Source organism: Onychomys torridus, chromosome 5 (genome assembly GCF_903995425.1).
Source record: "Onychomys torridus chromosome 5, mOncTor1.1, whole genome shotgun sequence".
In the NCBI taxonomy this organism is placed as follows: domain Eukaryota; kingdom Metazoa; phylum Chordata; class Mammalia; order Rodentia; family Cricetidae; genus Onychomys; species Onychomys torridus.
Window position 1 is genome coordinate 48,168,648 of NC_050447.1, and position 69,674 is coordinate 48,238,321.

General features: G+C 52.9%; 2 protein-coding genes across 3 annotated transcripts; one reads left to right on the forward strand and one right to left on the reverse strand.

Moving 5' to 3' along the window:
- The first annotated feature begins 6,235 nt into the window (after positions 1-6,235).
- On the forward strand, positions 6,236-25,198 carry Kiaa0513 (KIAA0513 ortholog). 2 transcript variants are annotated; one of them, XM_036188337.1, is made up of 12 exons: positions 6,236-6,695; positions 9,719-9,818; positions 10,506-10,579; positions 11,970-12,040; positions 13,347-13,542; positions 14,367-14,407; positions 14,917-14,995; positions 17,432-17,509; positions 18,576-18,605; positions 21,312-21,392; positions 21,656-21,750; positions 22,639-25,198. In XM_036188337.1, the coding sequence occupies exons 1-12, from the start codon at positions 6,367-6,369 to the stop codon at positions 22,686-22,688; spliced, it is 1,224 nt and encodes a 407-aa protein (XP_036044230.1). In that variant the 5' UTR covers positions 6,236-6,366; the 3' UTR covers positions 22,689-25,198. The 2 variants fall into 2 exon arrangements, with proteins under 2 accessions (XP_036044230.1, XP_036044231.1); XM_036188338.1 differs by lacking the exon at positions 18,576-18,605.
- Positions 25,199-27,041: 1,843 nt separating this feature from the next.
- Cibar2 (CBY1 interacting BAR domain containing 2) lies at positions 27,042-38,325 on the reverse strand. The gene is made up of 9 exons (XM_036187866.1): positions 38,202-38,325; positions 35,749-35,983; positions 33,680-33,748; positions 33,494-33,595; positions 33,353-33,358; positions 31,419-31,523; positions 30,205-30,318; positions 28,990-29,091; positions 27,042-28,333 (listed from the first exon to the last, which is right to left on the reverse strand). The coding sequence occupies exons 1-9, from the start codon at positions 38,219-38,221 to the stop codon at positions 28,217-28,219; spliced, it is 870 nt and encodes a 289-aa protein (XP_036043759.1). The 5' UTR covers positions 38,222-38,325; the 3' UTR covers positions 27,042-28,216.
- Positions 38,326-69,674: the final 31,349 nt, after the last annotated feature.

The window sequence follows — 69,674 nt, forward strand, 5'->3', positions numbered from 1 at the left end:
CCAGAGACCAGAATTCTAAGCCAGGAGGCTACTCTGCAGGATTCTCACATTTGCCCCCAGATCCACATAGTCAGTTCCCAACCAAGCACCATTCAGGACACCAGAGAACACTTTGGACAGGGCCTCTGGTGTGTTTGCAGCTGTCGTGAGAGAAACAGCCACTAGCCAGAGGCAGAAGATTCCGTTGTCTTCTAGTGTTGAAAAGGGACAGATGACAGCATGCTGCAGGCCAGAAGGACTACGCAGAGGGAGAGGGTGAATTGCCTTCCTGCTTCCCAGCCCCACTGTAGCATGTTTGAGGAAGGGACTGAAGTCTTCAGACTCTCCAGAGCTTGATGGCCAATAGGAGGAAGCAGCTTTAACAGGCCATTATAGAAGCCTGTTAGATCCCAGAGCAAGTCAGAAAGGGATTTGTGATGGTTCCTGCTGGGTATGGGCCAGTCAAACCTTAACTTCCACACTGCCTTCGGGTCTCAGTAGCTTTTTTTTCTGGTACCCCGAAGCTACGAGAAACACCCAGATGTCTATACCTGACAGGTACTTAAGTCCTAACAACATTTGTCTTCCTTATTGCTACTGGAACAAACGACTGTGTGCTTAGTGGCTTTAAACAGCTCACATTTACTGCTTTACTCCTGTGGAGTTCTCAGTTGGCTCATTGGGATAGTCAAGGTGCTGGCAAGGTTCCTTCTCAAGACTGCAGGGAAAGTATGTTTTCAGCTTCTGCAGTTTCCCACAGCATCTGCCCACACTCCTTGGCTTTCTCTATCATCAAACCCAGCAACCTAGTGTCGTCATCTCCTTTTCTGACTCTGACCCCCCTTATTCCTAAGGCCTCTGGTGATGACATCAGGCTACCTGCCTAACCTAGGACAATGCTGCAGCCTTGCCAGGCCCCTCTAGCCTCCACTCTTGGCAGTTTTTGGACAAAAGATAAAGCAGATACATGCAAATGTGGTGCTGTGTGTCCTGTTCATGCAAGGGCTGGGTTACAGGGAGACCAGAACATGCTTGTACACACATGTACACTGCATGCACACATACCCTTTTGGCCCAAAGTTACCTTCTAGGGAAGTCCCAGCCTTCTCATTCTGTTGTTGTACTGGGAAAATCAGTTTGAGCAAAGCTCAGGGGATGTGGCTAAGTGCAATAGCAGGCAGTCTTGCCATAGTTCCTCCTGAAGCCTGGCTAGGAAGGGCTGACACAAAGGTAGGGCTGGGAGGAACCCAGGGAGGAAGTCAGGGTGCCTTCCCTACCCTCAGAATGCTGATGCCACAGCTGCCTCCCAGGGCCTGCCAGTTGGGCTCTCTCTCCCTAGTCTGTACCTTCCTCCCAGACTTCCTATGGCTCATTTAGGCCTTATATAGCCAGGAAAGCTTCCTGGTCTGCTTTTCCCATGAGCAGCTGCCCAGCAACTGCCAGGGCCTCCTAGGACATAATCACCTCAGGACCTGTGTGTGGTGCTGACTTCTGGGGACCAGGTCTCCTTCCAGACCTAACAGCACTGTTTGGGGCATTACCTGAGACCATCTCAGTAGTACTGTGTGTGTGTGTGTGTGTGTGTGTGTGTGTGTGTGTGTGTGTGTGTGTGTAATCAGAGGTCAATGTCAGATGTCTTTCTCATTTGTTCTGTGTCAGGTCCAAAGCAAACTCCATTTCCCCAAATTCTGGAGGTTAGACAAAAGACAAGCATTTCTCAGGAACTTGTGAAGCTGGTTCCCCTCTGCCAAAAGGAGCCATTTCCCTACCCCTGGCAGAAAGGACAGATGGCTGTGTGCGTTATCTGTTAGCATACCAATGCACATGCTGGCCTCCAGGCTCCCTCAGTATCACCCCAAAGTACCTGTTACACATTTCAGAGTTCATGCTGGCATCCTAGCTCTTCTCATTGCCTCCCCCACCTTAAGCTTCCCTTGTTGACAGGCTTCCCTCCCCCAGCTACTCATTCTCCTTCTAACCCTATTATGTTGGCTGTGCCCTCCCTCTCTTTGTCTCTTACCCCACCCCACCCCCACTCTCTCTATCACTCTGCTCGGCTCCTGCTTCTCTCATGGCCAAGTCCAGTCTGCTGGTCATGCTCAGTCTACTACTTAATCTCTGTTCTGGACTCTTCCAGGTGCCTCTAACTGTTCTCGCTCTCATATCTACAATAAAAACCTTCCCCTTAACCATATCACGAAGCAGTCATATCATCAGTTTATACATTCTGTGCCATATTTTTTGAAGTGGGACCCCTCACTGAGCCTGGAGCTGGCAGATTTGACCAGGCTGGCTGGTTGCTGGCCAGTGAACTATGGGATTGCTCCTGTTTGCTCCTCCTCGGTGTTGGGATTACAGGTGTTCATTGTTGCACATGGCTTGTTTGTGGTAACGTAGGTTCAGGGGATCAAATGTGGGGCCTTGTGCTTGTGTGGCTAGCACTTTGCCAACTGAGCTGTCGTCCCCCCCACCACCACCACCCTAGCTCTTGTACTTGGTGAGCCTGACAGGCAAACAGGCACTCTTGCTCTTGGCTGTGCCTCCAGATCCTCTCACAGTGGCTGATTCACAATCCCATCAATGTTTTGTGGCATGAAGGAATCTCAGCCAAGTGTGGAAGTCACAGTTATTTAGCAGCACCTTGACCATGAACCAAAAAGTGCAGAGAGACAGGTAGCTTTTCTGGAAACCTGAGGATGCGTGCACTGTGGAGCAGAGTCCTGAGACTGAAAGCCAGTATCTTTAACTGGTCACCACCAGGGCCTCTTGGAGCCTCCTCCAATAGATTGAAGTGTGATCTACAGATTTCGGGCTCACAAAGTGCTTTGAAATGAGTTTAAATCCACTGCCACTATTGAAAAATTGGAAGATTTCACATAGCAGATTACAGCATGCCTTGAAAACTCTAGAAACTCTGATACCACTGGACTTGTGCTTCTTAATGGGAGCCCCTAGCTGGCTCCAAGCAGGGATAGTGTCAGTTCTTTGTCCTCAGGCAATCCCAGGCCTCCCCTGGAGGTTATCATGAAAGCTACAGTGACCTTGTCTCCCTGGAAGCCTATAGCTGTGTTGTCTTCCTGAGGAGCAGAATGGGAGCTGATGTCCAGGCCCTTCTGATACACACCGCCTCATCCTGATTCTGCACGTAGGGTTGGCCAGCAAGCCTGTTCTTCTGTGGGAGATGAGACCATCCTAGGGACAACTGACACGTTGTCATGCACAAGGCTAAGGACCAGCATCTGCCCCCTCTGCTTCCTCTCACTTTGTCCCTAGTCTGTGATTTTTGTTACTGTCTGTGGTGGTGTGAATAGAAATGGTCCCCATACTCTCAGAGTGAATGGCACTATTTAAAGGGATTAGGAGATATAACATAGTTGGAATAGGTGTGGCCTTGTTGGAGTAGGTGTGGAGTAGGGTTAGGCCTTCCTGGAGGAAGTATGTTATTGAGGGAGGGCTTTGAGGTTTCAAATGCTCAAGCCAGGCCATGTGTCTCTCTCTTTAAGCCCCAATTAAATGTTTTCCTTTGTAAGAGTTGCCATGGTCATGGTGTTTCTTCACAGTAATAGAACAATGACAAAGATGCCATCCTGAACCCATAGAGGCAGAGTTAGCTCTGTGCTTCTGGGAAAGGGTGACTTATTTACCTCGCCACCCCACGAGCCCCAGATTGGATCAGAAGTGGCCTTTAATAGGTCAGTCTTGTCTCATGCCTCCTATGCTGGCAGGCCCATGTGACTCTTCTGTTCTCTTAGACTGGCTTCTTTGGTTCATGGGTCACTGGTATGAAAATGGGCTGAAGAGGGGACCTGGACTCAGTGCCATCCTATAACCATTACTGTATAGCATGTCTCCAGCCCACTGTCATCTGATTTATATTCATCCCTATGTTCCCAGTGCCCCCGCAGGGATGGTGCACAGTAGGACACTTCCCGTAACCATTGACACTGTCCTCACTCTTTAGTCACTGAATGCTATGACGTCCATGTCACTTCTTCACTCACTGTATGTAGATGCCTGTCTGCCAGGGTCACAGATACTATTGTAGTGACATTTTTTCCTGTGTAACTGTTTTTCTTAGAATAAAGGCAATGCATTCAAATTCTTGAATGGGAGGAGTGGTAGACGTGAAATCTCTGAAGTTGCATCTGCCCTTCTTGCCAGGGGTCTGGAGGTCAGTCTTACTAGAACTAGGGTGATACCCGGAACCCACTCTGTAGCCCAGGCTGGCCCCGAACTCAGAGATCCGCCTGCCTCTGCCTCCCGAGTGCTGGGAGTAAAGGCATGCTGGATTATAGTTTTAAAATTTTTATAACTGGGTACATAAATGTTCTAATTTGTGTGTTTTAATTTTTTTTTCTTTGAGACAGGGACAAATGTAGTGGCCTCAAACTCACATTGTAGCTGAGGATGGCCTTTAACTCTGGATCTTCCTGTCTTTATCTGGGATTGCAGGCCTGAGCCACCACACCTAGAAATTTTGCTTTTTCTTTGTGGTGATTAGCATGGATTGAGGCTTGTCCAAGCATTCAGTGGCTGTGCTCCCTCTTGCATGTTCTCTTGAGTGATTTGTGTATTAATGAGAATCAAGGTTTAGTGAGAGCTGCGTGAATCTATAATATGGTAGGATTAACAGTGTCCCTGTGCTAGTCACTGCAAATGCTTCCCTTGTATGTTTTTCACTGGTAGCCACAAGCAGGTGGCCATGTGTGTGGCTTTCTGTTCTTTGGAGAGTAGGAATGTGGTTCCACATGGCCCCTTGACATCTAACTCAGTCTTGCTGTCTCATATTAGGAGACCTTCCCAGAAAGCAGGGCCATGGGCAGCAGACGAGATCCCAGTGCCCCTCTTTATCCCATCCTCTCTGAGCTGCCACTCACTGCCCTCTCACCTTGTGAGCCCTTGCCACTGTCTTGGCTTAGACAGGATATTAGAGCCAAGTTTTGTGAGTCTCCTCTGCACTGATTCAGGCTTTATGGGCTCTACTGCACGTGTACCACTGCCCCTGTGCATGTGTGCATGAGGATGGTGGCCAGAGCCAGCTGTTCCATCTTTCTGACTCAGAGAATCTAAAAATACCTTGTGCTGGGTGATTGGAGGGAATCTATGATCAACCTGTGAGTGTTCTGCTCTCAGGAGTCAACATGTGTGGGTTTGAACTGCATCTCCCCCAGAAGATGCAATCATCTCAGCAGTACAGATGGCAGCCCTGTCCCTGCATAGCCTCCCAGGTGTCTTGTCTGATAAGCCTGAGGCAGGATGAGGATGCTTCCTCCACCACTAAGCATGGCTGTCCCAGGCCTTCGCGATTCGGCTGCTGACCCTCAGTACTGGTAGGAAGGACTTCCAGAACACCAAATACATCCTGAGCCAATGCCAGAAACAAGGTTCTCATGCTCTCTCAGCTCCATGACTATGTTCCCAGTGAGGTATGCTCATTCATGCACCAGATGCTCAGTGAGAGTCTGCACTGGCTCATACATGAGTCTAGATGAAAGGCTAGTGCCAGGTCAGCAGGGACCATAATTGATTTTGAATTGCTGTGGAGTGAAGCCTCTCAGAAGATGGGCACGTGACCTGGCCTGGAGGGTGAACAGGATTCTGCAGTGGGGCTAGGGAGGGAGGGAGAGAAAGAAAGAGAGAGGCAAAGGAGAAGGGAAAGGAGGAAGAAGAACTCCAGGCTTCATGATCAGAGCATGGGAGGTGACTTCCCATTGATATCCAGGTAGCTGCAGCCCAGGAGGAGGGGAAGAACAGGGTAGAACCACAGAGACTGAGAAGAGCAAGAGGCCTGGGCAGGCTCTGGGTTTAGAGGGAAGACTGAAGAGAAAAGGACTCTGCAGATGAGGGGCCTGTGCTGCTTAGCAGGGTGCCACTTACACAGCTACTGAGGACAAAGAGCCAGCTGGAGCATTGTGCTGGTCGGTGTTTGCTGCCAGTGAAAATGAGGGGCATTATGCTCTGGTGATGGCTCTGGTTTGGCTGGCTGGAGCATGTGGAGTTGTAGTATGCTGCTTACTGGGAGGGGTCCTGATGCTGGTGTCCCTGAGCACCTATGGCCTGCTACCACATGGCAGCAAAGTGCACATAGGAAACAGACACTGACTGGTGGCATCCCAGATTCTGTAGGTACAGAGATTATCGTCAGTGCAGGAAAAATGTGACTCATTTTTTCCTCAGGTTGATTTGTGATCAGTGACTTTCCTTGGGGGACTGGCCTTCTCATAGTGACAGTGTTTATGTCTGTTTCCACTCCAGATGCCATAGGGCCTCGGAGCTGCTAGAGACTCAGCCTTGGTGGTAGCCAGAGGCTCCCAACATACTTGTGCGTGCTTCCAGCTTCAGGAAACTGCTCAGGCTGTGCCCATCCTGTTTGGCAGCCCAGTCACCATGGAGGCCCCAGAAGTCCCTGTGGGCTCCCTGATTGACTTTGGGACTGAACCACCTACGTCCCCTCCCCTGGAGGCAGCATCTTCAATACTCCAGGACCCAGATGGCTCCCTGGGTGATGGTGCATCTGAAAGTGAGACCACTGAGTCTGCAGACAGTGAGAATGACATGGGCGAGTCACCCTCACACCCATCCTGGGACCAAGACCGCCGCTCTTCCTCCAATGAGTCCTTCTCCTCCAATCAGAGTGCTGACTCAGCCCCAGATGAGGAGACCCTGGCACTTCGAGAATTTATGCGTAGCTACGTAGAGAAGATTTTCTCTGGAGGGTAGGTCCTCTGTGGGAAGGAGGGTAGGTCCTCTGTGGGAAGGAGGGTAGGTCCTCTGTGGGAAGGAGGGTAGGCCCTCTTTGAGAAGGAAGGTAAGCCCTCTTTGGGTTGGGTGTTAAACCTTCTTTGGAATTGGAGGGTAGACCTTCTAAGGACATTAGCCTGCTGTCAGGTCCCAGGGACCTGCTTCCTACTGTAGGCTACAGTGGCCATCCCAGGCTACCTATAAAGTCATATTGGGGGTTTTTAAAGAGTTCCCAGCCCTGTGAGGGGTTGAAGATTTAGCTCAGTGGTAGAGTGCTTACCTCACAAGCACGTGGCCCTGGGTTCAGTCCTCAGCTCTGGAGGAGAAAAAAGATAAAGATTTCCCAGTCCTGGACTCCACCCCGGACCAACTAATACCTGTTCCCTGGAGCAGCATGCCATGTATCTACAGGCTGTTTGTGACTGTCTGGGGGCAGCATATTGACAACTCTTAATTGGGATGTCAGGACCAAGAGTGGCCACAGAAGGAGTGGTCCTTAGCCTGGCCAGGCCTATGTTCCCTGCTTGTCCTGGTCAGCACTGGAATACAGACTCAGTTCATCTGTTTCCCCTAAGTTTTCTCACTTTTAGTGAGTGGTTCTGCCTAGGCCTCATAGGATCAAGGAAGCAGATAAGAGACTGTCTTCCATGGTGTCTTCAGTAGCCTGTATGGTATGGGCTGTGCCCTTATTGCCACAGAGGCAGAGGATGCAGTAGAGAAACAAATGGTAAGCTCTGTTAGCTATTGACATGTCATTTCAGAATTTCTCTGTGTATTCTTTTTCCTGAGGGTATTGAGGATTATCTTAGTTACTTTTCTATTGTTGTGGAGACACCATAACCAAGGCAACTTATAAAAGAAAACATTTATTTAGGACTTACAATTTCGGAGGATGAATCCAGACAGTCATGGTGGAGAGCATGACAGCAGACAGACAGACATGGCACTAGATCAGTAGCTGATCATTTATATCTTGACTCATAAGACAGAGAGAGGTAACTGGGAATGGTGTGGGCTTTTGAATCTCAAAGCCCACCCCTAGTGACACACCTCCTCCATCAAGGGCATGCCTCTAATTCTTCCCAAACAGTGCCACCAGCTGGGGACCAAACATTTAAATATATTAACTACAGAGGCCATTCTCATTCAGACCTCCACAGGGATAGAATTTCCAAGCCTCATCCATGCTAGGCAAGTGTCTTATTATTGAGCTACTCCCATAGCCCCTCTGCATTCTTAAATGTATGTGTATAAGTGTGTGTGTGTGTGTGTGTGTGTGTGTGTGTGTGTGTGTGTGTGTGTGTGTGTTTGGCTCTGGTCTGTATAGTTATACCTGTGTGTGGAGGTGTGCATGCCTGTGAGTATGCAGAGGACAGAAGGTGATGTCTGGTATCTCCCTTATTCTCTCTTCACCTTTTTGAGAGAGGGTCTCTTCTGAACCTGAGGCTCCTTGGTTTGGCTAGTCTGGCTGGCTAGTGAGCCCTCAAGATGCTCCTGTCCCTGCCCCCAGCACTGGAGTTACAGGTGTGTGCTAGCATGTCTAGCTTTTATGTGGGCGCTGGGATCTAAACTCAGGTTCTCTGCTTACCAGCTGTACCACTTCCGCAGCCCTGCTCTCTGCATTTTAAACTCTGGTCTCGGTGGGGTTGCTGCCTCCACTCTGCACCCCCAGCTCCACTGATACTAGTCTTACTTTGTTGTTGCTTTGTCCTCCCAGCCACTGGGCATGTCCAGAGAAGCTTCTCCAGCTGTCTCAGAGCCTTGCTGGTCAGGACGCTGCACTTATTCCTCCTGTAACTAAATTCAGAGTGATAAAGGCAACAGAATCTGGTCACCCAGCCTCCTGGTGGAGTCTACAGGCAGCTGATTCCTAAGTAACTGTTTCCTTGAAGTCTCTTCCTGGAACTTATCTGTCATAGAATAATTTTCAGGAATCAGTTCTCACTTTCCACCTTGTTAAGGCAGGGTCTCTCTTGTTATACCACTGCATGGCTCACTATAGACTAGCTGGCCCAGCAGATCCAGCTTTTTACATGGGTTTCCAGAATCAAACTCAAGTCATTGTGCTTGCCATCTCCTGACTCTATTGTGGTTCTTGAAGGAATAGAATAGAGGAACCAACAACAGAGGCCTAGGAAGCAGATGTCTGGGGCTAGAATCTGGCCTGAGCAGGGAATGTCTGGGTGGCACCCTTAGCTCTGCCTCCATGTCTCTGTTAAGTGGTGCCTCAGCTGGGACAGGGTGGTAGGTGGCAGCCCAGAATCACGGGGTCCCAGGTCTAGTCACTGATGTGTTAGCAGCTACAGCAGCTTGCCAGGGGTTAGGTTCTTCATGGACCAGCACATGAACATCTCCTGAGTTGGTGGAAATGCAGGGCTTCAAACACTGTAGCTCCACTGGGTGTGCACCTGGATTCTATCAAGCCTATCTTGTGGAGATAGTCTACTCACAGCTATGGTCTTGGGGTTCATAGTGTGATGGTCCACTCTCATTAAAACCAATACAAATTAAAAGCAAAACAAATGTCTACCTGTTAGGCTATGGCTGTGGCTCATCTGGCAAAGTGCTTGCCCAGTGTGCATGAGGCCCTGGTTTAATCCCAAGCAGTGCATAAACTAAGCATGGTGGCATATACTTGTGATTCCAGCACTTGGGAGATGGGGGCAGAGGATGAAGAGGTCAAGGTCATCCTTGGCCATATAGCAAGTTTGAGACAAGACTCAAATAGAGACCATTATCTGAAAATATATATAATGTATATTGTATATTTATAATATTTTAGATGATATGTCTTATATTGTAATTCATACATTATATTAATATATAACCAATTAATCAATAGATAATATATTCATATTTATATGTGTTTTTATATGATTAATAATATTATTATTGTCTGTTGACAAACCCATAAGTACAAATTATATACGCCAGCCAATCCTCAGCCTTCTGTTTCATTTTCTTCTTTAAATTTGAGGAAAATGTTTGCTATTCACAGGGAGGACTTGGACCAGGAAGAGAAAGCCAAGTTTGGGGAATACTGCAGTGGTGAAGATGGGAAAGGCCGTGAGTGGTTCGCACGGTTTGTGAGTGCACAGGTGAGTGCAAGGTGGGCAAAAAGGACCAACAACCTACCTGCTCAGTGCCACTATGGTGAGGAGAGTGGAGGACATAAGCCGTGGAATGAAGTCAAAGACACCTGAGGCAGGCTATAAAGGCCTACCCCCTGGTTGGAAGCTCTACTTTGGAAGGAATAAGGACTATGGCAAGCTTGGAAAGTCTCCCCAAATTCTTTTTCATAGGCGAGCATGTGGGCTCTGTCCATGCATATTTTTATTAAAAACCTGTAGTATTCAAATTTTGTAAAAGATAACATTTTCAAGGTTGTGAAAGGCAGGTAAAACCAAATGTATTGAGAAAGCTTGGGAAGATTCACAGCTTGCACATTCCCATTATAATAGGGATGTGTTCTTCATAGAGTTAGAAAATGCAGAAAAGAGTAATTAACAAACCCAGGAAGAGCCAGTTGCCATTGGGGTTTAGTCACTCCCCACTTCTCCACGGAGAAACTTTATGATCCTGCGAGAGCAGGAGAGCACCTTCTGGGCTCCAGTGCAGAGGGCCCCGGGAAGTGCCTGTGTCCTGCCCAGAGTCCTGGCAGAAGAGAAGATGCCATTGGGGCCCATCCAAGAGGCATGGAGACGTGCAGAGTGACAAGCCTCCAGCCTTGCTGAACTGCGGTATGTCACCAAGTCCTGCTGATTTGCCTGGTTCTTTCTGCACAGCGCTGCAAGTCCAAGTGTGTGTCTGAGCCAACCTTCTACCGCCTGGTGCAGTCCTTCGCAGTGGTGCTGTTTGAGTAAGTGGTGTCCTCCCCAAAGCCTCCTGCGGCTGTCCTTCACACTTTCCCACCATGATGAGCCAGCTGTGAGTAACGGCCACACCAGCTGTCGCCCACTCTTGGCTAGAATTCGTGACCAGCATCTTCTGGGAGCAGAATAGTGGGCTCCCTCCTGCCCTGATGGAGATGGGGTTGTTCTGTTTGCCCTTCTCCTTCACAGTGCAGAGTCTGTAGCTGGACTAGTATAATTTCCTCCTTTTAAAGCCTCTTCCTCTCCATTTATGTGCTAAGTTGAATGGCTGTGTGACTATCCCATTAATATTTGGTTGTAGTCTTTAGCATACCACAGTATAGTAAGACTGGTCCTTTGCATTTGTAAAATGCCACTCAGTATGTCACTTTCTTGTATACAGTAGTTTGTTTTGATTTTCAACAAGTGACATGAAGGGGCATGAGTATCTATCTACTGTGGTTCACAAGGGCTACCTCTGGACCAGGAGGATAGGGACAACAGTGGCCTGGGGTTTTACAATTTACATGTGTTCACACCCCACCAAACCCCTGAGTCTGAGCCTGGGACTGTCTAGTGGTTCATCTCCTAACAGCCCTCCAGGACATCTGAGCATGTATGTAAGGGACAACACATCCTGATGACTCCTGAGAATAGGAGCAATGGCAAAATGGTCTGGGTCACTGGTGTGGACCAAAGCTTGAGGTGACTCCAGGTCCTGGCCCTGCTGGGGTGCCCTAGGATGAGCTTTGGGCCTTGATTTGATCTTAATGTGAGAGAGCCCAGGCTGAGAGCCACAAACACCTTGCACCTGCAGTGGCTCCCCTGACTATGTGCTGGGTATTCCTGTCACTGCTGTGGCAGTGTCTGGCTCCCCTGACTGTGTGCTGTGTTCCTGTCACTGCTGTGGCAGTGTCTGGCTCCCCTGACTGTGTGCTGTGTTCCTGTCACTGCTGTGGCAGTGTCTGGCTCCCCTGACTGTGTGCTGGGTGTTCCTGTCACTGCTGTGGCAGTGTCTGGCTCCCCTGACTGTGTGCTGTGTTCCTGTCACTGCTGTGGCAGTGTCTGGCTCCCCTGACTGTGTGCTGGGTGTTCCTGTCACTGCTGTGGCAGTGTCTGGGACCTGAGGCTTCTGAAGCACCCTGGTCCTGCTTCATCAGCTTGCAGTGGTGCCTGGTTATGGCGCACACCTTTAATCCCAGAGGCAGGCAGATCTCTGAGTTCGAGGCCAGCCTGGTCTACAGAGCGAGTTCCAGGAGAGCCAGGGCTACACAGAGAAACCCTATTTCAAAAAACCAAAACAACAATAACAAAAACCAAACAAATAAACAACAAAACAGGCTTGCAGTGGGAGTCAGGTAGTGGGGCTCTAGCCAGCTAACCTTGCTCCCATCCCAGGTGCCACCAGATGGACGACTTTGGGCCTGCCAAGAACCTCATGACCATGTGCTTCACCTACTACCACCTGGGTGAGTAAGCCTGAGCAGAGCAGCGGCCCAGGAATGCAGTTGTGTGCTGGTAACACAACATGAGGGTTGGGGATTTAGCTCAGTGGTAGAGTGCTTGCTTAGCAAGCACAAGGCCCTGGGTTCGATTCTCAGCTCAAAAAAAAAAAAAAAAAAAAGTAAACAACATGAAGGGGCACTTCCATCATGACCAGTAGGCTTGCAGAGAGAGGGAGCTGATGTTGGGGACAGGACAAGCAGGCACGGCACTCCTAATGTGGAAGGAGACATGGGCTGTACTTGGGGTCAGGGCTGTCTGTATAGGGAAGGAAATGATAGAAGCAGGAGTGCTGCACGGGGTGGGGGGTGGGGGTGTCCAGGGTTTTTTTTTGCTCCAGCAAAGCGGGATTTAGAGCTGGCCTTCTAAGGGAGCAGCCTGGGATTATATATCCTGGGAAGAGACCAGGGTGGCTGGGGATGATTAAGCAAAGATACAGAGCTGGGAAGTCTCTTTTGATTCATTGAAACACCCAGTGTACAGGAGCTCCAAGGTGTCTCGTGCTGAGCCCTGTAGCATGCCAGCAGAGCCTGGTCCAGCTCCTATGGAAATCTGGGCATGGGTAATTGAGTAGTCCCCTCACACCCTTCTTGCTCAATATTGCTCCACTTCCCTCTGCGTGTGCTCCGGGTCTTCTGCTCCTCGAAACCCCAACTGGCCTGACTGCTATAGATCGTCAGCCTGGCTCTTCACAGCAGGCTTTGTGCTTGTTGGCTACCATCAAGTCAAATGGAAAGGTTCATTCTACTCACCTAGCCAGAGTCTGTGCAAAGATGTACACTTGGCCATTGGAGTTTCCTTGGTGGGGTTATTTCCACTCACTGCTCTAAGGAAGGATTCTGGGTTGCCCCACTCATCTCTCCCCATCCATCTTCTTCCCATATTTACCTGAGGAAGGCACATTCCAGATGCCTTTGAGACAAGGCTGAGTCTCTGCCCTGTACCCCACCCAGGGCAGCCTCTGCTCCTGTTGTTGCCACAGCCTCTCAGACCCGCTGTGTGGCTCTCAGTGTAGACTTCTCTTCTTTCCAGAGCCAGCTCCTTCAGGCCACTTCATAGTTTCTGCCCACTGCTCTGTGCAGTCTATGCTTATTGACCGTCTGGCCATCCTTGTCTGAGGAGCCTGCTAAGCCAGCTGCTTCTGACTGCCCTGTTGAGGAGACTAAGGACAGTGCCTTCTAGTCTGCAGTCCCTGGAAACCACCTTCAGGCACTCTCCCTCTCCTGCCCATGCTGCAAACAACTTCTTACTCCCTTCCTCCCCTCTTTCAAGGCAAACCACACCTGCTCCCTGCAGAGCCCAGGGAGAAGCCAGCTGGCAGCATTGACTCCTACCTGAAGTCAGCTAACAGCTGGCTGGCCGAGAAGAAGGACATTGCTGAGCGGCTGCTGAAGAACACAGAGAACATGAAGGGCTTCTTTGGGGGGCTGGAGACCAAGCTGAAAGGACCACTGGCCAAGAAAAATGAGTGAGTGTGGGATCAGGCCTAAGCTTGTGTGGAGATGAACTTTGGCTTGCCTAGTGTTGGCCCTGCAGCTGCTTTTGAGTCCTGCAGCTGCCAGCTCAGCATGACCCTGCATGACTCCCAGAGCTTCCCATGGTTTCCACGTGCTGCTTGCTTGCTGGCACACAGGGGTCCAGGAACCCTGTTTCTTAGGCTGACAGGCGCATATGGCTTTGTCATTTGGCAATAGGGAAATCACACACCCTGTCCCTCGTTCCTCCTGTCACTGTCATGCAAATTAATATGGGTGAGATCAGGAGGAAGGTCTTGGGTGCCATTGCCTCCAGAGAGGCTGCTCTGGTAGACAGTGAACTTGGTTTTGTTTTGTTCAAGACAGAGTCTTCATGTAGCTCTGGCCGTCCTGGAGCTTGCTATGTAGACCAGGCTGGCCTCAAGCTGGAAGAGAAATGCCTGACTCTGCCTCCCCAGTGCTGGGGATTCAAGTCAAGAGCCACCATGCCTGGCCCCAGAGGGCTCTTGAGATGGGAGCATTGGTCACAGGGGTGCTGAAATAACAGTACAGGGGCAGCCATCCAGGGCCCTGCACTACCTGAGACTTGGTTACAGCCAGGATACACAACTTGTCCCTCCCTGTCCACATAGTGGGCTCAAAGAAAATGGGGCCATGCAGTCTCAGCACCACAGGCCTCAGTCTCCAGACCTATCAATTGCCACTGTGGCACTGATCCCCACCCTCTCTTCAGAGGAGCCACACAGAGAACAGGGCAGTATCTGACAGGAAGTATAGCATGGGCCACCTTTTCACTTTTTGGTCTCTCTCCCTCCAGGGAAGATGAAAACAAACCTAAGGACAGACGGCTGAAGACTGGTAAGAACACGGCTCTTTGGGCTGTCTAGGAAGTGGGGCCTTAGGGAGGTGGGGCCTATGGCCTTTGGTAGAACCTGGGGGTGGGGTGCTATGGCATGGTGGAACCTGGGGGTTGATGCCTGGGGTAAAAGGGTGCCTGTGAAGGAAGGCAGGGCCTACCTCTATGGCCTTGTAACCAAGACACACCACCCAGGACTCTTAAACTGGCCCACCATTAGCCAACTACAGGAACAAGCGAGTTGCACAGGGAAGGCCTTTGCTGCTGCCTTTCTAAACAGACTATGCAGAAACTAATCCTCCACCCCAGGGAGTTAAGCCAGATGTTAGGGGAGGTGCCTCTTCATGGACCTCACTGGGAAGAAGCCCTAAGCGAAGGCTGGCTGAAAGCTTCTTGGAATGTGGACAGTGTAGCTTGATGGCTTTGGGGAGACAGTGCCTGCTGAGTGTCTGTGGGGTCTCCCAACATGGAGACCAGCACAGGCTGCTCTCAGACATCCTTATTCTTGCAGTGACCGTGATCAGCCCCGAAGATGAACAGAAGGGAGAGAAGGTTTACCTGTACACGCATCTGAAGCAGCAGCCCATCTGGTAAGGCCCACCCACATCCTGCCCCAACTGACCAGGCCTAGCTGCTGCCCAGCCCCTCAGCTGCCTGTGTCTCCAGCAAAGGCAGTGGCCATCCTCACCTCTTGGGGGTAGTCACAGTGAGAGGATCGGTGCCAGCAAATCTTAATGGGATGTGGAGAAGACATCTGACTCTCTGTGCAAGTGGGAAGGTACAGCAGCATGGCCATTACGGAAATGCCGTGTGACCAGGCATTCCATTGTGGGTTCATGCAGATACCTACACGGAGATGTGTATGGAGCTTAGAGCACACTGTTCACAACAGTCCCAGTGGGCAAGGCTGGCTGGCTCTAGGGTAGGCATGATGTGGTCTTTCTGCACCATGAATTGTGGAGTAAGCCTGTCCACAGATCACCACCCGTCATTCTCACGGAGAAGGCAGAAGCAAAAGGCCATGAGTCATCTCGTCCTGTTTGTACAGAATGCAGGGCACATGGAGCCACAGTGGAGAAGTGACAGGGGTGATGAGTGACTGCTGTGGGCTTCCTTTGTGGGGCTGGACAGTGGGGAGAGCTGCACGACGGAATACCCTGGAAAATCACTGAGTTTCATGCCTTAGTTGCTTCTTTACACATTTTCTAAGTTACTATTAGGAATGTATTGCTTGCATGTATGTCTGTGCAACGTATGTGCACCTGGTACCCTTGGAGGCTAGAAACAGGCGTCAGATCCCCTAGAACTAGAGTTACAGATGATTGTGGGCTGCCATGTCTGTGCTGGGAATCAGGACCCCTGTCCTCTAGAGGAGCAGATAGTGCTCTTAACCACTGAGCCATCCCTCTAGCCCCTACATACCTTATTTAATTTTCTTGTGCCAGGGCTATCATATACTAAGCCAACACTACCCTTGCACTACATCTCACATTACTGGGTAAACTTCACCGGATGTCAGTTACATATTGTTATTGTGCATACACACACACACACACACACACACACACACACACACACACACACACACACACACAGTTGAAGCAAGAACCAGGGCTGAGCTTTTAGTATGTTCCCCAAAGGTTCATCTGCTCTGGTTCCTGATGCAGTGAAATTAAGATGGTAGGAGCTTTAGAAGTGAGGTCTAGTGCAAGGGACTCGGCCTGGGCACCATCAGGAAGGGATTCAAGTAATCAAGGATGTTGTGAAGCAAGGCTGCCTTATACACTTGGCCTCTCCTATGCCATGTTGGGATATAGCCAGGGATCCTTGCTAGAACCAGTACAAGACTATTGGGACCCTCTAGCCATAAATCTTGAGTCAAATAAATATCTTTTCTGAATATATCATTGTGCTAACATCACCAGGCATTCACACAAAACAGACCAAGACAGCAGCTGTTAGGCGCTCTGGGCGCCTTTAGTGCTGGCCAGAGCCCTGGGGAGCCTCCCATCTCACCTTCACCCATCAGCGAGGAGCAACTCTAGTATTGAATAGAATGCATCAACATGGCTCCTCCCTCTAAGGTCACAGTCCAGCAAGGGCTTTGTGAGAAGTGTGGCTGAGAAAAGCAATGGGAACCCCCAGGGCAGAGGGTTGGGTAGAGGCTAGCAGAGGTCAGCACAGGGAGGCAGATTCTATGCAGCAGAGAGAGGAGGGCCTCACTGGGTCCATATTACCCCAGGAGCTCTGCTGGGCCCTCAGGTTCCTGGAGCTGGTGTAACAAAGGGCCAGAAGCCATTCTTGTGGACCCTGGGTCACATGGTCTCTGTCTCCCACACACTATGCTGTGTAGTCAAAGCTGCCATGTGGCCGTGAGGTAATGAACCTGCTTGTGCAGATGCAGGCCACAAGTCACAGGCCACCCCGATTTTCTTTTTTTCTGTCTTTTCTTTTTTTTAATATTTTGACTTCTTTTTATTTTTAATCCCTTTTATCTCTTACTTTTCTTCTTTATTAATTTACTTATTTTATGTGCATTGGTGTTTTGCCATGGGTCCCCTGGAACTGGAGTTATAGATGGTTGTGAGCTGCTATGTGGATGCTGGAATTGAACCTGGGTCCTTTAGAAGAGCAATCAGTGCTCTTAACCACTGAGCCATCTCTCCAGTCCCCCACCCCTGATTTTCTACAGGAAGAACTGTTTCAGCTTCCATGGTCCTATGACTGTCATGGTGTGTGGCTTCAGGGTTGCTATGTTGGTGAGATCCTGCTCAGTAGGGCAGGGGTCTAGCTGTCCACTTTTCCTTGGAAACCTACTGCTGCGTGCCTGGGCAACTGAACAGGCTGGCTTGCTCCACCTTCCCATGGTCCTCTTCAACTCTCCATCCCCTGCCAGAGCACCACCACTTTAGCTACCTCTCAGGCTTCCCAGACACTCACAAAATGAGAAGCTGTTACTCTTGGGGTAGAGTGTCGGGAGGACCAACTTACTCCTGGGTAGACCTTTACCATGTCTCATCCTGCAGGCACACGTCGAGGTTCTGGAATGCGGCCTTTTTTGATGCTGTCCACTGTGAGAGGCGGAAGCGATCTCCCACCACCAGGTATGGGCCAAGAGTGTCCCCTCCAGCCTTGGGAGAAAGGACTAAGTCTTGGCTCACTCTCCCAAGTCCTTGGGAGCCAGCAAAATGGCTGAGCTGCTGTTGGTTTCCTCCACCCATGTGTCCCAGAGCCCTGCAAGCTGCCTGAGGGGTTAGTGCTCACAGCTTTGGGGTGGGATGCTCAGCTTGCATGGTGCTTCCTGTCCTGGGGCTCTGGCATGACATGGCCTGATCCTCCTAAAAATGCCACCTCTGCCCAAGGGAGGCCATTGGCCTCCACTCCACCCCTCTGTTCACTGTTAGAGTCAAGCCTGGCAGTGCAGCCTCCCCCTAGGGCCGTAGCTGGAGCCTAAGCAGGCCTTCTCAGCTGTGCCCATGCTAGTCCTGCACCTCAGATGCCCTGCAGGACCCTGTTCAGAGAGCAGGGAAAGCAGGGAAGGCTTGTCCCAGTACCGCAGAGGCTCTCTCTGGGAGCAGGCACAGGTTGCGACCCATTCCAGTCAGCTGCAAGGCAGCAGCCCCCATGGAAGGCAGGCCAGCTCTACTGGCCCATCAAGTGTGGGGCTTTGTAGCCAGTGTCTCAGAGCTTCAGTTGACTGTCACTAGGGAGGCCTTGGGCCTTTTGCTGTGTTTGGCAGGGAACAGATGAGCAGAGTGCCATCTGGTCGAGGCTCTTGCGTGGGAAAGTGATTATTTGAGGTAGAACCCTTCCTCAAAGGAGCAGCTGAGGCCAGTGGGAATGAGGTGGCTTGCCTCAAGTCCCATGACCATCTGTTGGGACTATTTCCTGGGGAAACAGAGGGAGCATGGGGTGGACAAGGCCCTAGACTTCTAGAAGACCCTGGGGAGAATTCCACTCTATTTGGAGACTGGGCGGCCTATAGGCATGCCATTGGCTTCTTGCTGAGCTCTCCCAGCTCCTAGGGCTCCATCTGTTCTGGGTTCCCTGTCTCTCTCTGTCCTCTCTGCTCCCACCTAGAATAATCCTCTCTGCTTGCTCTTTTCCATCCACATATCTTGCATGACTTTGACATGTGCCTTTGTTTACCTGTTTCTGCTGCCGCTCCAGAGGGGATGCTGGAGAGCAGGAGGAGAAGAGGTGTGTGTCCACGTGACTTCGTTCCATTTTACAGCTCTGGGGTTCTTTCCGAGGCCACTGCCAGGAGGGGAGGGTGTCCTTGGGGAGGTATGCCCTGTGCTAGGTAGGCTGGTGAAAGGGCCTGACCCAAGACAGATAGAGCTTGCCAGGATCAGAGCATCCTGAGATAGTTAGAAAAGAGAACACTATGAGCCACCCAAGAGGCACACATGGGCAAAAGACTGCTAGCCCTCAGGGGCATGGCACTCTCCATGGGCCCCTCTGTACCTGGGACAGGCACAGGAATCACACTGGTGTAGAAGTGGAGGGTGGTTATGGAAAAGCTGTCCTATTTGCAGCTCCTCCCACTCCCACTGAAGGGAGGTGTTATCTAGTCTGGAGTCACATGGAAGGATAGTTACCCCCTTTCCCTCAGCCACTGGGTATCCAGAAGAGCTGGGGGTAGTCCCTTGAAGCAAAGATGGGCTGCCTTTGAGCCTGCAGGGGTCTGACTCATGTTTCCTAGAAGCCTCTGTGACACATTTTTAGAGTAAAAGCTGTGCCCAGTCATAAAGAGTTGTGAACCCAGGTGGGTTTCCTTGGAGCCTGAACATGCATGTTTTGTGACGATGGTTCACAGCTGTGCTACTCTGGTGATCCTCACTGCTGTGACTCTGCAGTAGCTGGAGGGACATCCAGGCCTGACACCCCTCACAGTAGCAGGGCCCCATAGCTCCAAGTTCTCTCAGACAAGCCAGCTTCCTAGGAGCAAATCATGCCCAAAGACTGGCATTGTCACAACCCCACCCCCACCCCAGACAGCTGAACTGGTCCATGCTACTGGCCCAGTGACCTGTTCTGAGTCCAGCTTTCCAGCTGCCTAGGCCTCACAAGCCTCCTCCTCACTGGAGCCCAAGCAGCTAACTGACCAGCATAGGCCTACTGGAGAGTAGCTGGTGTCACTCAAGTCCCTCAGCCTCCAGCAGCTGTTTTCCTCAGTGACCCCTGCTAACAGAAGATTTCCTTCCATCACCCAGTCCCAGAGGTTTCCATCAAGTGCTGGACACACACACACATAGAGACAGAGACAGAGAGACAGAGATAGACGGACACAGACACAGAGACAGACAGACACACACACATACACAGAGACAGACAGACAGACAGACAGACAGACACACACACACACACACACACACACACACACACACACACACGTAGACAGGGAGAGAGAGCGCTTAGCTTTGTGATCGATGTTCCATGTGTAGGACATTGCAGAAGCCTGAACTCAGCTCTCAGGAAGCAACTAGATAGAAGGCACCAGCCAGGTCAAGGTGCTCATGACCTTCCACTCTTTTTCAGAAGTCAGGTGACACCTCAGTTTTAGTCCTGTCCACAGCAAGGAGAGTCACTTCCTCATGGGGTCAGGCATGAAGGAGCAGAGCTGCTAAGCCACACAACTCAGAGAATGGTTCACTGTGCACATCTGTACACGGCAGGCTGCTGGTGGTACGGGACTGTGAGCACCTAAACAGACTCAGAGCAAGTGTTGGAAGGCTGCACAGTCCCTCCAGTGCATTCTGGGATCTTGATAGCGGTGCTGCCTGAGCATGCAGAAGCTGCAGGTGAACTCCACCCTGCTGAGCTGTAGCAGTGGGTGCCTGGGCCAGGAAGAGCCAGGCCTGGGCTTTTGTTCCTTTGTTCCCTCCCTTCCTTCTCCCTTCCTTCTGCTTCTCCACACTGACTCTCCTTCCTCCATGCTACTTCTTCTCTCCCTGTGCTCCAGTCTTTCTCTCAACTCTCCTTTAGTTAGCTCTTCCATCCTGAGGCTTCTCTTTGGAGGACGTGGGCCCAAGGGAGCTCCTCCTGTCTGAAGCTGTGTATCTGTCCTCGTATGAGTACTAGGGCCTGACTTCATGTGGGCAGTGAGCACAGATACAGGGGCTTCTGTGCCCTCTTAGGAGGGGCTGCTCTAGGAGCCTCACTGGGAAGGGGAAAGCCAGGGTGATGGGTGACATGTGGTGGTCTTGCTGTGGTAGTGGTGGAGGTGTTAGCACAGGCAACTTTGTATGGTACTCCTGGGCCTTCCCTCTACACAGGGCAGGTGGATGCCTAAAGAACACCCCAACCTTACCCAGGTACCCACCCCATGCCATCTGCCCAGTGCAGAGAACAGTTCTTCTTAGAGACTGTCCACCACCCCACTGGCTTTACAGTTTGGGCTGGCTTCATGCTGGCCACATGGTCACAGGCTAATGCCAGGAGGCCTATAGACAGAGTGTGGAGTTACTGTCCCCTCCGTGGTGGGAAACAGCCATGGTGGAGAATTCCTGTGAGGCAGGCAGAGTCTGTGCAGAGAGGACAGTGTGGCTGTCATATGTTCCCAGGCTCCCCATTCCTGAGTCTTCTGTAGATGCTGCCCTGTGCATCTGGTCCCAGGACACCAGGCAAGGTCCAAGCCCCTCTGAGTTTCCTGGCTATGAGAACCGAGGCCCTCTCAGGTCTCCAGGACAACAGAGTGTTGTTAGCTTTGTGGTCTTCACCTTAGGCAGGGAGTAAATGTTGGTATTTGGGGATCCCCAGACAAGTGGCAGGCCCTGGTGGAAGCTACCCCGAAGACAGGTCCCCACGTGTCTAAGAGGCAGTGCAGACTACCAGCTCCACAGAGCAGGGGAGGGAGGGTCCCAAGCCATTCTGAAGCCCATCCTGTCCTTCCTGTGCCCACAGGGAGAAATGGTGTCACATGACCCAGGAGGAGCGGGATGACAGCCTGCGGTTCAATGAGAACATCACCTTCGGGCAGCTGGGGTGAGAGCCGAATCACAAAGCCAGACTGGGCCACCTACCACCTGGGCAGGGTGGTGGAGTGGGTCTGATTTCATAGGAGCACGGGGCTGGGTGGTCAGTCTTTCTCTTGATCCTGGGGCGCAAATTCCAGATAGGAGGTTTGGGTGACATTTTCACCTGACAATGCCCCATGTCCCAGCCATCCCCCAGTGTTAGAGCCCAGTGTCTTGGCTCCCTTTTCTGGGCCAGCAGGAGGATAATGACCACGAGTGTTTCTCCTGCAGCACGTTCACCCACAACATGCTGGCCTTTGGCCTGCACAAGAAGCTGTGCAGCGACTTCCTGAAGAAGCAGGCTGTGATTGGCAACCTGGATGAGGGTGAGCTGGCCTAGGGTATTGTGGGGAGGTGGGAGCCAGAGCAAGCCTTCCACACTGGGGCTTCCCACCCTGCCAGGAAGAGGGCGCCTGTATGGAAACCTGCTTCCCTGGCTTGCCTTCTTTCCCAAATCCATGGAACACAGACTCTGGCTGTGTAGCTGGAAGTCATTTCTGCTGAGGGATGGCGGGAGACATGTGGCACAGCCAGGTCAAAAATGAACGTGGCTCTGGATCCTAACTCTGCATTTGTGCAGAGTGAAACCCTGGCCACAAATGGGTACCTTCTAGAGTGCCATCCGGTTTTGAACCACACCGTCAGGGCTTGGTGGTGGATAGTGGGGGTTCTGAGGCTTCCCGTAGTCTACTGCTCTGCTCAGCAGAGAGCTTTGTGCTGCCATCTCAGCACTACAGCCAGGTTTGTGTGTCAACCATTTGCAGCTGGTGTTCTCCTGGGCCAAGGCCTTATACTCAGACCTATGTTCTGATGAACGAGTGACTCACCCCTGCCCTCATTCCTAGCCAGGAAGAGCAGCTGTGTAGGTACAAGGGCATTTGTAGCCATGAGGCAGCCTCAGTGTCCCTCCCCCTCCACGTGGTCATCAGAGCTCAACCTGCCTTCTGTTGGGTCCCACTCCACACATGACACCATTCCTGTCAAAAGCCATGTTCCTGAGAACAAGGGCCCACTTCCAAGTATGTGCTCCTGAAGACACATACTATTGACAAGGGTTCGGCTCTGAGATGTAGCAAGGAGTGACTGACGACCTAGGGCCCTGTGGCTGACTGTGGTTGTCAGCAGACTTATCCCTGGCCTGCATGTACAGACTGGGCCAAGTCATTCCTGGCCACCAACCATCTCTTCTGGAATAATCCTGTTCTCTCTTCCAGAGCAATACAAGCTGCTAAGTGACCACATTGAACAAATGGCCACAGAATAGGAGGTCAGCACATGCCGCTGTCCCAGGAGCTGTCACCCCAGTGATGACCCTGCATGACACCAGCAGCACCCAGAGCCGCTCCTGGCTGCCCTAGAACTAGCAGTTCAAAGACTCCGGAAGCCTGTCTCCCCTGCCTGTGTCTGCTCCCCACTCTATGTACAACAGCTAAAAATGAGGGACCATCTACCCCCCACCCATCCTTGAGCACCAGGCTTATGAGATGAGACAGAGGATGGAGGAGGCCATAAGCTAGGGTCCCCAAAGTTCCTGCTGAGGGCCAGGGACATGTGGGCATGGAGGTGCAGGAGGGGATCCACACAGCTGTAACTTGAGAACAGAACCACTACTAAGGGCCACAGCCTGCCACTCCTTGCCACAGGACTTTCTGTGAGCATAAGCTGTGCAGAGGGACCATGGAGCCTTCCTGAAAGGTCATGGCTACCTGTTCTTCTCCACTTCCTCATGTGGCAGGAACTAGAAATCACAGGAACTGGAAGAGAACTCAAGGGTTGTCACTTTCCTAGGCGTGAGCATTCTGTCTCAGACTCGAGAGACCTGCCAAGAGAACCTGTGACCTGTCCACTCAACACAGTCTCTCCTTCAATAGCAGACAAAATCCTTCAGTTCCCGGCAGCAGCATTACATGTCATGGACTGCAAGAAGCGTGGGGAATGCTTTCTTCTGGGTGACACCCTTGCTAAGAGTAACTGGTCAGAGCTGGAGCACACAGAATGGATCTGACTGAGTGAGGAGGCCACAGGGAAGCCATGTTGCCTGGGAGCTCCAGCCCATGGCCCTCTCCTGAAAGACCCACAGGGACTTGCCTCCTCTGCACCCACATGCCAAACAAAGTCTGACCCATAGCATCCAGTGTGCTGGCTCCAAAGCTGCTGTCCCCACCCACCCCACCAGTGGCCTAGGTTCCTTCTGTGCCAGCCACTGCCATTCTGGTCACTGACCTTGAACTAGGCCTGCAGGCTCTCCTGTCACCCTTCATCACCTCATTCTCTGTTCCTTAGCCTTCAGTCACATTTAGTCAAGGTCTATCTATGAGCACAACAGTCCTCTTCTGACAGCTGTGGACTCAGCTGCCATGGGCAAGCCTTCCCTGTGGGGAATGTCCCCCTAGGATGTCCAGAGAAGAGAAGGATGGGTAAAGCTTCGGAATGAGCATTTCTTGCATGTTGGGGGTGACCAAGGCAGTTCATCCATCGCTGAGCAATTCCAACAAATGCTGACAGCCAGGTCAGCCCCTGATGACATAGTATGTGTTACTGGGGCCAGCTAGGACACCCACCCCAGCATTAGGACCCCATAACTGTGATGAGATCATCCCTGCAATCCTTTCTAGAGCCTTCCTCAGCAGTGCAAGAGTGGTAGCCTCTCCTTGCTCCTCCCAGTCCTGCGCTAGTGTGAGTTCAGGAGTAGTATGACTTGACTGCAGCAGCAGCAGCAGCTGGGTTGTCTGACTTCTGCCTGGCCCCGTGCAGCCCTGCACAGCCTTAAGGGGAAGAGCATCAACAGTTCCAGCGCGTGGACTTAGGAATACCTTGGAGACTGTTCCATACCAACCTTTTGAGATAATCGTTTAAGGAGGAAGGAAGGATGGCTTTGTTTTGTCTGTCTCTAGCTCTTTATTGCAGATCCAGCCCCATAGAGTTGGGAAATTCTGACTCATGGTAGACCCACATGGCACTGCTAAGGACCTGGTGACCCTCTGAGGACAGGGTGGCCGCTAGTGGGAGCAAAGCTACAGGAGACTGGAGGTGTCCCACCTTCACCTGCAGATGTCCTGTGTTGACAACTAGCTTTGGTGATTGTGTCACATCTGGGAGCCGCTGGCCAGTGTCTCTTGGAGGTAACTAGTCTGCCCCCCACTCCCACCCAGGTATCCTGTCATCCTGTAGTAGCTTTCCCCCAGGGCCCACCAAGCAAGTGTGAACTGCACTCCCTGACAAGCACTCCTTGGCCGCCCTGCTGAGCTCGTGAACCACAAGCAGGTCAAATTACCTGGATAATCCCAAGCAGTATCTCTAGTCTTGGCTGGTAGTGGCCCAGATCTGTACAGGCCCATTAGCAACACACTCAAGCCTTCCTGGCCTGTGACCTTCAGGATTGTGTGAGTCATTACCACTCACAATAGTGTTTATCTTCACAGAAAAAAACGTCCTCTGGTGAGCTGCCACTCTGCTGCGGTCAGCTGTGTTAGGGTGTTGTGGGTGTAGGAGGCAGAGTGTGGTGGCTTCTAGACTGCCTCTGCTGAGTGTCTAGACACAGGCAGAGCCACACTCCGGTATATTGAGAGAGCTGCATTGTGCAACCTGGAAGACCATGATTTTCCCCTTGTCCAAGAAACAACCGGGCTGAGAAGCTCAGTATCTCCAGAGGACCACAGACAAAGCTGCTTTTCAAGCTCCATTCACACAGGAAGGAAGGAGGTCTTCCTGGCTGGGCCTAGTGGACACCTGTAATCCCTCAGGCACTGAAGGCAGGAGGATCAGGAGTTCAGGGTCATCCTCAGCTACATAGGGGGTTCAAAGCCAGCCTGGGCCACATGAGACCTGATGTCAAGAAAAAAACAAAAGCAAAAACCAAACCAAACAAAACAAAAAAACAGTAAAAGGTGATCCTGAGAATGGAGGGTGGGCTTAGAGCCAAGAATTGGCCTGATGCAGATGGGGAACTCACGACCTGCCTTGTCCCAACCTCAGCTGAGAGGAAGCAGTCAGTGTCCTGTCCTTGTTTCTGTAGCCCAGGGACAGTGCAGGGCCCATGGACACCAGAGGCTTCAGGGACAGTGCACTACTGCAGAAACACCTGCCACTCCAGGGTGCTGGTGTGAGGGACCCAAACTTCTCTGCTGGAAACTATATGAAAAGCTAAGGTCTAATTGTGGTGACCTTAGTGGTCCCAGGCCATAGACTCACACTCAACCTTGACCTTCCTGGGTCACACTGACTAGTTGGCTTTTCATTCTGGGCCGGCATAGCTAGAGCAGCTTTATTCCAGTTCCCAGACTGCAGTCAGACAGCCAGGAGGATCCTTGTGTAGGACTCTGGCCCTACAGCCTCTGGGAAACAGTAGGAGAACCCTCCTCAGCAGAGGGTCCTTGGTTCCAGGCTCCTGCCTCCACTCCTCCCACCTTCTCAGCCAGCTCTACAGAGCCCTTGCTAAGGGCTGAGCTGTCTCACCTATGTGTCCTTCAGATCCATCCTCACAGCCACCGCCACAGCTTTGTTTAGCTTGAGAAGCTGCCAGTAGATGCCCACAGAATGGGTCTCATTGACTGGACAGGCCTTTTGCACGCTGGGCTCCTGCACTCTACTTCTTCAGGCCAGGAACGGGAGCATACTGTTAGGTCAAGAAGTGAGTGGACCTATCTTTTCCAGACTTCTCACGTATGGTGAACACACCCCTACTAAGGCCATCTTCCATGACAGGCTCCTGCACTGCACCATAGTTTCCCTGGAGTCTCTGGGTCAACATGTCATCTGCTCCAAGGGAGGGATGGAGTTCAGGGTGTGGTGGGGGCCAGTTTGCCCTGCTGCAGGGTCACAGGGCAGCTTATGCCAAATGGTCTGAGCTTTGAAGAGCAGATGAGCACAGAGCTGGAAGTACCACCCAGTCAGGCTGTGTTCATGGGACTCCTCAGGAAATTGGTGATTTGGGGGACCAGCTTCACTGTAGACTCCAGGCTCTGACAGGAAGTGACATGAGCCCAGCTGCAAGCCATGCTCACCTAAGCTACAACTTCAGAGACAGCACTTTATCTAGAAGGGACCCCATCCATGGATTGCCTAGGCTTTGATCCTGAGCTTACGCTGGTCCTATCCCATCCTTACTCCTAGATGATAGATATGTTCATGGAAAGGAGGGAAGAGACCTGCTTGGGGAAGAAGGTTGGCTCACCGCCACCCTTGCAAGAGGCACTAGCTTAGTGGTCTGAGATTGTCACTTCATTCAGAATGGGGATGCCTTGGGGGGGATGAGTTAGATATTCGACTGTTGGGAGATACTAGTCTTAGACAGCAGACATGCATCTCCATGGAGCGTATGTCAGGACTTGGCCCATCGGCTGCCTAGGCTATACCCGGTTCCCGTGCAGTTTCTGTGGGCACTCTACCCGCACAGTCTCTTCTCTCTTGGGGTTCCACACCCATTTGTTGCCAGAAGCCCCCAGTGATGCTGTGTTTTATATGTTAGTTACACAACTTTGTGCCCTGCCAGGTCATGTTCTAAAATTAAGGTTGATAAAGTTATGAGGTCGAAGATCTCAGGCAGTGCTGTTTCCTGTGAAGAAAAAAAATGTGTATCCATATATATATAGTACCTTGGCTTGTCAGGAGGTGGAAACTGAAATAAATTATCTTTTAAAAAGAAGTCAGATTAACTTGTTTTCACATATCTGTGAGGACTTCACGGAATACATAGTCACATCACTGGCCTCGCAGAAATAGGTACCCCCACCCCCACTTGTACTTGGCTGACTAGACTCAGAGGCTGGGTTAGAGTTTGCCTGAGGACAGAGTATGGCCTGCTACTTGGACATGTGGGCCTCCCTAGACCTGACTGCCACCTGTCATGTGGGGCCAAATCGGGGTCTGACACCTGTAACTCCCAGGTAGGAGAGGGGGTGGGGGTGCTTTGGCTCAGAGAGGAGGCAGGGTCAGTGGGCATCCTAATGCCTAGGTGGTGATCAAGCCTGATGGCTTACCCAAGTTGTCTGTGGAACCAAGATGTAAGATACAGAGACATCTTCCTCTTACACATGAGTGTATAGATCCATGTCTAGGACCTTGGCATGCTCATGATGGCCTCATTCTTCCTAGGGAACAGATCCCTCAGATACCTTAAGGAGTATGCCAAGGGATTACTCTACACATGCTCCTAGAGGCGCCCACCTATCCACTACCTACCCCCACTGTGGACCTCTGTGTGTTTATGGCCCCATGGCCACCGTATATATCATGCCATGTATGCATAATGGCTGAGATCTGTGCCCATCTGCCAAATTCATGCACTAAAGAGTTAAGCCCTGGGGTGTAGAGCCTGCAAATGGTCCTTATGGAGGGTTTGGGAGGCAGCCACAGCAGGGGCCCTGGGCTTACAGAAGGGGGCATTTGGGCACAGACCTTGATTCACTTAGGGGGAACACAATGTAGAATCAAAAGCAGACATTGGGCGTCATGGCCACAGGAACAGGCTGCACCTGCCAGAAGCTGGACAGGAGCCTGAGGATCCTCCCAGTTGGTGGTACTTAACTGGGAAGACCCCAAAAACTAATCTACCATGCTTTAGCATTAACACAGTGTAGAGACTCCTGTCCCCAGATGAAGGCAGGAAGCAGACAAAGCAAGGATGCTGTTGAGAGTCACATGTCTTTCACTGACACCAGGAATCTGAGTCTGCAGAGAAGCCTACTGTGCTGATAAGGGAAGAGGCCCCTGAGATCCCTGACCAAGGACACCAGCAGAGCCCACCAAGGTCCAGGCCAGCCCAGGCCTTCCACCTGCCGCAGGATCCTCTTCCTAGTCACGGCGTCCCTGCTGCTGTCCCTTGAGGTCCTCCAGGGGGATCTCCTCCACAGAGTCAGCCTCACCTTCCTCCTCATCTTCCCCCTGGTGTGCCATGGTGCTCTGAACACTCTGAATGACAGAAAGAAAAGTCACAGCCACAACATCCAAACCAGAAGTGGTGGTGACAAGCCCTGAGTTGGAGAGTTGGCCCCCCTACACTGCTATAAGGAGTGACTGTGGTCACAAGCCACTTAGCAGGTGAGGCCAAGAGAGGGCATGACTACCAGCCAGGGAGAGTGAGTTTGGAGAAAGCCCAGTTCCTTCACTGTACTTAGGAAAAACCTCCATGACGTTCAGTGACAGCCCCTTGCACGGGCCACCTCCCTCACAGTGGCCATCTCTCTTCACCATGACTCTGGGGCCATGCCTGCCCCAGCCACATCTGCAGACACTGCCAATTTCCCTGAGGTTGTTAGCCAAAGACTGATGAGAGCGAGCTGTTCCTGGGCTGTCAGGTGACATTTGGCTAGTGTGTCTTATTCCTAACATCTGAGAAGTTCGGAATCTGCCTGTGGCCCAGGTGGGATCAGGTCAGACCTGGCGAGCCAGACCCCTCCCTCCAGTGCACTCTCCTCAGCATGCCTCTGGGGTGGTGGGCACATGCAGGCGGATGTTGGCAGGCCTTCCCCAGCAGGAGCCACTGCTCTGGTTGTCAGCCATCCATCCACATCCCTGCTTTCTTCATTTTGTCCCTACATTAACTCCCATGATGTGTAAGTGCTCACCTGGCTGGCCAGAGGCCAAGGGACAGATGGAGAGGGGCTGGTGTCTGTCAGAGGCCGAGCTTCACTGTGCCCGTAAGTTCCATGCATCTTGGCTCTGAAGTCCTGCCAAGGAAAGACCAGGGTGGTTGGATCCAGCTTGAAAGCACAGGGGAGGAGTAGAAAGCAAAGCTAGGAAGCTATGAGGCTTCTATGGGTACTTCCTATTTGCCATTTTATGGACCCCACAACAGCCCCCTGAGGGGGTGTTCAAATCCCATCAAACAGATGGAAAAACTAAGGCTCAAAGACACTAGGTAACACAGTCACACAGGACAATTGCTGGTTAGAAATCACATTCAACCCCTGAAAGAATATTGTAGCGCTTAGACTTGAGCCACATGCCTGTAATCCTAGCACTGAGGAGGCTGAGGCAGGAGGATAATGACTGAGGCTATCATGGGCCATAGAGATGGATGAAGCTTTGAAGAATCTGGGGTTTTTCTGTAGCCTTCTGTGTGGTTTTAAAGCTTTTGTAAAAACCCTTGGATGGATCTTCCATCTACCATTCTGTTCTTGAGTGCCAGCCTTAGTGGGTCACCTGTAACATCCTGGCAGGAGCATACAGAGTGACTTCCTCTTGGCCCCACAAGGCCTTAGCCCTCCCCATGTCTCAGGCTGCTGGCTGGTGGGAACCATTCACCACAGATAGCCTGGGGTAGATGCCAGGCTGTGGGCTCTGTGGACTCCTGGCTCAGTCACCAAGCTCCACATCCATAGAACCCCACACTGCCTCCCAAGGCACCTTTACCATTTTCCTGAATCTGGAGGATACCTACTTCCCTCCACCATGTGCACATACAGAAAGAGGCCTTTGAAATAGCCCGGCTCCAGACTGTGACCCAAAGCCACAAGATAAAGGGACAAATGATTGGCTCACAGCATCAGTTTTGGGGCCAAGCTCTGCAGATAAAACTTGCTGAGAATCTAATCAGCATGGCTGGGGACATTCAGCGCTTTGCGCTGAGAACTGAGTGCCAGCCACAGCAAGCAGAAAGTCCCTGCTGTTTCTCTTCAGTACTCAACAGGCCTGTGATGCCGAGGAAGTGACATGCCAGGTGACCAGGAGAAGATTCCTCGACGGGGTGGCACTCGGACCCGATGTTTGAAGTAGCTCATCAGAGCAAGCCCTGGAGCTAGGTGGAAACCCACAAAGGCACAGACAAGCCCCCGACCCACCTGCAGGTCTCTCTCCAGGTCGTAGCTCTCCAGGGTCCTGAAAGCACTGGAATACACCTCCACTGCCTTTGCATGGAAGACCATCTCGATGGTCACAAAGTCAGAGAAGATTCTCTGTGGGGGAGAAGCCTAGTCAGGGTAGCGGCACCACACAGGGCACATACATCATGGATGCTGAGCCACATCTCTAAGCCTTTTTAAATTTTGGGGGGATAGCCCTCTACCTAGAGGCAAGAAGACCCCATTGGTGCCAAGTCCCTTTCACATCACACTAACAGTGGCCACTTTTGAAAGGCCTCCTAATCTAGACAGCCTGCACCAGTTCCCTTATATACTGGTTTCATTCACTTACATATTGACTCATTCATTCCACAAATATTTCTCAAGTTCCCACCATATCCCAGGATCTAGAGGCAAGATGTTTGGAGTCGAGCTGATCTTCTGGACCTCAGAGATGAGAGGGGTGAACCCAATACAGGAGCCTGACACAGGACACACCCTGTGCTAAGTTCCTGAGGTAAGAAGGAGTTTGGGCCTTGAGCCTGGGGTGGGGGTGACAGCACAGGACGCTGCAAGGCCCAGGCTGCTGTCTTGGGAGGGATTGTTCTTTGACCTTAGGACCAGGTGAGTCATCCAAGGGTGTAAATCCCAAGACTGACAGATCAGAGCTGTCTGTCAAGAGCCTCCTGGGGCTGAACAGTGGAAAAGAAAGGACTGGTGGGTGGGGCCAGCAGGGACATCCATAGTCAGTCCTGAGAGCAAGTTCCTTGAGCTCTCTTGAAGGAACTTGACCTAGTATCCCATGGTTCTGGTCGAAGAGGGGGGTTCTGGTGGAGATAAAGGAGACCCTGCCTGCCTCGGAGCACCTCCACATGGCTGTTTCCTACAGGGACGTTTTGAGCTTCAAGGGAGACCTAGGATCTCTTGTGGACACAGGTGAGAAAGAAGAGTAGGTTCCGGAATGGGACAATGTGACAGAACTGTGCCTCAGAATCCTCCTTGTTGGGATCTGTGTCCAGAGCACTGAGCAGCTGGGTGAAGCCAGCCTACCCCGAGCAGATAACCTGTCATCTGCAGCCAGGGTCAACTCTCCCCAGAGCCCTGGCCTCTGAGGGTCATGTGGTCATACACTGCATGAGTACCTACTCTCAAACACAGGAATTCACACCCACTCTCATGCATGCACACACTCACAAAAGGCTGCCACCGCCTACCCGGAGGTCCTTCAGCTTCTGCTCCTGGAAAGCATCCACTGTCTCTGCCAGGTGGTGGGTAGAGCGGCTAGTGTCCACGGAGGCCCTCTGTGCACTGGTCTCCGCCTGGCCTCGGGAACACAAGAAGTAGAAAGTATCACAGGGTGGTCCTGGCCCCTACGCACTGTTCTGGGCTGGCCTCAGTCCTACCATTGCCTTTGGGGCAGTTCCTCCTGCCTCACGCAGTCTCTTGCTAACTTGGGCATTGAAAATGGTCAGGCAGAACCCTGGTAAAAGGGTGGTCACTGGGATTGGACAGATCTGCTGCTTAGCTGTGTGACCTCAGACAAGTCACCTAACTTCTCTGAGCTTCAATTTCCTTGACTGTCGGGAGACGGTTATGCTTGCAAAGTTGGGAAAATTGGATGGTAAGAGGTGGGGAGCCTCTCCACAGTGGAGCCCATGCTCAGTATGTGGGAGGCCCTGAGGACCCCAGACTCATCCCCAACACTGTCAGCAACAATCATCAATCCAAGACAGGCATTTGCCAGTCTGAGCTTTATTCCATGGAGGCTAAATGTTCTTGGTAACTGATTCCTGCCCGTGGACAATTGCAGGGCAAAGCTCCTGTTCCCTTCACGTGGTGGCAAAGTTGGCTCCATGCCAAGACCAATCCCTCAGCAGCCTTCCCTGGAACTGAGTTCTGAGTTTGGTATTTAAGGGTATGTGTGACATTGAGCAAGTCACCCCCACGGGCCTCACTTTCCTCTTCTTTAGAATGGAGCCCTAACACCAACTAAATGTTTGTGAAATGGTGGGACAAGGGAGTTAGGAGCTGGCACCCAGAAAGTGCCCCCAATAAGGGAGGGATGTTGGGATCTGAAGAGATGGGTGGCCAAGAGGTAGGGGCACTGGCGGGGGCTGGGACAGAAGTCAGAGGTGCTTGTTCCAGGCTGAAAGCCATGCCTGATTCCCTTGTTCCAAATGTAGTGTTCCTCATGTTACAGAACGGGCACCAGGATGGTGAATCCAAAGATGTCCACCTCCTAAGCCCTGTGTCGTGTCTACAGGTCACCAGATATGGTAAAGGGCTTGCTAGGCTACAGCGGCCTGTGGGCTGCTGATGTACTTGACCTAAGGTTGGTAGTGATCCTGAATTCCCTGATAAAGCTACAGGAGGGAGCTGGAGGAAGGTGTAGCTGCAGAGGAAAGGTGTGGGGAGGGGACAAGAGCTTGAGGAGCCCAGCGGGACTGTGGCCTAGACGCCGGAAGAGGTGGAGGCAATCCCCTAGATTCCCAGAGGAGCAGCCTGCCTACCCATGATGAGACCAGAGAGCCCCTCAGTGGATTCTAACTCCTGATCTCTCTCTCCATGAAGGAGAGAGAGAGAGAGAGAGAGAGAGAGAGAGAGAGAGAGAGAGAGAGAACAAGACAGACAGACAGTGACTTTCTGTCACCTTCCACATGACAACCCAAAATGCAAAATATTCCTAGGGGTCAAAGTGAAACTATGACTTAGGTCCATGAAGGGCCACTCCGAATGAGGACAGTGTCATAGTGACAAGCAGGGCAGAGAGGACAAGTCCTCCACAGTCCTGCACCCAGTTCACAGGCAGGCTGGAGCCATGAAGATGGTAGTACCACAGTCTCACTGGGCCTTGCATTCATACCCAAGCTTGTCTGAGCTTGCTTGAGCATCAGGGCTGGGGGCTGGCAGTGGCTACCCTGTGATCAGGATGCAGGTGACCCCATAACTGGGTGGCTTGCTGGACAGAGCCCAGATCTCCTGACCCTCAGCAAACCCTCCCTTTGCCTCACCCTGCTGCGCTGACTCACTTGTGCGCCAGTCTCCATGCGTAATTCCCACCTACCTACCATTCCATGAAGTCTCCGTTACCTGTCTAAGATGTAGAGGTGCTGCCTGCCCAGATGGAAATGTAACACATGACACTCACCTGGGACTGAGGAGGACTGTTAAGGATTCAGGTGAGGCCAGGTGGCCTGCAGGTGGTACCCCTTGGCAGCCCCTGCCAACTGAATCCAGGACCCCCATCCCTGTGTGGGATGGCCACCCTGCCTAGCAGGAAAAAGGATACAATCATTTGACGATCTGAGGGTGACTTCTGCCTCAGTTTCTCCAGCTTTTCCAGTTGTTTGATCTCATTATTTTGGACACGTTTACATTTCTTGATATCTGCCTACACAAAAAAAGAGGGCCATTTCCTAGGGATCCTGAGGGTCCAGGCCCCACCCCTGCACACCTTGAGGTGTGCCCAGCTCACCCGGGTCTGCTTTATCTGGGCACCATAGAGCTTCAGGGGGCTGATGACCTTGGCCTCCAGCCTCTCGACCTGCATGGCACATGTGGCAGCATAAGAAAAATAGAGAAGACAGCTCCATGACCAGCCACCTGCACCCCCAGGGGACACACCCAGGGCCCACACCTGAAATGGCAAGGGTCTGGCTCTGCCCTCATGGGCTCTGGCCATGTGCTTATTCCCACTAAGTTGGCATCTCCAACTGTGAACTGGGACAGTGATTGTGCCCCAGGGTGTCTCAGCAGGTCAGTGGGACACTTGCAGAGTCTGGAAGGACAATACCAGACACAGAACTTAGAGGTATCACTAGGGAGGGTGACATGTTCTGGGGACAGTTTGTGTGGAGAGTCCCAGCAGGGCAGAGACAGGACTTCTGGCCCTTGCCTCTCCTGGGCCCATTGCAGCTCTGGGCTCCAGATTGCCTCAAGGTGCTGAGCTGCTTGGAAGATGGAAGCTGTACAAAGCCAAGACTGGCATGGGATTCCAAGCTGATTGCTCTTCCATGACCTTTAGGACCAGCGGGGCCCGTGAGTGGGCACAGGAAGCAATTCAAGACCCTCAGACCTCATCCCAGGCTTCATAATCCAGGTTCTCTTAGCATCTGACAATTTAGGAAGGAAAGAGAAAGGGGAAGGTCCCCCTCTAACCCATAATGGTTTACACTGATTGGCAATTTGACAGGACCTAGAATTTCCTAGAAGACAAACTCTGGCTTCGTCTGTGGGAGCAATTTCTAGAATGGATTAATTGAGATGGGAAGACCCACCCTAAGCATGGGTGGCACCATTCCCTAGGCTGGAGTCTGGAACCAAATAAAAAGGAGAAAGTGAGCTGAGGACCAGCGTTCATCTCTGTCTGTTTCCCGACTGCAGATGTGATGTGACCGGTTGATTCATCCTAACCGCCATGGCTTCCCCATCACGTGTGCCAGAATAGATCCTTCCTGCCTTAGGTTGTTTTGTTGGGTGTTTGAGCACAGCAATGACAAGTTAATACACCCCTATGCCCAGCAAAATCATAAAGTGGTGCTGCTCTGGGTCTTGGGGTCGCATCAGCTGTGGAGGAGTCCTGGATTTGATGAAGGAGGCCTGGGGGTGAGGGAGCAGTGTCTGGCAGGACAGCTAGAGAGGTCTGTCCTGTCATGGCTCCTAGTATCTTGGGGATCAGGTTTTCCAAAGGACCAGGGGTGGCTGGAGCCCCACTAGGCCATTCCTTTCCAGTGCCCCTGACCCTTGAGAGAGACAGTGTCATGATAAAGGGTCATGGAAGGGACAGTCCCACCCTTTCCTTGCTTTCAGAAAACTCAGTTGCAATTCCTTTCTCTGTCCCTTTGATGTCCTTTAAGAACATAATGTCCTTCTTGTGGCTCTATGAGCTCTTTCTTAGGCTTAGGGCCAGCTCTCTGCATGGAAGGCAGAGAGGAAGCCAGAGGCCTGCAGCTGGTTGGGGATACTGGGTGGCACTCAACTGCCCAGCACAGAGCTGGAAGCTCCCATTTTCCCAGTGGTTAGAGCAGGGAAGGGTGCCTCACACCTGTAATCCTGGCACACAGGAGATTGAGGCAGGAGGCTGGCCAGACTAGGTTACAGAGTGACCTTGTCCCCTGCAAAAGGAGAGTGACCACGTGACATCTCCCTGCCCCGTCAGAGAAGCACAGCAGCCTATTTCAGGGAGGTCACCTTCGTTTCACGAGCATACACCTGCCTGACTGTATGTGGGTGCAGCAGGAGCTATCTCTCACACAGCCCGTGCTGTGTGCACCTTCTCGGTAATGCTCAGCCACAGTGTCCTCGTGTCCCCCTCTCTGCCAATCACACAGGCTGTTTCTGAAAAGCCATTACTCCACTGCCATCTCCGTCATCTTCTCCCTATGCCCGGGAATCCACGGCCCTCATGCCCCCCCCCCCCCGACTTCCAGGTCCCCTTGACTGAAGTGGTCCTTGTCCAATACAGCTCTCTCCCCTGTCACCAGTGTGATGATGAGTGGAGAGACTGTTCCAGCTCTCACTCCTTACCCGGTCGGCCATGCTCACCTCCGCCTGCCGATAATCCTGCACCTTGGCTAGGTCCTCTGCAAAGTCTTTCATGGTAGCCCGCAACTCCGGGTTCTCGGTGTTGGCAAAGTCCATCAGCTGCTTCACCAGCTGGTCAGCCTTGTCACGCAGCCGGGCTGTCTTGCGCGTGTAGGAGGCCAGCAGTGAGCAGAACTGACCAAAATACCTTTCCGCGTTGGTCACGGTGTTCTCCATGGCCCTCACCTGACTGTCCCTGGGTGGGGGTGATGACACCAAGTGCAAGCAAGGTCATGGTCACTGGAGCCACTATACCCACCTCTCCAATGTGGCAGTCACCATCCAAGCACCTAGTCCCTGGACAGTTCTGAGTGATACCTTGGGCCCATTGAGGCAGAAGACAAGACCTGCCTGTGTCCCGTGGCTGAGCAGCAGTGGATGGAACTCAGGTGGCACCTTTGTTCCTGGGGCCTGTGAAGGGGTGCAGCACCCCAGTCTTGTGCACACCACTGTATCAACCGCAGAGGCTCCTCCTCCAGCCCCCTCCACTCCCGTGGGCCCTCCCCCACGCTGTCTACTCTTTCTCCCTTTTTAGAAGCTTTGGGTTAAATGAACGACCCTTTGGAGATCTATTTGAGGCTAACAGATAGTTTGAGGCCTGGAGAAATGGTTCAGTGGGTAAAAAACAACCACTGAAGACCTAAGTTCAGATCCCCAGCGCCCGGGTTAAACAGTGGGGAGGGGCTAGAGAGATGGCTCTGTGGTTAAGGGGCCTATCACAGAAAAACCCAATTCACCCAACCGCCTCGAACTGCAACTCCAGGGGATCTGATGCCCTCTGCTGGCTGCCATGGCCACCTGCATTCATGTGCACAAATCCACACCGGTACACACTCATAGATAACTGAACATATAAAAATATGAGCTGGGCGTGGTCATGCATGCCTTTAATTCCAGCACTGGGGAGGCAGATCTCTGTGTCTGTGGCCAGCCTGGCCTACGTAGCAGCCAGGACTACAGAGAGAAATGTTGTTTCAGAGAGAGAGATCAGGAATGACCGCACTGGTATGTAACTCGGCATTGCTGTAGGGCACAGAGACAGGAGGATAACTGATTTGCTTGCTGCCAGCCTAGTTCCTGGTTCAGTGAGAGACCCTGTCTCAAGGGAATAAGGTGGAGAGTGATAGACAGTCCCACCGTCCTCCTTTGGCCTCTGCTCAAGTGTGCACAGGCACACACAGCCAGCCACACACATGTTATAGACACACGAATAAGCGGCTTATTTTTAAGAGGATTGTTTCGCATACCCTCTCTCCTTTCCAGTATCTCATTTCTTGCAGTCCGTTTGGTACCAGGGTAGGGAGGCATTGTTTGGGCAGCTGTGATGGCTCCCATTGTTTACTGCATGCTCAGCTCTGACATATGCATGGTGCCATATGTCCCCACCAAGCTATCTGCAGGGTATTTGGGCCCTTGCTCTCCCATACTCTTCTGGCTGGTCCCTCCTCCCTCCCCACCAGCCCTGGGCTCCTCCATGGAGCACCTTACAGGCTGCTGAACCAGCATACTCCACACCCTTGCCCTCCCTGACACACCTATAGGGCTCATGCTACCTCTACCATGACCCATGGCCCTGCCCTCCCCTTCCCCATAACCTAACCACACCCGGTGTTCAGTGATAACACACGGACTCAGCTTTCCTAAGAGCACAGAAGCCTGCTGCAGTATCTGCCTCCCTCCACGGTTCCCTCCCCTCAGCCCCAGGCTGTTTCTGTCCCTTGCAGCTCTCCCTCTCTAGAACCCAAGGCCTTCACGCCCCCCCCCCAGCAGAACCTGCAAGGGGGGGGGCATCATCTCACCTCTCCTAATGAGCCTTAACTTTGTAGTTTGCAAATGCTCTGTTCATGCCTGCCTAGAAGATGTTGCTGCCTCCATGTTTAAATCAAATAAACTGAGGCCCGGAGAGGCAAAGCATCCTGTCCAAGGGCACACAGCAGGCCAGACCCCCAAGACAGCGTCACTCACACACAGGTTAGACATGCAGGTCCCAGGCTCTGGGAATCAAGCCCCATGGTGTGAGACTGGGAAGCCAGCTTTTAAGGAGCACACTAGGTGCATCCAAGGGCACCTGACGTCTGAGCCACAGGGAGACTCAAAGTCAATCAGGGAGGGCTCACCAGCCTGGGGCAGTGGGCAGGGCTCCCAAGGGCAAGGTCTGGGGCCTGAGTTGTGACGGGCTTTCTAGGAGCAAGTGTGGGAAGCAGGGAACAGACCCATGAGCGGCTGCACCAGGTCTTCAGGAAGCAAAAGCGAGGCCAGTAGATTGGATTCTGGAAACCTCTGTGGTCCAAGCCCTATGCACCCTCCAGCTTGAGCAGGGATGGCAGGGAGCTCACCTGCCCTCCCCTCTGACACTGCAGACCGTGAGAATCCCCCAGCACTTCACTTCCCTCCCAGCAGCTCAGGCTGCTCACCTGGAGAGGACGACATTCATTGTGGGCAGAGGCACTTGTTGCTTTGATCTCGGGGAATAAGAACAGGGTCCCAGGGGTCCCCTAGGCAGAGAGAAGCCAGCCAAGGCTGGGCCCAGCTGTGTGGTCTAGCTGGGCTCAAGGGACTCTGCTGCCTGGTTGCCAGGCAACGGGCCATCCCAGGCAAGCCCTGGGAGGAGCCCAGCTGGTTGCTGGGCAACCAGGGCCTCCCCTGTGGGGTGAGGAGGGCTTCTTTTGGGCTTAACTGCACTCTGAAATGGAAGAAGGGGACAGAGGCTCCTCGTGCTTTCAAATATGGAGCTTGTTGGGGTTCAAAGCGTCTGTGTTCACCAGGAGGGGACAGGGAGAGCCCTGGAAGCAGCTTGCCTGGGACTTCACCCTGGGCCCCCGCTGCATGTGTGGGTCCCAAGGCAAGAGGGCCAGGTGGGCGGGGCCTAGGAGCTGGTGTCCCTGTTAAGGGTGAAGTGGAGAAGTAGATGGTAAAGGAGCGGGCAGAGGGGGGCAGAGGACTTGCCTGTGAATGGAAGGAGTGAGGGACAGCAGCTCAGAGCAGCGCTTAGCCTATCAGGCGGTCCTGGGTCTCCCTGAGTATACGACTCTCACTGTTGGGGTTGGAAATGGTGACCCAGCATCAACTCACTAAAAACCTCACTGCCCCAGGTGGATTTTACCCATGTTGAGAGGTCTGTGTGTCACAGCCCAGCATTTCACTTACGATACAAAGCATCCAGAGTCATACCCAGGCCTGGTGGCGGAGGCAGAGAAAACAAGGCAGGATGTTGATAGTTCACTGGGGTGACTGTCACACTGGGTTGGCTCTGTTTGCCGGGGTTTGCTTTTAAACACTTATTCAGGCAGGGACTCTAAGATCAGCCACGGCAGGTTCAAATCCCACACCCTAGCTCTGCTGTGTGACCTGAAGCAAAGCACCTGATCTTCCTGGAATCTAGACAATTACCTAATAAAGGAGATGGGAGCCTCTGGTGCTGTGAGGAAGAGGCAGGGTGGGCGGGGCACTGAAGCTGGCTCCCCAGTGCAGCTGGCCCTCAGGAGCACACCTGTGTGCCCATCTCAGTGGCACCTGTGTTATGCTCCCCTTCTGAGAGGCAGGTCCCCCCAGACAGCACATAGGTACATCTCTGCATGTTCTTTGAGGTACTGTGCCCTCAGGGGCTGCCACAGCCTTTGCCTCTCACAAGGACTCTGCCAATCCTGTGGATTTTCTCTCTGGGTAATGTCAGGTTAGGGTGCTCTGTGTCTCCTGGCCCACAGTCCCAAGCCCTGTTCAATTCCCTCCGCTCTGGGCTGCTTGCTGGGTTGAAAAGTGTCTCCCCAAAGTTCATGACCTCAGGACATAGCCTTATTGGAAATGGGGGTCTCTATACATTGGATGTGCAGATGAGTCACTCCGGCATGGGAGGTAAGGCTCACTCAGGGGCTACTGCTCCAATCTGCAGAGGAAGCACCTATCCACAGGGTACCTATCCACCTCCTATGCCCCTGGACTCATTCATTGACTGCTTGTGTCCTTTCTGCCTGGGGTGCCTTGCGTCTGATAGCTAGTGGATTGGTACATCCCTGAATCAGTCTGTCTGGGGTCTTCTCTCTCACGGGATCAGTTTCCTCAGGAACCCAGCTCTTCCAGTACAGCAGCATAGTCCCAGTCTGCCCTGTTTGTGACCACCAGAGGGCGACAGAGACCGTGCTCAGGCCCTCCTGCCTGGGGCGGAGGGACTGCAGAGGGGATACAGGAGGCTGGAGACACACATGTGTGACATAGGTGTGGAGACAGAGTGTGTGAGGTCTCATTCACTGGAAGCTTCGAGAACTTCATGACTTTTGAAAAATGAAAACTACCTTGGGCTATGTAGAAGCAAGACATCTGCTGGCCAGAGAGGGGAAGGTTAGGTCTCCAGTCTCCAGCCTGCATAATCCAGGATGGCCACTAGAGGACGCATGTCTCTGTCCTTATCCTCTGTCCTGTCTCTCTGTTTCTGTCTCTCCCTGTTTGTCCTTGTCTCTGTGTCTCTGTCTCATTCTGTGTCTGTCTCGGTCTGTGTGTGCGCGTGTGCGTGCGCTCACGTGCGTGTGCGTGCGTGCGTGCGTGCGTGCGTGCGTGTGTGTGTGTGTGTGTACACCTACAGATGAACATCTTGCTGAGCCCTGTGGGACAGGGACAGGTACCATGAGGCTCAGTTTGCCTCTCAGAAGGGCAAGGCCATGCATCCTGGTCACTCCCCACACAAGCGAGGAGCCCAGTTACCATCTGGCAGTGGCTATGTTCTCCACATGTGTGCTACACAGGAGATCCTGTCATAGCTGTAGATGGCTTTCCCTCCAGTCTCAGGGCCATGTCACATGGCAGTCCAGGCTCCTCTCTTGCTCCTGGGCCCCTGCGGTGTCTGTGAGGCAGTCCCTGGCAGCGACAGGGAAAAGAGGGAAATTCTTGAGTTGTGTCCACTTTGAAAACCCAGTGACAAAGGCCAGGAGGGGCTGCGATCACTCCTGCCCAGAGTCTGCAAACAGAAAACCCAGGAAGACTCAGTGAATGGAACCTGAGGGCTCCAGTGCTCCTCAGTCAGGCCCTGCCTTGGTCTCGGTGTGCTGTGTGATTTGGGCAGACTCACTTTCCCACCCTGAAGCAGGAGCCACGGTCTGGGAGCCATGAGTGGTCACCTCACCGCCGCCACCACCCTTTTGGTGACTCAAGGTTTCTCAGTGGTGCCTGCTGCGCGACCTGTCCTCCGTCACCTCACCTTGTTGTCACGTTCCCCTTATTAAGAAGGGTTTAAGGACACAAGACAAGAGAAACCAGACTGTGTGACGCAAATGCCTGTCATCTGGGTCCCTGGGGGCAGTTTTTGGAGAGCTGAGTACTGGTCCATCCTAGGTCATATGTTCGGATGTGATCTGTCACTTGAGGAGTATTAACTAAGTGCCTACTGTGTACACAGCCGTCCCCAGGCACTTGGACCAGTCTGTGGGAGAACAATGGGCACATGGCACTGTGTTCACTCAGAGAACATTCTGTCTGGGAAAGCAGGAGATCTCAGCTGACAAGATGCTCCAAACAGCCACAAGGGCCGCAGTTTTTCTCTCTGGAGCTCATACACCAGAAAGGGGGGAGGTCTCCATGGCAATTGCCTGATAATCTGCTGGGAACTGCTTCCTCGGAATGAGGTCACAGGGCTGTCCCCGGATAGCAGAGAGGGCCAGAACCATGCCTTTATACATTGCCCAGGGTTGGGGCATTCCTCCACAGCCAGGAGCCAGGGAGGAAAGAGATGGAATGAGATGGAATGTGCAGTGCTCCCTCCACAGGAGGCCTACTGTGTGAGCTCACAGCATCTTTTTTGGTGTTGATCTGTATGTTCTAGACAGAGTCTCTCTCTGTAGCCCAGGCTAACCCTGGAACCTGAGTTCCTCTTGCCTCAGCCTCCAAGTGCTGGGTGGAAACATGCCAGGCTCTTGTTTAGTTCGGCTTAGCTAAACTAAACTGTGTTCTGTGACTCTCCCCTGCCAGCAGATGGTGGTGGTGGTCAGTTTTGGTTTATTTATTTATTTTTTTAATTATTTATTTATTTTTATGTATGAGTGCTCTGTTTGCCTGTCCATATGCATGCCTGAAGAGGTCATTGGACCCCACTATAGATGGCTGTGAGACACCAAGAGGGTGCTGGGAATTGAACTCAGGACCCCTAGAAGAGCAGTCAGTGCTCTTAACTGCTGAGCCATCTTTTCAGCCCCTGGTTTTGGTTTATTTTTGAGCCAGGGTTTCAGGTAAGCTAGGCTGATTGTGAACTCCTTATGTAAATAAGGATGGCCTTGAACCCCTGGTCTTCCTACCTTTATCTTCAAGTATAAGATGATAGGCTGTGTGCGATTTATAAATATGGCCTGTGGCTGGCCTGTGGCTCAGTGGTAGAGCTCTTGCCTGACATGTAGTAGCCTGGGGTTCCGCCGCTGTCCAGCTGGGAAACAAACAGAGACCCCGTTTGGTGCCACACAAAGTCAGCACCCGTCGCTAAACTTCCCAAACTAGGAAGCAAAGCCTCCTACTCAGAGTGTCTGAAAGCTGGTGATGACGATTGGGCCAGCCCACACAGCCTCTGGGATTACCAAGCATGCCTGAGGTCAAAGCTGGGGCCCACAGGACCCATGGCAACCTCTGAGTCTGTCCTGGAGCTCAGTTCTCACCTGTCCAGCTTGGAAAAGCCAGGGATTTCAGCCTGAATCCTGACTAGCCACCCCAGCCCTTCTTGAGGACTCCACAGTCAAAATGCTTGATTCTAATCCCAGCTCTGGAGCTGGTGAGACGGCTCGCTGGGCAAAGGAGCTTGCCGCAAGCTTGACGACCCGAGATCCAACCATGGTGGAAGGAGAGAACCAACTCCCACAAGTTATTCTCTGTGGCATGTATGCACCCACCCACACACAGTAAATAAATGCAGTTTAAGAATGGATTCCGCCAGGCGGTGCTGGTGGTGGCTCACACCTTTAATCCCAGCACTCTGGAGGCAGAGGCAGGCGGATCTCTGTGATTTCGATGCCAGCCTGGTCTACAGAGTGAGTTCCAGGACAGGCTCCAAAAGCTACACAGAGAAACCCTGTCTCGAAAAACCAAACCAAGCCAAAACAAAACAAACCAAGACAAAACAACAAAAAAGGATTCTAGCTCTATTGCCTCACAACTGGAGACTGTGGCCAGAACTGACTCTTGGCCTCAGTTTCTCCATCTGTGAAATGGAAATGGTAAGATATCTCTTCCCTCAGACAGAGAATAGAACAGCACTCAGATAAGCCTGGGTACAGCTTCTGCTCTGCACATGACACTGCATGGCAGCCACTTTGATTCCTCTCCCCGTGTCCCTAGGCTTGGGCCAGGGTGGCAAGCTTGGGCAGGGAAAGTGGGACACTGCCCAAGACAAGCTCTGCTGACTCAGGTGGCTGCTGCAGAGGTCAGCAACCACCATCCAAGCCACCTGTATCAGAGGGAACAAAGAGTGACCTACCTCAGGCCTGGCTGGCTGCACTGGGACATGTCCCATGCCGAGGCTTTGCACAAGTTTGTCCTTTGAACTGCAAGTGCCCCTTGGCCAGGCCTCCACCCCACTGGCCAGGCTGGCTTGTTCACTAGGGGAGCAATTCACCATGCTAGGCTCAATGACACCTCAGCTGTAGCCGGAACCTGGGACCAGGGCCACAGTCAGGCCAGTACACTAGACTAGCATCCTGGCCCTGCTCTGCTTACCCCAGGACCAAATCTGTCTAGGGCAGCCATGTAGAGGACAGAGCCTAGACAGCAGGCTAATGAGTAATTGTCAGAGCTTAGAAATGTCCCTAGGACAGAGGTCTTGGTGCGGTACCTAGATATCAGCTGACAAAGGATCTTTGGCTCTTAAAGCAGTGAAGGTCAGGCGTGGCCAAGGTGATGACACTTTGGGATGCTTCCACACCCACCTGTCAATGTTGACCAGCTCTCTGCACTCGGCCGTGAACAACACTGGACAGGGCAACTGTGTGCCGCCTTTCCTGGGCTACTGTCTAGCCGGGATTGGTCTCCAATCTCCTCTACTCTAGACTAGCCTAGAACTCACAACCCTCCTGGTTCAGCTTCCCACGTGCTGGGCTCACAGGCCACTGCCCAGGCCCGGCTGCTTTTAGGCCTCCAAGGACCTCTATGCTCACGGTCCTGTAACGAATGTAGCTAGCTGTTGTGTGTTTGTGTGTTGTATATCTGTGCACATGGGCAAACAGAGACCAGGGGGTGGCAATGAGTGTTCTGCTCCACTGTCTGCCTCGTTCCTTGAGCCAGGTCTCTCATTAGACCTGGAATTCACCTTTTTTTGGCTAATCTATCTGGCCAGCCACTATGGTAATTCTATCTCCGCCTCCCCGCCACCCATAGCGTTGTGGTTATATGTATCCTGGGCCATGCCCACCTTTTACATGGTGAGCCCCTGGGGATCCAAACTCATGACCTGTGCTTTAGATCTACTGCTCTGCCCCACAGCGCCTTCACTCTGTTTCTGCAGACTTGGCAGCTGTGGATTCAACCAGTCACAAATTTTTATTAGGGGGAGGACAGGATCTCATGTGCTAAGGCTGTTCTTAAAACCTCTGTGTAACCAAGGATAACCTTGAACTTTCTGATCCTCCTGTATCCACCACTGAGTGCTGGGATGACAGGCTTTTGCTACCGTGCCCAATCCAGGGCTTCGTGCATGCCAGGTGAGCACTCTACCCCATGGAACCACATCCCAAGCCCAAAATGTATTTTTAATTGCATCTATACCAAACACGGAGGCTTTTAATGAACGGGAACTGGAAGGTGCCTGCAGTTGCTGTTGTGAAGGTTGCCCACCATCTAAGTGGTAGTGACTGAGCACCTACTGTGCACCAAAGCAGACGCTGAGGACTTTGCCGACAATGCTTTCCCATCCTTTGTCAAGAACGCCCCACATGTCTCTCAGCCAGGCATAGGAGTCACCCTGGCAGAGCTGCCCTGAGCAACCCAAGGGCCTGCGTCCTGGCTGTAGCCAAGGCTCTGTGCTCCATTGCTGGTCCACGTGTGGGGACAGTTGTTTTCCCACCTGCCCAGAGAGCAGGGATCCGCTGTCATCATCTGCTGTCCCGTCCCTTAAGTCCCTAGTGCCTGGAGGTGACCACCGTGCTACAACGGAAGCATATTTGAACAAATGAATGAATGAAGGATTGAGCATGCCTTAGTGCCAGGTCCTGAGCTGACACCTTAGAACATCCCCAGGAGGCCTGGAGGCCCCTCCTGGCAGGTGGAAGTCCACTATTAACCACAGAGGGTCAGCATCTCCCTGGGAGGCCTGCCCTACGGCTGGGTGGCAAACAGCCCAGAAGGGGCCTCAGGGTGGGGATGGCCCCTCCCACTCGGCCACCTTGGCGCCTAAGCTTTCCCCAGCTGGTCCTGTCCATCTCAGGCTCCCCAGCCACTAGGGAGCTCCAAGTAGCATGGCTCACCTTTCACACAAGGGACTCCCCGCTTTGCAGCCTTTTGGCATCCCCCCACCTCTCCAGTTACATTCCACTCCCAATCTGGATCGCAGGAGGGAAAAGAGAGGTGGGAGTGTGGGAGTGTGCGTGCACACGCGCGCACACACACACACACACACACACACACACACACACACACACACACTCACATGGCAGCGAGGACAGACTAGCTGGGACAAGACTCAGGGTGTAGAATGCCACCCTTCCCGCCCACAAGCTCACCTCTGGCCAGGTGAGGAGCCTTCCCACATGCTGCAGCTGCCAGGCTGGGTTGCCTGCTCTGGCAGGGGACCAGGGGAGAGCCAGAGACAAAGGACGGGAGCAGAGGCACCCATTAACAGTGCTCTGTTACTTCTCACCCAGGGTGGCTAGGTGCTGTCGGGCAGGTGGTTCATTCTACAAGGGAACATGGGTCCACCTGACAAGCCATGTTACCTGCCCTGGGCTTCTGTCTGTACCCAAGGGCATTTTTTTTTCCCTTGTAGACATGCAAAGACATGGTGTAGGCTGACAGCCTGGCTCCCACATCTTTGCTACTCTGAGACTCTCCACGCTCCCACTGGCCCACGTAACAACAGGAGCAGCACCCGGTCTTGAGCACTGTTGGAGCCTGGGCTGTGTTAAGGGACTATATACACAGTGTCTCTCCCCTAACAACCTTTATATCGCCAGAAGCCTGGACCACAGATGTACCTCATAATGAGTTGTAAGTGCTGTGGACCCTCACTGGGCCCGGAAGGATCTGCTGCTAGCTCTGACTCCAGGGCAGTGCCGAGAAGGATGCTATGTCACTACGCCATCCCTGTGCACACAGCAGGTGCTGGAGGTGGGCATGTGTGGGTGCAGATTCAGATGCCCCTCTCCAGGTGGTTTTATCAGGCAGAAGCATATGGGCGTCACCTCACCTCCTTTCTGGGTCCCCAAGACTGCTCCAGTCCAGGAGAGATTTGTTCCCAGGCAGAGCCCTCAAGTGGCACCTCTACATTCCTGGGGAAGCTCACACCCAGCATCCACGCAGGCACAGGCAAGGACTCCAGAGAGCAGCTCTGCTTTGAGCTAGGGGAATGGTCCAGGCCCAGCCCTGACCTCACCCATCCCATCCAGACAGGAATCCTGCTGCTACCACCTTAGTTTTCCCAGCTGAAGAATGGGTGACCATCCTGCCAGGTTCTCCGTGACAAGGTGAATAAAGCACTCTATAACTCGCCCAGGGACACATCTGCACACAGTAGGTACTCAATAAGTGTATCTTCTCCTGTCTTCTTGCCACCATGGCAGATGAAGATTTGCAGGTAAACACTAGGTACTCAATAAGTGTCCTCTTCTGTCTTCTTGCTGCTGTAGCAGATGGAGGCATACAGGCACACAATAGGCTCTCAGTATGCACATCTTCCCTGTCTTCACGTTCTATAGCATTACACTCTGGAGCTCCATGCCCAGGGACCCCTTCTCCCACTCCCCTGGTGGCCCTGGGCCTTGTCCTGCACTGAGATGTTTCCCTGCTCCATCTGTTGGAATATCAAGGCAGAGAGAAACCCTGCCCCAGACTTGACGTCAGCACCCAGCTTAATTGGTCCTGGAGCCTTGTGAGTCTCTGGCTGTCCGGTGTGGAGCCCGCGGTGGCGGTGGGAGGTGAGGGTTGTTTGCACCCGTGGCTTGAAGTGAAGGCTTTGTCTTCATGGCTTTTGGCACAGACACCTCGCCCTGGGCACTCTCTGGTGTAGAAATCTGACTTATCACTTTCTTGGGGAGAGAGAAGCATGAATATTTAATTACCCCACTGCTAACGGAGCCGGTGAATGAAGAGCTGGCTTTCTCTTCTGGAAGGGCCACTCAGGGTCCTGCCAGCCAGCCAACTCCTCCCATCCTGTCTCTCATCACTGGGGGACCCTGAGCCACCCGAGTCTTGTGGTATTGGTGAGCTTGGGTCAGGTCTCAGCTCCCAGGCACACTGTGTTTTCTTTACAAGAGACATGGGAGCCAGTGGTGGTGGGCGGTGGCAGGTCAAGTCCCCTGGCCAAGAAGGAAGGCCTGTGGCTGCCGGCTAGAACATTCTGCCCCGTGCGAGCCAAGAAATTCCAAAAGAAACACCGCAGCGTCCAGCCTGGGAGAGGCGGAAGGGGACTTCCTCTCTCTGCTGAGGTCTCAGGGGCCTGATTGGTGGGGGCCCCTCTGGCAGCCAGAATGGAGGGGCGGGTGCAGACACAGGAAATGGGGTCACAGCTCCAGGCATCTCCAAATTCGGAGACACTCAGGGCCAAGAGTGTCAGGAACAGAGCAGTGAGAACTATATCTATCTATATCTACAAGCTATATTTTACTTCTAAAGTGGGTAAACTGAGGCACCAAGATGCCCTTCCAATGTCTTGTGTTGCAGAGCAAGCTTGCAGCACATCTGAATATTCCAGATTCAGATGTACCACCCAGTATCCTTAGCACACCAAAGGCTAGTGGTCAGCCCATAAGACAGACAGACAGGCCGGGTGGTGGTGAGGCACGCCTTTAATCCCAGCACTTGGGAGGCAGAACCAGGTGGATCTCTGTGAGTTCAAGGCCAGCCTGGTCTACAGAGCGAGATCCAGGACAGGCACCAAAACTACACAGAGAAAACCTGTCTCGGAAAAAAAAAAAAAAAAAAAAAAAGACAGACAGACAGGGGACAGGCTCAGGCAGGTGACATTTGTAAGTTACTCTGTGGTTCATTTGTCATTCAAAACAGTGCAGCTCACCTGGAGGGCTGTGTACAGTGGACCATGAACTAAAAGAAGTTCCCTGTGAGTGTGTATGTGTGTGTTTGTGTGTGTGTGTGTATGTCTCTGTGTGTATGTGTCTCTGTGTGTGTGTGTATGTCTGTGTGTATGTGTCTGTGTGTGTGTGTTTGTGTGTGTATATGTCTGTGTGTATGTGTCTGTGTGTATGTGTCTGTGTGTGTATGTCTGTGTGTATGTGTCTCTGTGTGTGTGTGTGTGTGTGTGTATGTGTGTGTGTGTATGTGTCTCTGTGTGTGTGTGTATGTCTGTGTGTATGTGTCTGTGTGTGTGTTTGTGTATGTCTGTGTGTGTATGTGTCTCTGTGTGTGTGTGTGTGTGTGTGTGTGTGTGTGTGTGTGTGTGTATGTGTCTCTGTGTGTGTGTGTGTGTGTGTGTGTGTGTGTGTGTGTGTGTGTGTGTGTGTGTGTGTGTGTGTGTGTGTGTGTGTGTGTGTGTGTGTGTGTATGCAGAGACCAACCACATCTTCATCTGTCACCTCTACCTGTTCATCTGGATGATGGTCTCTGAACCTACCTAGGGCTTGTATTTTCTGGGCTAGGCTAGACCCCAGCATGCCCCAATAATCCTCCTGTCTCCACCTGACTTGGAGCTGGGGTGACAGGCTTGTGTAGGACACCTGGCTTGTCACATGGGTGCTGGCACCCAAACCTCAGTACTGCACGTGCCCTCTCAACTGCTGAGCCACCTCTCCCATCCCGGCTGCAGTTTTAATAGCAGCCACCAGGGGCAGCGAGGAGCTCCTTTGCCACCATCTGATCCACAGGGACATAAAGCCCAAGAGTGGCTTGATGGTAGAGGGCTTGCTTAGCACTTGTGAGGCCCCGATTCCATCTTCAAAGCCTGGGGAGTGGGGAGACAGTGACGTACCATCTAAACAGCCATTGTTGGAGTCAAAATCATGAAAAGTACAGCTGTGCAGATGTGTGACCAGCACACCCTGAGATGTGCAGTGTGCACTCTGGACAACTGAACGCAATCACCCTGATGGGTAGTTGGACTTGAACTTGGGGTTGCCTCTCCAGAGCCTTAACTGACTTGGTGCTCCTGACCCGGTGCTCCTGACCCGGTTTCTACGTGGTGACTGAGGAGATTGAGAAAGGATGGGACCAGTCACTGCTCAGTTGATGGACTTTCCTTGGTCCCAGGGTGGAGGGCCCTGGGCAGTTCCTGAACAAGGAGGCTGGGCGTCGCAGCTGCAGGAACAGCTTTGGAGGGTGCTAGGGTTTGTGTGAGAGGACTTGCAGCACACGTGGCATTTATTGAGTACCTACTGTATACCAGGCACTCTTGGTGCCTTGCTCAGGGAGGTCCTCACTGACCCCAGAGGTTTCTGGCCAAGGGGTGAGCAACTCAAGCATGTTCCAGGCCCCACCCCACCCCATGCTTCCTTAGAAACAGATCCCAGGAGCCCTGTGAAGAGTTCCAGAGCTGTCTGCACCTTTCTTCTCAGCTCCCCTCCTTTCCCACACAAAGGGGGAAACTGAGGCTAGAGGAGGGTGAGGAGGAAGACTATGGAGGAGGAGAAGGGGAGGGGGAAGAGGATGGAGAAGAAGAAGGGGGTGAGGAAGACGATGAAGAAGAAGGGGAGGGGGAGGAAGAGGATGAAGAAGAAGGGAGGGGGGAGGAAGAGGATGAAGAAGAAGGGGAGGGGGAGGAAGAGGATGAAGAAGAAGGGGAGGGGGAGGAAGAGGATGAAGAAGAGGAGGGGGGAGGAAGAGGATGGCAGAAACGAAGGAGAGGCAGAAGAAATGGCAAATGAGATGGTGGCCTGGGCCTAATTTTCCATTTTTTAATACTTATTTTTATTTTTAATTATGGATTTGTGTGTGTGCACACTTGCGTGTGTGTGTGTGTGTGTGTGTGTGTGTGTGTACACCTACAGATGAACATCTTGCTGAGCCCTGTGTGTGCCACAGAGCGAGTGCAGAGATCAGAGGGCAGTTTTGTGGAATGTATGTTCTCCTTTGCCTTCAAGTGGATTTCAGGAATTGAACTCAGATCGCCAGACTCTCATGGCAAGCGCTTTACCCATTGAGCCCTGGCCTCCATTTTAGGGGCACTCATGAACTCTGAGACACAACTTTGTTCCAGAACTAGCCCTGAGAACAGGTCTCAGCTTCATGCACAGCCCAGCCCAGCCCCTACATGATCCTAAATCCCACTAAGCTGAGGTCCTCCAGCTCAGACAGCCTAGACACTTTCCTGGAGCCTGCCATCCGTGTCCTAAGGCCTGGCCCTTGTTTCTGCTTGCTGTCTGGCTAGACCGCTGGCCCTGAAGACAGAGCCCCTCAGCCAGAGGAGGGTCCCTGTCCTCTCTCTTACTGCCTGTGGGTCCTAAGCAGATCTTGGTAGTACAGAGTTCACACGCAGCCCCCTGACCACCGCTGGGAGAGGCTCCACAGCCCATCCCTTCTCTCACCTCCTTCTCTGGACCCCTCCTCAGGGCTGAGACTTCAGTTCACAGGAGCACAGGCCTGTGGTCCTGCTCACAGGGTTGTCTTCCCCATGTGCTCTTCTGCAGAACAGATTACCTTTCTCCCTGCCACCTAGCCTGTGAGGCTCTTGATTGTCAGGCCTCGGTTTCCCCTCCCATCTGTCCACTCTGGACTTTTGTTTCTCCAGGGACATTACAAGAAGCCAGCTCCTGAGATGCTCAAGTCAGGTGACAGCACCCCAGGGTTCCCCAAGGGACCAAGGACTCTATACAGACCTCACCTGTTGCTGTCTCCCCAGGGCCTGACACTCATGGAAACTCCATCAGCCATGGCAGGAGGAGGTGTGAGGAGGAAGTGTGTCCACCCCTCCACTCCACTGCACAGCATTAGCTCAGGGCTGCTGGCCACTGGTAAGGCCACCGCCCCAACTGCTACTGAGTCGGGAGCTTGAGATCAGTTCCCACAGCCCCCTGCACAATATGACTGTGTCAACACCACAGGCCAGGGCCTCTTGTAATCAAGGACAATGCTTGGCCCGATGTCCCGAAGGACACCCCTGGGTCTCCGGAGGCCAGTGACCCTGCCCAGCCACCTGGCCCTGTGCCTGCAGGCAGCCTGCCCAGGGCGGCCACCTGGAGACTCCTTCCTTCCAGCTGCAGTCCTGGCTCCAGAGGTTCCGGCCACACCTTTCCTGTGCCACCTCCAGGGCTGGGTCCCCACCCTGAGCCTCCACCCTGCCACAGGCTTGCTCCTCTAAGACACAAGGGGAGTACTTGGGGTATGGTGCCACCCACCAGATGGCATGTGCTTGTACCCGGCAGCCACTAGGCTTTGCCCACCAACCTGATACTAGGAGTCACTGTTGGCACTGTACGAATGGGGAAACTGAGGCTTTGAGAATTTAAGTGGCTTGACAAATTCATACAACTAATCCACAGTAAAGAGAGAGCATTTCCGGCAGGTAGTATCTGCTCACATTTCTACCCTATCGTACTGGGGACATACCAGCCTCAGGGTCCCACCTCCTCTAAGCCTCTTGGGCCTGAATGGAGCAAGCCAGGATTGGGGTGTCCCTGCATCTCTAATTCATGGCTCTGGTTCCTCTAGGGATGGGTGACCAGCTACAACTGGAGCAGAGGTCCTAATACTGTCTTTGGAGGAAGAGGCTATGAAAGGCCTCCTCTGGGCTTCTTCAGGGCACATCTGGGGGAAGAGGGATGTGTGTGACCACTCACGACCTGGGAAGGATGTCTCTGTGAATTTGGCACCATTAGACAGAAGGTGGCAAAGAGGAAGGAGAGACTGGGAGACCGTTGCCGATCAAGGAGTGTAAGGGGGCCACGCGTGGGGGTGCGGTTGCTACCCTGGCCTCCCGTCAAGCTGGTCAGTAGGAGTCACTGGGTCAGGAGGAAAGAACTGGCCTGGGGCCAGCCAGATCCCAGATTCAGCTCTGTCAGGCCCAGAGCGACTTGGGGGAGAGGGTCACTGTGACCCTTGCTCTCCTCCTCTGCAAAGTGAACAAAATGGCTCCTGCCTGGATGAAAAGGGAACGAAAGGAAGAACATGACGCTCCCAGGGTTGGTGGAGGAGGTTTATAGTAGATGGAAGGGAGAGCATAGGCAGAGGCATAGGGCATAGTGGAGACATCTGGGAGAGCCGAGAGTGGACATGAGCCTGAGCTGGGCCATGTGAGGAGAGGCGGGAGGTGAAAGGAGAGGTATTGGCTTGGGACCCCCAAGACCAAGGTCCCAGCACAAAGGGGATTTATTTGCCCCTGAGAGACAGCAGGCAGGGAGTACGGGACAAAGAAGGGAGACAGAGGATGAGGGAGAGGGAGAAGGGAGCAAGGGAGAGGGGACAGGGCTATCTGTCCTGGAGGGACGGGGATACAAGGGACTGTCTCTGCATAGAGAGGGGGCAGACGTGGTCCACAGGAAAATGGCGGTTTATAAAGGTACAAGGGGAAACTCCGTGTTAGGATGAGGTGTTTAATTGTAACTGGGCATGTTAATTAGGTGAGCCAAAGGGGGCTTTTGATTGCCGGACTTCAATACTTTGATAGTTGGACCTTGGTAGCCAGGCTCAGGAGGAAGAGGTAGCCAAATAAGGGAATAGACCTTGGTGGCTAGCGTTAGGGATGTAATCTAATGGTTTTCCCAAGGCAGAGGGGATGGGGGAGAAGGTCAAGGCCTCACAGAGCCCTGTTTGCCATGCTCTAGCTGGCCAGAGTCTCCTCAGGAAGGGAGAGGGGCAAGCCGGGAGACCCAGGTGCAGAAGCCAAAAAGGTAAAAGGGTCGGGTAACCAGATGTCTGGATTATACAGGGAAGGTCAGCCCAGCTCCTGGGCTAGAGAGTTCAGGGTACGGGCAGGGTATGCCAGCCATATACCCTGTAATCGCTACATACTGGAGGGATGCTGGGAGAGCCTGGCAGTCAGATCCGCTTTCACGTTAAATGGGCACCTCGGTTAGCCATTTGTCTCGGGTGTGAGACCTAACATCGCCCCACAGGGCGGACACAGAGCAGACATCAGGAAGAACTACAGGGGTTCACACAGCCGAGAAAGGGGGTGAAGGCTCAGAAGGGCCTGCTGAGGGTGGAGGGACAGCACCTCCACCCCCTCCAAGGCTCCATCTTGACTCGGCCTTGCTTCCTATTTGAACTTGCCAGCCGGACTGCCCTCCTGTGAGCCTCTCCAGACCCTCTTGCCCAGGGAATGGACTCCAGGCTGCAGCCTTCAGGGCCCAGTGGGAAGGGCCCCCCTGGATTCCTGTTGTGAGCCCCTGCAGCTGCTCTGATTTCACGGCTCTTTTCTCACTGCCACTGGGTCGCCCTGTGTGTCCCTCCCTCCATGCCAGTGGTTGGGCCATCTGAGCCGCCTGTCCCGGCCAGCGATATGAGCCCAGGCACCCCCAGCCTCACTGGGGAACCAGACAGACTGAGGGGCGCCTAAAGAGCAGTCATCTAGCGTCGCTGTTCCCAGGTCTGATCCACCTGGGTCTACCTAGTAAGAGCTCTGGGAAGGACACCGATTGGGCCTGTTTGGGTCACGTGTCCACCTCTGCACCAATCATAGATGCTGGAAAAATGGGGGCCTGCAATTGGCTGGAGCTGGGCTATATGCTTTCCTTGTTGCCAAGGTGCAAGGGCAGACTACTGAGCTGGGTGGGCATCTGCCCAGAAGCTGAGGGGCAGTGGGGAGCAGTCCCGGGTCAGGGGTGTCACCTCCAAGTATGGAGCAGGATTTGGGGTGCTGCTGACCCCTCAAGTCTAACGCAGGGCCTTGCAGGGTGGAGGGAGGCCAGGACAGGGAAAGGGGGTCCTGTACTGTGTCCAGGAGAGGGCGCAGAGACACCCCTGTGTATCCCGGCCCTGTCACCAGAGCGCATGTTGCAGCCATCTGGCCGGCCTGCTGCTGGGGGTCCCCTCCCGGAGCCCTACTGCTGACAGGAACCAGCGCCTTTTACAGCCGCCAGCGCATCTGGGAACGCTCTGGCCTCCGGGCTGGAGCTGAGTCCCAGCCACGCCGGGGAGCAGCCCCCACCCCGCACCCACGTGACAGCCTGCTGGACGCCGGCCACCACCGTTGTGTAACCAGCCTTGTCCAGGAGAGAGGCGAGGCTGCGGGGCAGGGCTCCAGCTGGGGCTGCCGCCAGGTCCCCAGCAGGCCTGAGGTGGTTGGGGACGCCCGCGGCAAGGGCACTGCCCCTTCTTTTCTACACTTTTCTTATATTCCCCCTGCCTTTCTCTCGTGCTCTTCTCTGCTCCCATCGCTCTCTTTTCCCGCTATTCTTTCTGTCTCACCTTCTCATTCCTCCTCTTCCCCCTCCTCTCCTCCCTCTACTCTCCTTCTCCTGTCTTTTTCCTTTCCAGCTCCAGGGGCCCATGCCATCCCAGGATCCCCTGGAGGTGGGAGCCCGAGTGGATTACAGGGCTCTGCACAGACGCAGTGTCTACTTCAGAGGACAAGGGCTGGGGAGTGACCCGTGACCCCAGCAACTCCATACCATGTCACACACTCCTGCAGGCCTTTTAAGGACAAGACCAGCTTGATGGCCGGCATCCAGCTTTGGCCCTAGATCTCTTTGGGATAGGGATCATGGGCGTTTGCTACCGGAATGAAATGCAGTAGAAGGGGTTTCCCAGGCCACAGGCAGAGGGGAGACCCTGGCTGGGGCCCATAGCAGCCCCTCCAGCTGGTGCCCGTGGGAATCTGGGACTCAAGACCTCTGCCCATCTGCCTGTGGTTCCCTCCTCCAGTCATTCAGTCCTGTAAGGAGCAGACCAAGGCTCCAGACAGCAAGAATGACATGTGCAAAGGCCCCGGAGCACAGAGCAGCTTGGTGGACTCCTGGATCTAAAAAGAAGCCCTTCTGGCCTCTCAATGAAGGGGGCCCCAAAGATGTGGAGGGATGGAGTCTGGGTATGGCAATAGGGGAGGCATTCTGTGAGCTGAGGTGGGAGCAGACCTGGCTCCCGTGTTTGGAAGCCTACAGGGGGTCACACGGAGAAGATACAAGGACAGTCACGGCAGAGAGTAGAGAAAGGGGATCACTGAAGCAGGAAGGATGGTGCTGTGGGTGGGCTTCTGGGAGGAGACGCTCAGAAGTAGGGAGAAGAGACAGAGCAGGAGGAAGGTATTCCCAGCAGGGCACTGGCTGTATGCAGAGATGTAACACCCTCAGGGACCTCAGAGGCTGTGGTGACCACCTTGGCTCAGGTGAGGAGATGCAGGGCAGGGCTGGGGTGTCTCTGGACTCAGAGAAGTGGAGGACTTTTGGGGTTCTTAGGATTCTAGAAGGTGTGAGCTGTGGCTGCTGGTGCCAGGGAAGGTGGAGGACAGTCTGGAAGGAGCCTCTGTCCTGATGGGCTCTGTGTCTGTGGTTTTAACCATCACGAATCCCTTGGGAAGAGAGCCTCAATCGAGGAGTGATCTGAGTCAGGTTGGCCTGTGAGCATGTCCAGGTGGGTTGTCTAGACTGTTAATTGATACAATCCATTGTGAGTGGTGCCATTCCCTAGGCTGGATCCTGAACTCTATCTGAATAAGGGAAACTGGCTGAGCATAAAGCTGGCAAGCAGGCAGCGTGGGGTCATCTTTTTTTTTTTTTTCTTCTGCTCTTGACTGTGGTTATGATGTGACTAGCTGCTTGAGTTCCTGCCTTGACTTCCCTTGCCGACACACTGTGACCTGGAAGTGTAGCCTGACTAAACCTCTTTTGTGCTCAGGGTGTTTTCTCACAGCAGCAGAGGTTTCTCACACCAGGCCTCATGGAACCAGTGGGTGTCCCTGGACCAAGTGCCAACACCAGCGCTGTACCCTGCATGTGGGAAGCCATCAAGGGGCCCCACAGCTTCATGCTACCCTGCCCGGCCTTGCTCCTTTCTGGTCACATGAACTCAGGACAGTTGTAGGACTCTGGGCTGCAGGCCTCCACCTGGCTTCAAGGAGGGACTTGACAGTGACAGGCTGGGATATCGCAGGGCTGGATGGGCTGCCCTCAACCCCCAGATCCCACACACAGCACTGGTGAGAGAGAGATGGTTTCAGGGCCCCATCTCCACACTTGCCTTGAGACGCTGAGTGAAGGGTTCTGGCCAGAGCCTTGTGAGCACATGGAGACAGGTAGACAGCCTGAGGACATAGGGCTGGGTCTCACCACTTGCAGAGGGAGCATTGACCGTGGAGCTCCGGTCTCCACAGCGCCTGCAGGGCTGATGATGTTCAGGGTGACCCAGGTCCTGCCTTGCATAAGGCACCTGTCCCACCTTAGCCTTTGGAAGGACAATCCCAAGAATAGAACCTTCCATTTAAGAAGTATTTTAATTTGCATTATTAGTGTGTGTGTGTGTGTGTGTGTGTGTGTGTGTGTGTGTGTGTGTGAGAGAGAGAGAGAGAGAGAGAGAGAGCAGGTCTGTGCCGTCTATTGTCTCCTTCCACCTTTACATACATAGATTCTAGACATCAAACTCAGCTCACCAGGCTTCCTGGGCAGGCCCTGCTGAGCCAGCCCACACTCTGTCAACTCTGATGGTTGTAGGAGTGAGGGGGCAGAATCTCTATGCCAGGAACACACAGCACTATGGCATGAATGACCCACCTTGAAGAATACTTTCACTTTGGTGTGTCTTTTGGAGAGTTTCACTATGTAGCCCAGGTTGGCCTTGAACCCTCCGTTCTCCCAGCTCAGCCTCTTAGGTGCTGATGTTGCCAGGGTAGTCCCGTTGCATGCCTGGCTTTCTAACATATTTAAAATGATCACATCTTGCAAGCGTCGTGGTGGGGGAGAGGGAGGCTCAGCAGCCAGGCCACTGGTGGTGTGGCTTGTTCATTGATAAAGCAGCATCAGGGCTGGGGGTGTGGCTCAGTCAGTAGAGTGCTGACTACTGAGCGGAGCCCCAAGTTCAATCCTCAGCACCTCCAAAAAGGACAACGTGTGGAGAATAAACTAGGGGAGACACAGGCTGTGTGGGAAGAGACTCCTGTTGTCACACACAGCTGTGCTTTGAGCTTAGTTCATTGACCTCAGGACCAGCCACCCACTGGGACTTGTCAGAGAAAGCTGTCTCAGGCATGTCCCATCTTCTGGCATCTCAGCATTGGTCAACTACATCTGCATATTCGTGTCTTCGAGTTCATTTTGTTTCTTTGTTTGACCTTTTTTTTTTTTTTTAGACTTTTATTTTCTCTGTGTAGCTTTGCGCCTTTCCTGGATCTCGCTCTGCAGACCAGGCTGGCCTCGAACTCACAGAGATCTACCTGTCTCTGCCTCCTGAGTGCTGGGATTCAAGGCATGTGCCACCATGCCCAGCTCAAGTTAATTTTTTTTTAATGGTAAAAAACAGTGCATGATGGCTTTAAGTAAGTTTACAGTTCTGTGTTGGGTGGCATTCATAACTATCTAGGTCCAACCTGTGAAGGGTTAACTTAGAATATGGTCTCATTTATGTACAATGTCGTATCTGCCTCTCTCTGCAAGGAGCATTGGTGAGGTCCCCACTGTCCAAACATGCCTTTGAGGAAAAGCTTGGCAGTATTGCCACCAAGCTGGATCTTTCTAGCTCTGAGTGTCTTCTGAGAGTCCCCCAGAGCTGGGTCCCTGGCCTCTGCCTACTCCATACCAGTACCCTCTCTCCAAACAGGATAAGAGATATGTGGCGTCCTGGTCTTGTTAACTGTCCCCTAAGGGCAAATCACTCTGAGAAAGAAGTGCTGGCATGGGGAGGGGTCACAGTAGGGAGGGGATGTTTGGATTTCCTTGGCTCTCAGCCATGTTGGCCCGGGTCCCAGGATGGGCCACGGGAGGCAAACACTACTGAAATGGAGCAGCCCTTATTTGGGGGTCTGTAACTCACCCTGCACCCTCAGGGCTGGACCTGGGGTTTTCTGCCATTGTGGGGGTCCCCAGCTCTTGGAGTGAGCAGCGGCTGTCTATAGGTGGGAGACACTGAGGTGAAAGCCACATGTGGATATATATTAGGGGACTACCCTTGGAAGAGCACCATGCAGCCTTGGCTGACCCCCAGGAGCTACTGAGGTAGGTGATCCCTCATGGTCATCTTTGGTTATACCAAAGATGGCTGGGTTTTATGGGTCAGTCTTGACAGGTCCTAGAGCCTGGACTTCCTGGGCACTGTTTGACCTTGGGTGAACTGGGTCTGGTGGCTGACAGCTGAGTGTTGTCTGATCACAGTGTGTCCTCATAGAGGGGGCTGGCTGCCTCTCTGTCAATGCACTGTACTTGCCTGCCAGCAGAAAAAGGGTGTTCCAAAGGGCATGGTTGGGTGAAGCAGAGAGCTCAGCCTAGAGGGAGGTGTGTGGAAGGCGGGGGGGGGGGGGGGGGCTTGGTCAGCAGGGGACGGAGCCAGCTGGAGAGCAGTCTGCTTTGGAGGCTTTTGTTACAGGCTCTGAGGTTTAACTCTGCACCGCACCCTCATGCCTCCAAGTGTGCAGTCCAGCACTTCCCAGTGTGTCTTTGGAGGTGGGCAGCCTTGCTCCTATTGGATCCTAAAGTGGTTTTGTAGTCCCACGCTGTGAACCCCAAGCTGTCCCTTTTCCCTCCACCTCCCTGTCTCTAAGTTTACTGGCCCTTGGCCCACACAGGGATGCTTCTATCTGGACACCCCCCTGCAGATGGGTCCTACCAGCTGTGCTGCTACATCTGGCTTCTTTCACTCAGCCCTGGGGGTCTCCGGGTCATACGTAGCTCCTGACACAGACCTCACTCCTTTTTATGGCTAGGTAGTATTCCCACACACCGGACAGAGCACACTGTGCTCATTTACCGTTTGCTGGTGACTTCCTGGTTGTTTCCACTTCTGACAGTCATGACTGATGATGCTGTGGATGTCTGTGTGGGTGAGTGCTTTCCACACCCTCTAGAGAAACGGCTGCCTCCAGGGGTAGCTGCAGCCTTGAGAGGAGCCCCCCCCCAGACTCATCCCTGTCAATCCCCTGCCCACGTCACTCGCTGTCCTTTCCCTGGTGACTAATGTCTTTCCTGGTCATTTGTCTTTTAAATTTTATTTATTTATGTGTTTGCTTTTTTTTTTTTTTTTTTAAATTTGGTTGTCGACTCCTCTCTATGATGCTATAAACATGTTTCTAGTTTTCTTTATTCTATAGTCTGTCTTTTTACTCAAAAAAACTACCCCGCCCCCCAGTCCTGGGAGTGGAATTTGGGATCTCCTCGTGAGGAGCTGCACTCCTCTCTTTGTACCTTTTTTTTTTTTTGAGACAGGTTCTCATACTGTAGCCCTTGAACTTGGGATCCTTCTGCCTCAGTCTCCAGAGTAGCCAAGTTGACAAGCCTGTGCTGCTAGGCCTGACAGCCGAGTCTGTCTTCCTTCCTTCCTTCCTTCCTTCCTTCCTTCCTTCCTTCCTTCCTTTTTTTCAGGTTTATTTATTTTATGTATATGAGTGTTTTATATGTGTACATCTCTTCCATGCCTGGTGCCCCTGGAGGTCAGAAGAGGGCATCAAATGCCCTGGAACTGGAGTTACAGACGGTTGTAAGACATGTGGGTGCTGGGAACCGAACCCAGGCCCTCTGTAAAAGCAGCAAGTGCTCTTAACTGCTGAGCCATCTCTCCAACGTCTCTTCCTTACCTGTGTAGGCTTCTTTCTTTCTTTCTTTCTTTCTTTCTTTCTTTCTTTCTTTCTTTCTTCTTTCTTTCTTTCTTTCTTTCCTTCCTTCCTTCCTTCCTTCCTTCCTTCCTTCCTTCCTTCCTCTTTTTTAAAGTTCTTAGAGACACAGTTTCTCTGTGTAACAGCTTTGGCTGTCCTGAAACTCTCTTTGTACACCAGGCTGGCCTTGAACTCACAGAGATCCACCTGCCTCTGCCTCTTGTTAAAGGCATGCACAACCACCATCTAGCCTTTGTGAAGGATTCTTTAAGCACCCGTCCTTTCACACCTTGATGAACGTTCAGTTACGTACTGTTGTTCCCCTCACACCGTCACCGCACCCTCCTGGTGGATTCTAAGCGCATTTACAGTTTTCTCATGCAGATCTCGGCTCCATCTTCACTTAACTTTTGTACTGTGTGTGAGGTAGGGACCCAACTTCATCCTTTTACATGTGGACAGCTGGTTGTCCCTGATCCACTGGCAGAAAAGACAATCTGTCCCCCCTTGAAAGGACTGGGATGGTCAAGGCCATAGAACTAGGGGACGGGTTGGGGGTCTCCTGGGTTAGTCCTGTGCCTGGGGACCCCTGGATAGCCAGGAGTCATGTATTATACACTGGCCACAGGATTTCCTGCTGCAGCCCAGGGCTGGACAGATCTTTGTGGAACCTCCCCAGAGAGCCCTTTGACTCTGGGTCAAGGTCAGGGACAGGGGACAGAGTGGGGGAGGCTAGTAGCTCAGCAAATAAGGCCTTGGAGAGGGGCCTCAGGACAGGGTACTCTGCATCCTAGGGCCAAAGTTAGAGGACGCTCGGGAACCACTTCCTCCAGCCTGCCCCCATCCTCTGATGCTTGGCCATCTCCCAGTGTGTTCTTTGCCTCAGGTGCCTCCCAGAGTGCTGTGTGGCGGCAGGTGCTAGCTGGCTCCTTCTCTCTGAGGTGGGTAGTTGTCTCCTCTGCCAATGGTTCCTCAGCACTTGCAGCCAGCATAGAAAATGTGAGTACTGCCACAACCTGATCCAGCTGCGCCTTCTTCACCTGAAGACCCTTTTTACCCTCCCCGTGACTCTGGGCCACCACCCCTTGTACGGAGGACATTAGCAGGAGGAGTGCATTGTAAAAGAGTCCCTCCCCTTCTTGCCTGACCTCTCCCAGGATGGTCAAGCCTTGCTCTCTCCACCCTTTAACTTAGGCCTGGGCAGTCACAACCCTAAACAGGATTTGATGATGTGGTGTCCACCCAGTGCCTGTAGATCATTGGGCGCTGCCTTGGGTGTTAGGGGCAGCCTGCCAAGGAAGGAGGAAGAGTCAGTGCCAGCCCTAGGGACCAAAGCCCTTCCCATCTCATTGAAGCCTTCAGTGGCTGCAATACCCAGGGCACAGCCGTCTCAAGGCCACAGCCTAGAAAGCCAGCCAAGGCCACACAGCATTTCCTGTCACTGAGCTTCCGATACACGTTCCTTGTGGCCTGGATCCAAACCCACCCAGAGATTCCATGGGAAAGCCTCAGAGGGCCTAGGGGCGGGGGTGGAGACTTGGACAGGGCAGGAGTCAGGCCTGAGGTCTGTTCTGAGGGTATAGGAGGCCTTTTGGTTCTTCTGTCTGTCCCAAGGCTGGAGGACACTTTTTCTCTGTGCCACAGCACTGCCAGCCTGGGGCCCCGACACAGCTCTGGGAACACTGTAACAGTGGTCAGCAGGTTCAAGGTCTCTGTCACCTGTGAGGTGCTCATGGCCCCAATCCCCCCTGTTGCTGGCCACAGTGGACACAAGCAGCCTGGGCCAGTCTGAGACGGTGATGTAGCCCTAAGCAGAAGAGCCGTCCCACAGATCAGCCGGGTAGCTGCCAGTGAGGTGGGCGCCCGCCAGAGCTGGTGGCACCCCTTGGTGAAGGTGGACAGGTGTTTTTCATTTGAGCCTTCCATTGTCTGGGAGAAGCTTGTAAAGACACAACCACCTCCCTCCAGGCCCGGGGTGCAGGGCACACCTTGGTGGTTATGAGACGGCCAAGGAAAATGAGATGAACTCTAATGGGCCCGCCTGTACCAGGCCACAGTTAGGATGTCTTAATCAGACTCATTGTGGAGGCAGGTTCCGTAGTGTAGTGGTGAAACACCCAGGGAGGAGACATGGCTCAACCAGGTCCCTCAGCTGACCAGGTAGGGCTGGACTAGATGCCAGAGTGTGTTTGTCCTGCAGTCTTTGCTTGCTCAATCAGTGGTCATTCCCCGGGGGAAGAGCATAGAACTGTGCTGTCCTCGGAAAGATTCTGGAAAAGACGCCGGGCGGTGGTGGCACACACCTGTAATCCCAGCACTCGGGAGGCAGAGGCAGGCGGATCTTTGTGAGTTTGAGGCCAGCCTGGTCTACAGAGCAAGATCCAGGAAAGGCGCAAAGCTACACAGAGAAACCCTATCTCGAAAAACAAAAAAAAACAAAAACAAAAACAAAAAATTCTGGAAAAGGATGGTGAGCCCTACAATGACATGCCTTCTGCCTGTGAGGTGCCATGGGGGACTGTGGAGGGGGTCAGAGTGCCTCTCGGAGGGGTGGCATGACACTGGTGTCAGATGGGCTCTGACGAAGCAGGGGGCTGAAGAGGGTGGCTGGAACAGAGCTCTACAGGGACCGGGAAACAGGATAGGCTGGTGGGAACCGCACCACACAGTGCTTCAACTGGCCTTGGGCTCCCGCTCCTTGTCAGGGGCTGGACAATACAAAGACGCCTGAATGGGGCTTCCTGCCTTTGAGGAAATTGGAGGTGAGGTGTGCAAGTGTGATGAGGAGCTGCCGGGATGGTGACAGCCCAGAGGCTGACTCACCGGGCTGGGGCAGCCAAGAGCTCTTTCAGGACTCAGTGCTGCGGCTGGGTAGGGCTGTGCCGAGCCAACCTGGAGATGAGCAGGGCAGGTGGGGACAGTCAGGGCTCTGTACAACCATAGGGCAGGTCAGACAGGGCGTCAAATGAGTTCCCTGACGTCACTGTGATGTGAGTGCACATTAGCTATGGTGGCTTAAATCCGTAACTCGGGAGGCTGAAGCAAGGACTGCCGTGAGCTTGGGACCAGCCTGGGCTACACTGTGAGTTCCAGACCAGTCTGGACCAGAGAGAGAGACTCTGTCTCAGAACAACTGCAACAAAGAAAAGAGAGGGGCTTCAAGCATCCTGTATTGGTTCTGTCAGTTGTGGGGGTCAGAAGTCTGATGTGGAAGGCTGAGGCATAAGTCAGAGGTAGGGTGCTTGCCTGGTATGCCTGGGGTCTCAGGTTTGGTGGCCAGCACAAGAAGAGGAGGAAGAGATGAAGGAGGAGAGATAGATGGGGAAGGATATGGAGGAGGAAGAGAGAAGAGACAGGAGATCGCATTCTGGGGTCAAGAGTTGGATCTTGCTGGAGTTGTGGGAAGCAACCTGGCCCCTTCCCCTCCCCAGCTTTTGAGCTAGCTCCTTCCTTGACTGTGGTTCCTGCCATCAACAGCAGTAGTGCCCGCAGACCGCTCTGGGGTCTGGGTCTGATGTTTCCACCTTCCCATCTTGGGAACATTGGGTTTGGAGATGGGTTGGTGGTCCCTAGGGAGGTGTTCCCAAATATAGATAGGAAGTGGTGGGATGGCTTGGGGGAGTGGTCAGCAAGGCTGAGATGCAGACAAGAAGGAGGCGGGACAGGTGGGAAGGGATGGTCCTAAGAATAAGGACACATCCAACTCAGTGATGGTTCTTGTCCCCTTGATTGAATTCATAGTCACCATGGAGACATACCCCTGGGCATATCTGTGAGGGCATTTCCAGACAGGATGGCCTGAGGAGGGAAGATATACCCACGGGCTGGAGCCCAGACAGGATAAAAGAGAGAACTCGAGCTGAGCACCAGCGTTCATCACCCTGCTTCCTGACTATGGGTGACACGTGACCAGTTGCCTCACACTTCTCCACCATTCCTTCCTACCACGAGCCCTTCAGCCCTTAAGTGACTTTCATCCGATATTTTTTGTCGCCACAAAGAGAGTAGCTAATCCAATGATTGAGGGTTGAGAGTCCGAGCTCAGAGAAGCAATGGGTTCTGTGGCCAGCACAGGCAGCATGGGCCAGTCTCTGGCCGTCTGTACCTTTCTTACTTCCTCCCTGCAGCCCAGACCCCTATGGGCCTTCCTTCCTGCTTGCAGGAGTCAGGGCAAACTCACAAGGACCCAGCTAGTGACGGTCTCAGACCTACATAAATTCAGCCTGGGTTTGGCACAGGGCACCCGGCTCTGCAGCCGGCCTATGGGTGGGCCTTCACCAGATGACCCAGCAGCCCACTTACCTGGACTCCTGGCTGACCTAGGGTGGGCCCCTCAGCCCCTGCTGGCTTCCTGCTCTGTAAACATGGCTAGATTAATGGTAAGAAACTGTCAGAGAGTCCCATCGGATGGGACTGTTTTGAAGATGTCTTGAAGATAAGGACAGGAAGGCCGGCACAGCCGTCAGCACACCATCGTATGTTTTCCTGGCAGGGTTTTCACAGGGCTGCAGGAAACCATAATCATAGAGTTAATCACTCTTGATTAGCCCACATCTGCTGGGAGGCTACATAACCTGGAGGTGTTCTAGTGTTGGGAGCACACACACACACACAAGTCCCCAAGCCTGGGACTTTCTCACCAGGGACTGTGTGCCCAGCTTCATGGCATCTACCCCACTGCCACAGATGCCACCCAAAGGCCTCTGTGCTTTCTGGGCTATCATTCTCCCAGTTGGTGTTATATATTAATTTTATTTAAAGAATTATTTTTAAGACAGGACCTCACTCTGTGACCCCTCCTTGATCTTGAAATCCAGACTCCCAACTGATCCTTTTGAGTCACTGAGACTACAGTGTGGACTGTCCATTTGGCAATCCATCCCTCATTTTTTTCAATATTAAATTTATGCCAGGCAGTGGATGTGCACGCCTTTAATCCCAGCACTCGGGAGGCAGAGCCAGGTGGATCTCTGAGTTCCAGGCCAGCCTGCTCTACAAAGTAAGTTTCAGGTCAGCCAGGGCTACACAGAGAAACCCGGTCTCAAAAAAAAATTATATTTATGTATTTATTTGGGAGGGGTATGCATGTGGAGATCAGAGGACAACTTGCAAAAGTCAATTCTCTCTTATGTGAGTCCTGGGGATTGAACTCAGGTTGTCAAGTTCGGTGGCAAGCACCTTTACCTGCTGAGCCTCCTTGCCAGCCCCATCTCCACTTTTAATAATTAAGGCAAAATGAATATAAAACTCACCACTTCCAGCTGGGTGTAGTGCCACACAGCTGTAACCACAGGAAAGTAGAGACAAGATGATCAGAAGTCAATGTCATCCTCAGTTACATTGAGAGTTCTAGACCAGCCTGGGCTGCATGAGGCCATGTCTCAAAAACACAGTAAACAATAAAATCAGGAATAAATGAAGTCCCTTGCTGCCATCACCATAAGCACATGAGCCCAATACTATTAGTATCACAGAGCTGGGCGGCCACAGGCTGGGTCTCATTCCAGGGCACTTTTAGCCCCTTAAAAGGAGCCTGTCCTCATCAACAATGGCTCCTCCCGTTCTGCAGACTACCTGTTCTGGACATTTTGTTTAAATGGGACCAGACGGGATATGGTCTCCTGGAATCATGCTGAAAGACATCCCTTTTCATGGCTGACTAATGCTTCAAGTGTGTTTTCTTTTTTGTGAGCCACCATGTGGTTGCTGGGAATTGAACCCGGGTCCCTCTGGGAGAGCAGCCAGTGCTCTTAACCTCTGAGCCATCTCTCCAGCCCCATTTCATAAGTGTCTTGTTAGCCAAGTGTTAATGGGGTATCATGATTGTTTCCACTTTTTTGGTTTTTGCCCTTTTTTTTTCAAGATAGGGTCTCACTATGTAAACTGTGGCTGTCCTGGAAATCACTTTGTAGATCAGGCTGGCCTTAAACTCACAGAGATCCTCCTGCCTCTGCCTCCCAAGTGCTGAGATTAAAGGTATGCATTATTATACTCATCTTTGTTTCCTTTTGGGGGGGCGGGTTTCGAGACAAGGTTTCTCTGAGTAGTTTTGGTGCCTGTCCTGGATCTCACTCTGTAGACTAGGCTGGCCTTGAACTCACAGAGATCCACCTGGCTCTGCCTCCCGAGACAGGATTAAAGGTGTGTGCCACTGCCGCCCAGCTGTTTCCATTCTTTATTCCCAGATTATTGTTGTTTCCTTTGAGACAGAGTCCTAAACAGGCCAGGCTGTCCTGGAACTCCCTAGGTAGCTGAAAATGACCTTAACTTCTCATCCTCCTGAGTGCTGGGGTCACAGACTCCAGCTGCCTCGCCCAGTTATTGCAGGGCTGGATGGAAGCCAGGGTTTCTCACATGCTAGGTAAGCGCTTCACCACTGAGCCACATCCCAGACTCTCTTTTATCTCAGTTGTAGAGAAGGGACACACAGTTCCTTGCTCTCACTGACTCTCAACACGGCAACTCCACTTTTCCGTATTAATATTCACCCCATAGAATCAAGAACAAGGCCCTGGGCACAAGTATCCCCAGCAGCCTTGTTTACAATAGCCCCACACTTGGGACTCCCAAGTGCCCCCTCCAGCCTTCCCTCAACAGACCAGGCTCACCACAGAACGGAATACCACTTGTCAAGTTTGGTGGCACACACGGGAAAGAAAGAATGACAGGATGCAGTCACTTGGGAGAGTTTCAGAAACGACAGAGTGACAGAAGCCAGACCCCTGCTTGGAACACCGGGTGTGAAGGGCTTTCGAGGAGGCAAGAAGTCCATGGCAGATGGCCCAGCAGTCACCTGGGAGGGTACAGGGAAGATTCAGAGGTGCTGGGGCATAGATGACTCTGACCAAGGTGTGTCTCTGAGTGGTAGACAGGTGTCAGAGTCATTTCAAATGGGCTGGGGCTGCCCAGGTGGAGCACACACAGCAAGAGGCTGGCACTAGCCTGAGTCCAGGCATATGGGAACCCATGGGGCCACTGTGACTGTGCACAGACCTCAGTGCAAACATCTGTCTGAGTCTCCCGGCTCTGTCTGGTATCCCTCCTACATCTCTCCACTCTGTCCATGTGTCCGTCTGTGTGTCTTGAATCTATCTGTCCCGGTCTGCACACAGCCAGAGGGGCCCCTCCTGCCTCCGGGCTCCTGGCGGATTTGGGAAAGCAAGCCCCGAATTGGGCCTCCCTCCAGAGCCCCGCCCCCAAGCCTTTCTCAGGCACTCTGGCGCCTCGGGTGGCAGGGGACTGTCAGCTCTGAGGCCTGGGAGGGGCGGGCTATTCCTAGGGTAGTTCTGTGCCTCTGCCAGGCGGGGCTGGATGTAAACTGATTGTCTGGGCGGATCTGGGTCTTCCCACTTCTCTCCTCTTTTCCCAGTTCTTTCCCAGCCCTGTGAGCCTCGGGTTCTGTGGGAGCAGATGGGAGCCTGGAGGATGCTAGGAGCTCCCATTCTCCTCTTGGGCTACACATCTGCCTCAGATCTTCCCACCCCCTTGGGGCTGCATTTCTTGACTCCAGTTTGAGATGAGGAGCCCCCCCCCAGCATCTTGAGAATGGAGATTACTGGGAAGACCCAGGAAGACTCAGCCCCAGGACCACACTGGCCTACCAAGCCAGCAGCCCAGAATGGCTGTGTATTTATTTGTCAAAACCCCCAATGTCTCAGTGGGTCCAATGAGGTTTCAGAGTCAGCCATAGGGCCACGGCCCAGCCCCCCAAGCCTCCAAGTTTCAACTCCTGCAGGAGGGCTGCAGTAATATCTGATTCATCACCCCAGGAAAGTGGACATCTGCTAAGGACGCCTGCTCCTTAGCAAATGGAGAACTCCTAGTTTTCAGTTGCTTCACAAAACGTTCTTTCAAGTGATCATCAGAAAACCCCACGTGTACACACGAGCTGCAGTGCGTCCCACCACAGGCTAGTGGCTCTCATCCTGAATAGTCCAGGTAGATACTCAGGCCACAGGGAATGGGGAAAGTACATGGCAGCTGGAAGAGAAGCCTCGGGAGGGCTGGAAGATGGGCCCGAGGGGTCCAGGCCATCACTCTGGCTTCCCAGGCCTCTCTGCCTCAGAGGGGTCAGAAACCATATGTCTCCAGCTTCAGCCTGCCACTAGGTGCCACATGCCAGGGTCCTGGCAGTTGGCAAGAGTGACGGCTGTGCCCTGCCTCAGGGGACAGGCTCTAGCATGTCTCTACAGGGAGGGGGTGGCCATCTGCAGATCCTACTGACCAGGTCCTAGCCCAGGCTTGTCCTGGGTATGCTGGCAAGTGATTCAATCATCCAGGCTAGTAACACTGACTGTGGGGTATTGGGTCACTAAAACAAAAGTGGGCAGGCGTGTGCTGAATTCGAACAGAAAGACACACTGAATACAGTGGTCTCTTTCCCTGAAGCAGCCCTTAGAGGTCTTGTTGGCACACACCAGAAACATGAGCCAGAGCCTTGGAAAAACTCCCTGCTTGGTGGCAGGGCTGCGTAGTTAAGCAGCTCTCTGGTTTAGAGGCACCAGGCGCCTCATGGCTGCAGCTTGCAGGAGCCACCTCAATAAATACTTAGAGACCCCATGAAAGTCAATGAGTGGCTAAGCTGTGTGGCCCCAGGCAGGTTCCTTCACCTCTCTGGGCTCCGTGTCCATCAATACTGTGTAAATGGTTGGGTGCACCTGTCTATACAGCCTTTCAAGTCAAACTACAGGATCTCAGTGATGAAAGAGAAGGCAGTCAGGGGCTGAGGCTATAGCTCAGTTGGTAAAGTGCTTGTATAGTATACACAAGGCCCTGGCTGGGGTCGAGCCCCAACAACGCATTAGCAGGCGTGGTGGGGCACACCTGTAATCTCAGCACTAGGAAGGTAGAGACAGGAGGATCAGAAGTTCAAGGTCATCCCACAGCCTGGGCTCCATGAAACCTTGCCTCAAAAAAACCAAGCAGGGAGAAAGGTCAGGGCCAAACAGAGGGACTTTCCAAGGTCCCTGGTCATTTTTAGCTTCCCTCCCTGGGGCGAGTGACCTGCACTCTGTCCCCTGCCCCCACAGCTCACACCAAGTTCTTTTTCTGTCTGTATGAACTCAGGCCGAGTCCTCAGCCAAGGCTAAACTCAAGAGGGTTGGACACGTGGCTTGGGCCGGGAGCCCAAGCAGATGGCAGGCCACCTGTTGCAGGGGTGGCTGAGAACCAGCAACCCGTGCTGTGGCACCGCTAGCGCCTGCCGTCACCCCTGCCTGCCTCTCTGTCCGCCCAGCGAGCCTGCTCACTCTCTCTGCCCTGAGCCTCTGGGGTGTCCACAGTGGGGAGGGGGCGTCTGGGCCTCAAAGCCCTCACAGGACAGCACTCAGTGAGAGGCTGGGCAAGAGGATGAGAGTCAGGATGAATCCTAATTCTCAACAGTGGGGTGGGGACGCAGAGGGGACCCAGAAGCAGGAGGTTTTGCCACCCCCACTCCCCGATAATGAACAGCTCCTGCTCCTCCCACATCTGCTGCTCTGCGGCCTGCACAGAGGTCCCCTGCTAGACATTTGGGGATCCCAAGATTTGGTCTGTTTCAAGATAAGGTTTAGATATGTAGCCTAGCCTGACCTGGAGTTCCAGAGCCTCCTGACTCAGCCTCCAGATGCTGGGGTTACAGGTTATTAAACTATAATTATTCATTCATTCATTTATTGTTTTGGAACGGAGTCTCTCTATATGGCCCCTGCTGTCCTGTAACTCACTATGTAGAACATGCTGGCCTCACACTCACCTGCCTCTGTCTCCTAATTATTCGGATTAAAGGCACGCGTCACCACACTTGGCTAAAGTATTATTATTTTAAAACAACAACAGAACTGCCACGCCTACCCCTAGTTCAGGCAGAAACCTTTGAACATCCAGGAGCAAAACCCACAGGGTGGCATTCACCTGTAATCCCAGCACTCTGGATATGAGGCAGGGGGACTGTTGGGAGTTCAAATCCAGCCTTGGCTGCATGGTGAGATTTTTGTCTCATAAAAAAAACCAACAAAAGAAAAATCCCATGTGTAGGAAAGAAAACCCAGCTGGTCTCCAGGGGAAAGGCCTGAGGCCAGCCCCAGGCTTTTCTACGGGTTCATAGAACTTTTTAACC

What these genes read in the sequence shown, in the direction of transcription:
- Cibar2 (XM_036187866.1), bottom strand. Translation starts at nt 38,221, where the DNA reads ATGAATGTCGTCCTCTCCAG. An exon ending in ATGAATGTCGTCCTCTCCAG is followed by an intron (nt 35,984 to 38,201) that starts GTGAGCAGCCTG and finishes ACCCCCACCCAG; the next exon opens with GGACAGTCAGGTGAGGGCCA. An exon ending in CTTGGCCTCTGGCCAGCCAG is followed by an intron (nt 28,334 to 28,989) that starts GTGAGCACTTAC and finishes TCTGTCATTCAG; the next exon opens with AGTGTTCAGAGCACCATGGC.
- Kiaa0513 (XM_036188337.1), top strand. Translation starts at nt 6,367, where the DNA reads ATGGAGGCCCCAGAAGTCCCTGTGGGCTCCCTGATTGACTTTGGGACT. An exon ending in CTTCACCTACTACCACCTGG is followed by an intron (nt 12,041 to 13,346) that starts GTGAGTAAGCCT and finishes CCCTCTTTCAAG; the next exon opens with GCAAACCACACCTGCTCCCT. An exon ending in GATTGGCAACCTGGATGAGG is followed by an intron (nt 21,751 to 22,638) that starts GTGAGCTGGCCT and finishes TCTCTCTTCCAG; the next exon opens with AGCAATACAAGCTGCTAAGT.